This window comes from Equus asinus, chromosome 6 (genome assembly GCF_041296235.1).
Source record: "Equus asinus isolate D_3611 breed Donkey chromosome 6, EquAss-T2T_v2, whole genome shotgun sequence".
NCBI lineage: Eukaryota > Metazoa > Chordata > Mammalia > Perissodactyla > Equidae > Equus > Equus asinus.
In genome coordinates, this window is record NC_091795.1 from 35,453,819 (window position 1) to 35,525,907 (window position 72,089).

The 72,089-nt window shown below is 40.5% G+C and overlaps 1 long non-coding RNA gene across 6 annotated transcripts; it reads left to right on the forward strand.

Moving 5' to 3' along the window:
* Positions 1-16,744: 16,744 nt before the first annotated feature.
* Positions 16,745-28,833, forward strand: LOC123286373 (uncharacterized). 6 transcript variants are annotated; one of them, XR_011503910.1, is made up of 4 exons: positions 16,745-17,332; positions 17,701-17,893; positions 19,568-19,695; positions 27,380-28,833. It is a non-coding gene; the product is annotated as an uncharacterized lncRNA (long non-coding RNA). The 6 variants fall into 6 exon arrangements; XR_011503907.1 differs by having other exon boundaries at positions 16,745-17,893; XR_011503908.1 differs by lacking the exons at positions 16,745-17,332; positions 17,701-17,893 and adding an exon at positions 17,901-18,387 and having other exon boundaries at positions 19,530-19,695.
* The last annotated feature ends 43,256 nt before the right edge of the window (positions 28,834-72,089 follow it).

The following is a 72,089-nucleotide window of genomic DNA, read 5'->3' on the forward strand; positions in this document are numbered from 1 at the left end:
CAATAGAAATAAAATGCAAACCCCATATGTAACTTTAAATTTTCTAGTAATGACATAAAAAAGTAAAAGGAGACAGGTGAAATTTTTATAATATAATTTATTTAACCTAATAGATCCAAAATATCGTTCCAACATGTAGTCAATATAAAAATTATTGAGATATTTTATAACTTTTCACACTAAGTTTTTAAAACTCAGTTTGTATGCACATCTCAATTCAGACTAGCTACCTTGCAGTTACTCAACAGGCACCTGTCACTAGTGGCTACAGTATGGAATGGCCCAGCTCTAATCATGGAATAGCAGGGCCTTTCAAAGAGATGAAACACTGTCAATATCGCGTAGATGTTCAAAAAAATGAAAAGAAAACTCGGGCCAGTCCTCTGGCCGAGTGGTTAAGTTTGTGCTTCAGAAGCCCAGGGTTTCACGTGTTTGGATCCTGGGCGCGGACCTAGCACCGCTCATCAAGCCATGCTGAGGTGGCATCCCACATAGCATAACTAGAAGGACCTATGACTAGAATATACAACTATGTACTGGGGGGCTTTGGGGAGAAGGAAAAAAAAAAGAGGAAGATTGGCAACAGATGCTAGTTCAGGGCCAATCTTTGAAAATAAAATGACAAGAAAAGAAAATTTGTCTTCCTCTCCCCAGTTGATAAGTTCTACCGTGGGAGAGTAATTTGTGAGCTCATTTGAGAAGGACGGTATATTAAGCCATTAGCAGCTCTGAATTCCTTAAGAATGAGCATCTCCGAACTCTTCTTGCAAGTGAGTTTTGAGGGCCAGAAAGGTAAGGGAAAGGGTGAATAAACTTAAAGTCTTTTAAGGAGGAGTGGGAGGCCTAGATGTGGAATGAGCAGGCGAAAACCAGACTGGGGACCCAGAGAAAAGCCTGCTAGCATCCCGGTGTTGACAGGTCTGTGATGTTTTGTCAAGAGGCCTGGAGAGGGCACTCTTCTGAAGACCCAGGGACCTTTGGCTGAACACCCACTTATTCTCCAGGGAATCTGGAGGAGGAATTGAACAGCTCAGCCTATTAACACATCCTTTATTCCTGTGATAGCTGCCAGGCTCAGATTAAATGTCCTTCCTTACCCAAACCAACCGTCAGGGACAAAGCCCTGGGGCCCTTATCTGCACCTGAGGTCCTGATCCCAGCCTCTCAACCTCTGTTTCCTCTAGATACACATTTACGGCTGCTTCTGGGCGTGATGGCCCCAATTCTCTGGGTGTGGGTAAAAAACATCTGCCAGAACATGGTTTGGTGAGAAGCTATAAAGACAAAAATGTTATCAGGCCCAGGCGGCAAAGTCTAATTATTTTTAAGGACATTGCACCAACCAACTGACATGCAAACAATAGTAGATAGTAATCAATAGTAATTAAAAAGGAATAATATTTTTTCAGTGTAGTCCTGACCTCACCAACCTGGAGTGTAACAGTGTTGCTGGAGTGATGGGACAAAGATAGAGACTTAGTCCCTAAATGGGTCTCCGGGTCTCCCTCTTTCTCTGACTTTTTATTAATTATGCCTTTTGTGCACCTGAAATGTTTCAGGCTGTGTTAACTTAAGGTGGGTTTAGCCCAGAACTACTTTGTAATAATGCAACAAGTCTTGATGTGGGCTCCCGTGTTTCCTCGCATTTGGCTTCTTCTTGTCTTCCCTCTCTCCCTAATGGGAGAGGAAGATAGATCGGGGGTACGGAGAGGAATAGAGCAGGGATTATAAACTGATGGTGAACCCCACGCCTCCTTGCAGACATTTGGCAATGTCTGGAAACATTTTTGGTTGTCACGATCAAGGAAAAGTGCTACTGGCACCTTCTGGAGGCGATGACTTTGAGCAAAGCCTTAAAGGTTGAGGAGGAGCTAGCCATCCAAAGAAGAGGGGGGAGGGGAGATTTTCCGAGCAGGGACACCAAAAGCACAGCAGGTGTGTACAGGGGGCAGCAAGCTGTCTGGTGAATCTGAAATACAATCTGTGAGGCAAGAAAGGGAAACTTGTGTAACTTGCTATTTGGCCCCAACTCAGTCGTCTCCAATTCCATCCCAGCTGTGTCTTTTATGCTTCCTGTTGGCCTAATCTCATGGTAAGTCCTGCGGGGAAAATGGCAAATACATGAGATGTGATTTCTGCTTTAGGGTGTGCTCAGGCCAGGCACAGTCAAGACCTCAGGCACAGTCAAGACCTCAGGCTGCAGTCTCCACGTCTGAGCAGGGTGCCGCCACGTTAAGCATTGTGCCAAATTTAACCTCATCTGAGGAGTTTTGTCCTTGCTGATCCATCACTTGGAACACCCTTTGCTCAGAGTTGTGCTTGTTAATTCCTTCTCACTGCAAATCTTACCTCCTCAGCCCCCTCCCCCCTAAATAATTTGCCCCCTACCCCACCCCATCTACTACATTTTGTTGCCTTATTTTCTTAATAGCACTCCTCATTATCTGGGATTACCTTTGTTTTCTGGTTGCTTGCTGGTTTCCCTATTGCCTGACCCATACAAGAGAGTGACCTCAAGAGAGCAGGGCCTGGCCTGTCCAGTTTAGTGCCATGTCATTAGCATGGACAGTTTGCCTTGAACCCACTGACACTCAGTAAATATACTTAAATAACTGAAAGCATTCACCTCGGAAATAATCAAAGAGTAACTAGCAAAACATTTCCTGATACAGATGAGTGGCCCCCTTGGGTCACTGAGATCGTAAGTGTAAAAAGCGGTAACGTGAAGGGAGGGGAGAGCCTTCTGAGGGAACTGAGCAGGAGGAACCTAATAAATACAGGGTGTGTAGCAATTCTTTATCACTTTCCATCACAGAATCGCCCCCTTTCCCAGATCTGGGAAGGAAACAAGGAATACCGCCCTAGATTTGAAATGTACACTCAATCCTCTGCTGGCAGTTTGCCCTGGGCAGTGCCAGGAAAGGCAGGGCAGTGGGCCAGCAGCCCCCAGTCTCCAGTCCCCTGACCCCTGGATGGCAGGAGACCAGCTTCCAGATGGTGAGGAATGGTTTTCAGTTTGGATTGCTGCCATTTGCCTTTGCTTTTGGGTGAAGGCCTGAAGACACAGTGCCTCCCTACCTGCCAGGCTGGCAGCCGGATGATGGAACACTCTTAGGCAGACAAAGAAAAAATGTCTGAGATAATCAGGAAGTGGTAGCCACACTCAGGGGAAGTCATGGGAGGAGATGCCATCTGTGCAATTTGCCAACTGACATACCCTCAGAGGACGTAAGGAGCAGAGTGGTAGGAAGAGGCCCTCAATGCCCAGAGAGAGTGGGCTGTTGCCCACTTGCGGGGGCCCATAGGGGACCCAGCTGGGAAAGACTCCCTCACACAATGTCTCTCTGGCACACGGATATCCAAAGGTCATCCCCAAAATGTCTTGATCCCCCATTACCCCAGTGCTTTCAAATTTGTCTCTCCCACCATCTCCCTCATCTCCCTCAGTGACATCGTCATTCACCTAGTTGCCCAAGCAAAGACCTGAGAGGGCTCCTTGATGCCCCTAATTTCCACCCATGTCAGCTTCACCTCCCACAAGGATGTAGACGCAGCAGCGTATTATTCTCCCATCTCCAATGCTATTATCCTGGCCAGGCCAACCTCCCCTCAAACCTAGACTGCAACCACCAATTAGGTATTTTGGCTTCTACTCATACTCCCTCCATTCTTTACACAGAAGCTTAGATGACCTCTGAAAGAATTAAATCAGATCAGCCCACTTTGCCTACCTCGTTTCTACGGCTTCTGGTTTCAGTTGGGGAAGAAAAGACAAAGAAAAAGAAAAAAGAAAAAAACTACCTGCCTGATTTAGTTTGCTCCTAACGTGAGCTTCCAACCTCACCTTATATCAACTTACCCCTGATCATCTTTTGGTGACTCCTAGCCACCCTATGTCCAGCAGAGCAGAACCCTGCCTGGTCTTTTGGTGCCATCCTCTCATCTTCCAGCTCTATATCAGACAATGCTCCGCTACTATTCATGGGGTTTTCACGGCCAGTTTTTCCTGAAGTGGGTGCCAGCTCCTTCCTCCTAGTCTGTTTGAGTCTGGAAGCTCTGCGGAAACCTCATTTGAGATACCAGTGGGATAACTTTCAGCATCACAGCAACTGCCACAGTATGACAACTCACAGGTGGGTGGTGTGGTTCCTTGACTAGGAAATGAAGCCCTGGCTGTGGAGATGAGAGCACCAAATCTTAACTGCTGGACCGCCAGGGCTGGCTCCTGATCATCTCCCAGCCCTGGATCCTAAGAAGGCCAAGTTTGTTCCCACCTCTGGGCTTTGCCACTTGCTCTTCCCTTGGGCTGGCATGCTCTCCCCTTGCTCATTGCACACCTTGCTCCTGCTAGCCCTTTACATCTCCACTTAAATGTGGCTTACCCCAAGAAGCCCACTTGGACTTCTCTTCTATTGCACACATAGTCTCTGCCCCTAGTCACTCTCTCTCTATCACATTTCCTTATTTCTTTGTCTCAAAGCGGTTGTGTAAAAGGCTCCACTGATACAAGTGACATCACTTGGTGCAGGCTGGCGTTCAAAGGTAGGTGGCCAGCAGGTTCAGGGTCCTTTGTTCTCTCAGCCCCCGTGGAAGCCCCCTCCTCTTATTTCCCCTTTTTATTTTCTGGACGTGAGGGTGACTTTACAATGTGGAGCTGGCACTAGGCAGTCTGAGCTGAGATGTGAGTTCTTAGGTAGATGCTAGGAAACCCCAGCTGCCCAGGGGTCCCTGCCTGGGGAGTTATCAGAGGAATTTGAGAGCAGTCCCTCTTATTGCTTGGAAGAGACCTTTCCCTCAGTTAATTCCTTGCCAGGGTATCAGGAATGAACCTCGGAGGTTATTGATTAAACAGTTTTGCTTCTCTCTCACAATCCTTAGTTATATGTTTACTTAGTTGTGCTCAATCTCTCCTACTAGAATGGAAGCTCCATGAGGGTCGGAACCATGACCATCTGATTCATTACTGCGTATTTAGCACATTTCCTGGAACATAGTCAGTCCTCCAGGAATATTTGTTAGATGAATTGACCTAAGTTGTGTTGCGTTTGAAATGCTAACATAACGCATGCCTTTAAAACACGGCTAATATTACTGGGATTTTAAAACAATGTGTTTTCATTCCTGATCATCCTTTATTCTGTTTAGGTGTCTAGTCGGGTTATTAGTAGCATACCCTGGTCAATGGGGAAGACGGATCCAGCATAGAACTAAAGGGATCGGTGCTCCATATTGAGGCTCAACCTCCATGACAGTTCAATAGTTTTTTTTTTGTTTTTTTTTTTTTTAAAGATTTTTTTTTTATTTTTTCCTTTTTCTCCCCAAAGCCCCCTGGTACATAGTTGTGTATTCTTCGTTGTGGGTTCCTCTAGTTGTGGCATGTGGGACGCTGCCTCAGCGTGGTCTGACGAGCAGTGCCATGTCCGCGCCCAGGATTCGAACCGACGAAACACTGGGCCGCCTGCAGCGGAGCGCGCGAACTTAACCACTCGGCCACGGGGCCAGCCCCGACAGTTCAATAGTTTTAAAGTTCAAGATTAATTGAAAGAGAAAAGAATTTTCTAAATTTAAAATTTTAAGAGTAAAGCTTGGAAGTCTTAGTGATGAGTTTTATTCTAATAGTATAGGGAGACAACATCAATGGCAGAGTCTCCAAAATTGAAAAGGGGACCGAATCTTCAGGTGGAGACTAAGTTACTATGATGTCTGAGCCTTGAGAATGAATGCAGCAGCCCATTCTCCGAGGCCTCGGCCTGGGCTGTTTCTAAGGATCAGATGATAAAATCTCAGATGGAAAACCCAGGGAGATGAGAAGTAATATAAAAATATTCAGCCTGGTGCTGTCTCTCCTACCATGCTCTGCATGGTACAGGAGCAGTTCCGCATCCCGCTAAGAGGGAGGTGTCCAGCTGGATGAAGCTCGTGTGGTCCTCCTGATGTCCTGAGCCTGTGTTGGCATACAGGGATCCCACTGGGTGCTTCTCCGTGTGTCTGTAGAGGAGCAGGATGTGTGAGAGGCCCAGATGGACTGGAGGAGGCCTGGGGTCAGGATGAGGACGCTGCAGCATGTGACAACCTGACAACTAGAGGCAAGTGGCCAATCCAGAACATGGTCACCATCAGGAGGAACCAAGTTAACTCCAAAGAAGGTAAGCTGTGCAGCCACACCTCTTCAGTCACCAGGAGGACATTCAATGTCCAGAGAAGGTGGGCAGAGCAGATCTAAAGGCAGCGTGTGGACAAGCAGCTCTGCCTCTGCGGCCATGGAGCTGCTGAATCTTTGCCTGAACCTAGAGATTATCCTGAGGAGGAAGATAAAAAGTGACTTCTTGAGACAGTAGAAAAAGCATAGTTAGTTTAAACTTTGACTTGTACTGAGTGGGAAGTTAGCTTGATGTTGCAGTAGCCTCAGACACACTGCTAGGCTATCTCAGAGGCCATGGAACAGAAAGACTCACAGACCAAATTTAAATTCTTGAATCATATTCTTCATTAAGCCAATTGAAACTCACAATGAGGAACAAGCAAGGAGAAAGAAGGGGGTAAGTTAATACACTTTGGAGAGGCTGCAGGTGGAATGGAAGGACCATGCTACCTGAATCCTGAGATTCACCATGTCTACATGTCCTGTCTCTTTCTACAACTTCAGCTTCTCCCACTGACGATGTGGTTACAAGGACCAGAGCTGACATTCAAGCAAGAGGCCCGCAGACCAAAATTGCCCTGGGCCAATGACACAGACTTGCTCTACCCAAAAGACTCAGGGGTAAGTACACCTGGTTAACAGCTGCAGCTTGCCAATTAGCCAGATGAACAGTTGGCTAATTTGTTTTATTTATGTTTCTTGGGCAGAGGACACATAGAGCCAGGATAGGAGTCTCCAATGGGCAGCTGAATTAAAACCTCATGTATATTAAGTGCTAATACATATTTAGTGCCTTTGTATATTTAGTACCTCATAAATCTCATGCATATTCAATATACAACAATCCTTTAGTACCCAGGTGCCTCATGACTATTAGGTATCTTTTGCTCCTTTGATCTCTTCCCATCTATGTTTAGCACATACATTTTCCACTTACCAACCACTTATCTATACTTAACTTACTTAAAATATTTCTATTATAAAAGAAGACTATCTTACAAAAATTCAATAATAGAAATGAATGTTCTTTAAGACCAAATGCATTTTTACACCATTACAACTTGATTAGCTATTTACCTATTAAATAACTTTTAAGCTAGAAATAAATGTAATATCTTTCAGAAGTTTAAGCTTCCCTTTTATTTTTTCTTTTTGCCATCATTGGCAATGAAGGATCAAGAGTAAGATGAGAAGGTTGACAAAGAAAGCTATCTGATTTCCTACTTCTGAGCTGTAGTTCACGGAATGGCACTGGAATAGGTTGCAAAGCAGAACGGTGTTCATAAATTGATTATTGTGTTCCAAGGCCTTCTTTTCTGCCCCCTTTCCTTCTCTGAGGTCCCTTGTCTCTCCTCACTTGGGCCTCCTTTTGCACTCTGTCTATTGCATCTGTCCCCTTCCTCCACTGTGGCAGTGATGGCCAGTCCCAGCTCCAGGACAGCAGCAGTTCTAGCTTCGCCCCGACTTTCCCCTGGAAAGGAGGGTGGCCTGAGGCTCTCTAATTTCACACATACAGGAAGCTGCTGCACACACTTTGCTTACTTCCATTTCATTTTCAGAAATGAAAGCATGCCATAAAAGGAGAAGGTAAGGAGGCCATGAGCTGTTTTCTGTTCGTGTTTTGGAAGTGATGAGCCAAGATCTGCTGAGAGCCTACCTATTCTGAAAGGAGCTCCAGCTGGATTCCTGCAAGGAGGCAGTGTGCCGGGTCTGAGAAGTGGCATGAAATGGATGAATAAGAGCCTTGAGACTTCAGTGAAAAACATTACTTACACAACTGAGCCTCTGGCCAGTCCAAAGCATCTGTGAATAGGAGTGTGATCTCATTCAATTGCAGCTAAGATCACTTCTCATCTTCAGTAACTGCCTAACTGTTGAAATCCAGAGGCCTTATGAAAACCCGGTTGGTCCTCTGTACTCTGATCTCACCCTCCCTTTGGGGTGACTCTCCCTGGCATAGCCCTCTCAACAGCCCCACAGGGATGCGGACGCCTCCCAAATACCCCCAAACAAGTTTACACTTCTGAGATTCTGATCAGACCATTCCTTTGTCTTAGAGCTCCCTCTCCCCTTTCCCCTGTTATGACTGAAGCATTCTCTGCTCTCCACCATCACTCACTTGAGCCAGCATCACAGCTCTTCACAAAGTTTACCTTAATAACTTAGAAAGTGTCTCTTTTTCTAATGGAAATTGTCTCTAAGGGCAGGAACTGTACTTTAATGTACCTTTGAGTCTCCAGAACTACACCCAGTTCCTTGCACATGGCAATTGAATTAATTAAGTCCAGTGATTTATTAATTAATGTCAAGCTATTGCTGCAAGTGTTCCTATCCCGTGTTCTGGCAGGGGCTCCTCCATCCAGGACACACTCCTCTTTGAAGGATACTCATTTACTAGGCTCGAACTGCTGGTCTGAGCAGAAAGTAAAAAGGCTCAACTGCTGACAGCTCGTTGGCTGGTGATGCAGGAGGAGAACATCATGTCAAAGTCCAAGAAATTGAATTGCACTCAACTGCGGTGGGCAACATGCACAATTAAAGATGTTTATAATTAGCATATGTGAACACAACTGAAGATTAAGTGGTTATTAAGAGGATACTCATGAGGTTCGAGGTTTCCTTTTCTTGGCTAATATTCTTTTCATGCTGGAAATCAATTAAGCATGAGGAGCAAAGTGGGAAAATTATATGTTTTCATAATGTGTTTCCTTTAGTGAAGACAAAGCAAAAATGAGAGACAAAAAGGCAAAGCTCATCTTCATGGCTTCATTGGTATTTGTAAAGAGATAAATACTTACTTGTAATCAAATGGGCAGTTGGTTTTTTAAATTTGAGGACAGGAAAATTATTGCCTCAGTCCAATGGATAACAGTATTTCAAAATGAAAAATAGAGAGTTCTCCACGAATAGGGTTTCCTGTGAAACTCAACTCTAGAAAGAGGAGTCTTCTGTATTGGAAAACTTTGATGATAAAGGGGTTCAAAGTACGGTGTGGAGGAAGGATCTGCAATTTGGAGATTTATTTTAGGATCCTGAAACTTTTGCCTGTCCCTGTCTCTAGGAACACTGAAGTCCAGAAAAGTGTGCGTCCCCCAGCCCTACCTGACAGCAGACCAGTAGCCCTGCCATCCTGCCAGTGTGGTTTCATCAGATGTCAAATTGAAAGTTCTTCTTGAAGGGGACTATCTTTGTAATTAATATCTTAACATGAATTGCTAAAATTGAAGCCCCACTAGAATGGTTATTTTAATAGTAGGTGAGGATTTGGCGAGACCTAAAGCATAGGTAACGATCATCTATGTATGTATGTATGTATCTATCTATCTAACTCTCATCTATCTATCATGGATTCATCTAGTGATCTAGTGAGTATGTGAGTCTATGTGCGTGCATGTATTTGGGTTTCGTGATGGCTTAGCCCTTTCTTATTTACCTGCTGCTTATATGAGAGACAATATAGCATATAGTTTAAAAGCATGAGCTTTGCAATCTGTCAGACTGATGTTTGCATAGTGGCTCTGTCTTTTAGTAGCTAAAGGAAATTATACCTACCTCAAAGGCTCAACGTTATCTTCAATAAGATAATATTTTAACAGAGTGCCTGGTTCACAATAAGCCTTCAATACATGCTTGCTGTTGTTACTGTTGCAAAATATGTCTTCATCTCCTCGGCATTCTTCAAAGGTCAGGCTTCAAACAAGGCATCTAGGTGAGCAATATTTCTGCTGTTTTAGTTATGACCTCTCAAATCGGACAAGATGCTAGTGTGATGACTGGCCTCCAGCTCCAGTCCTTTGCTGTCTGGTGACCTCCTGTGCCCTCCTCAGTGGATTTCAGGGGCTGCCACACCAGAGCGCTGTCATTTAAGTTCTGAATCCCTATTACCTTTGAACTACTCTGAGAACAAACCCTACAAAATATTCTGGGCATATGTTCTGAGAAAATCAGGAACTTTTTCTGATTTTTTTTTGGTGGTCTTTGAAAAGAATCTTGCTCTTCCTATTGACTCTGATTGCTTTTTCCTTGATTACAGAAGCAATAAGTAGTATGCATTAAAAATAATCGGAAAATACAAAGAAGCGTAAAGAGCTGAAGGAAAGGTTGGCTGGACCTCAGTTTTAGTTAGCTCACAGTCTTAGTCATCTTGGGTCAGAGGAAGCCAGGCCCAGAGAGACTGAGCAACAGCAGATCAGGCACTCACAGCAGTGAGGAGATCTCACTTGTCTGGCTGCTGGGTGAGGCGGTGAGGCCCTGCCACATCTACTTCTGGGAGATGTGCACTGAGCTTCTGAGCAGGGAGGCCGTACCTAGCTGGGAATGCTGCCCCAGGTCACCACTTTCCTGCCTTTGCTTTGGGGACTAGAACAGTGGAAAGTCCTAGAAATTGCAATACACAGGGGTTTAGTCTTAGGCATGCAGAGGCCCATGCTCTGAGCCTGGACCATGGATGGAATCCTGGCTGCAGGGTCAGGCCTGGGTTTAGGGAACAACTTTGTTGCTTCTATGCAGTTGAGCTCAGTGTCCAAAGAGGTGGCTGAGGGGCAGCTTTCTCTGGGAAAAGTCCTAGCTCAGAAGCCAGAAACACTGAGAAGATGGCTTGGAAGGAGACCATGTAGCCGCACAGCCAGCAAGGGGCAGCCCCTGAGCCGTTACTCAGAAATGACTTGAAGTGATAGGAAGGAGGGTGGACCTGGAGTCATTTCTGATCTGATATCAAGGGAAGGGGGAGGTCTTTCATTTGGACAGCGTTCCTAGGGACTGGGTCATGCTTGGAGGCTGCTGGCAAGGTTTAGGACAGAAACGAAACGTTTCTATGCTCCCCTCAGGCCGCCACTCATTTGTTATGAGGACTTCCCCCAAAATATATAAATAAATGTGCCTCTGTCTCCCCAGACTCAGTTTTAGAATTTTCTGCCGCTCACTTTCTTCTTTCTTCTGTGTCAAGTTGGTCTCTAACCCAATCGACTTCGCATTTCTTTTTCACCCATGTTCTTCTCCCTCAGACCTGGCGTTAGAAAGTGGCTTCCAACAGCCGGCCACTTAGGATTGTAGCTCCCCAGTCCTGCCCTGTCCTTGGAATCCACCCCATGTGTCTGTACTGCCCCATTGTCACCCTCAGGGGACCAGATGGGTACAGGAGGAAAGTGAACAAGCATGAACTCAGTGCCAGTAGGAATGAGGAGGAGGTGGGGGATTTGAGCAGCATGTGGAATTTAGGATTGGTCCAGGACAGGATGCTGACATGGATACTGAAGCTGAGGAAGACTGAGGAAGCTTGGGATCACTTGAGGTTTTGCAAGTATGTTTCAATTCCTACCACGTGCCCCTTCTTGTGTTAGGCCTTGCCATGGACAGGGGAGGGAAGGAAACAGCCTGTCTCTGTTTTTGGAGAACTTGAGTTTACTTGAAAGAGGGAAGTGACAATAGGCAGAGATACACTCTAGATGCTATAGTCTGAATATTTGCGTTCCCCCTAAATTTGAAGACTGAATTCCTAATACGGGCTGTGATGATATTGGTAGGTAAGGCCTTCAGGAGATGCTTATTTCATGAGGGTGGAACATCATGAATGGTATTAGTGCCTTAGAAAAGAGCCTCCAGGGACAGGCCCAGTGGCGTAGTGGTTAAGTTCGCGTGCTCTGCTTGTGTGACCTGGGGTTTGCCGCTTCGGATCCCGGGTGCAGACCTAGCACCGCTTGTCAAGCCGCACTGTGGCAGCATCCCAAATAAAGTAGACGAAGATAGGCAACAGATGTTAGCTCAGGGCCAATATTCCTACTAAAAAAAAAGAGCGAGAGAGACTCAAGAGAGACCCCTTGCCTCTTGCACCATGTGAGGACATAGCAAGCAGTGCCGGCTACCAACCAGGAAGAGAGACTTCACCAGAAAGAGACCATGCTGATGCTTTGATGTTGGACTTCCAGTCTCCAGAACTATGAGACATAAATTTTTGTTGTCCTTAAGCTACTCAGTCTGTGGCACTTTCTCACAGCAGCCTGAACAGATTAAGGCAAGGTGTAACCATATGCAGGGTGTGTTGGTACCAATTTTATTTGTTTTGGGGATCGGAATAGCATGAACAGGACTTGAGTTGGTTGAAAAATTCAGCCCTGGGAATCAGCTGCTCTGCATTCAGGTCCTAGAGTTCTATGTGACTTTGGGCAAGTCCCTTCCCTCTCTAGAGTTATTTCCTTATTGTTATAACAGAGATTGAACTGGATGGTATTAAAGCTATTGCTTTCTGTGTACAAGGGCTTTGTGTATATTATTTCACTTAATTTTCCTAACACTTCCCTAAAGGTGTTGTTGCCACATTTTGCAGTCATGAGACTTGATCATACAAAGTGTAAATGACTAGCCCAGGGGGTCGGGCAAGATCTGTCTAGCCCAAAGCTCGTGCATTTTTCTACTACGGTTCCTTGTGAGTTTCTATCAACTCTAAATAGAATGAGTGATTGGTCTCTGCCCTCAAAATGCTCACAGACTATGGGAGAGACAAATAATTATGGAATAATGCACGTTTTGTAAGCAGGTGCACAAACAGCTTTGAGTGCAGAGAGGAGAGGTGTGTGTATGAAGGGAAGGGGGCAATGGGTGAGGAAGAGGAGATCACAGAAAGCCAGAAGGAAGATATGACATTTGAACTTGGCCTTGAAGGATGAGTAGGATTTTGAAGGCTGGAGCAGGGGAAACTAACAGGCAGCATAAACAGTGTGAGAAAAGCTGCAGAAGTATGGACACACACATGCGGTTGTGGTGGAGAAGCAGTGAGGCTGGAACATAGGGAGCATGGGGACAAGGCCTGGGGAGAAGGTCCCATGGGTTGCAGGCTACTCAACTTTCAGTGGTAGTGTCCCTGCTCCAGATTCCTGGCCCTTCAGTTGCACAGAACAGAAATGCTGGCCCCGTCCTGCTCTGCCCATGGAGAACACTGCTGCCCAGCTCCCCAGCACACGTGGGAAAGGTAAGGGCACAAGGATGCAGAAATCCACTTGGCTACATCTTTCTGGCTCAGCCTTGCTTCTGACACAAGCTTCTCACTTTGTACCCCACACACGCTCCAGGAGACACTGACCCCGGCCTGCTTCAATGATGCCCTGACCATGGGAGAGAAGGAAACTGTGGATGTTTGTGCTCAACTTGAAAACTCCTGTGAAATAATCAGAGAAGCGTATGAGGCCCAGTGCAGCCAGGAGCCTGGAGGACGTCATTGGTTACTCTGTCACCCGTTAGCTTTGCGACCGATCTCAGACAAGGCCATTTGCATCCTCTATTTCCAATGGGGTCAATACTTGTGTAGCCTCCTTCTTCAAATGGACATTTTGAAAATAAAATGAAATGATGTGTATATTTGAGACTGTTCTGGGACTGAGATGTGCTATTGTCCATTTTTTCTGCCTTCACAATTTTTATGGGGAATGAATCACACCAAATGATTTTTAAAAAATGGGAATGCAAAACATCTCTGAAAATAGGAAGCCTGCATTTCTCAGAATTAAGCACAAGAGGGCGCCATAAGCCCATGTGAAAGAGTCAAGCTTGAGAATTCCTTCCTGGTTTTAACCCTTACATTTCTGTGTCACTGTGCTTCACTGATGCTCTCCATAGGAGTTAACATGGGGCAGCTTATCAGGGGTATGCAACTTGACAATCCAATTCTGACCTCGTGCAATAACTCTGATACGTGGGCTTTTACCTGGTCTGAAGACCTGTTCTTTCTCGCCAGTTTTCTAACATTAATCCCTGTCTTTGCTCGTGTATCTGAATCTCTGTCCTGATAACTAATACATCTTAAGATTTGGCTGAGCAACGTCTGGTGATCTACACAGGACAGGAGAAGGAGAAGAAGGCTGCAAGATCTAGAACCAAGCCCTGTCTGGGGCAGCTCAGGGATGGGAGATAAACAGCCACAGTACTGAGGGATGGTCTGGTTTTGGCAATCGGAGCTCAGGCTGTGGACTATAGGGCAGACCCTCTTTCCACATGGAGGGGCCAAGGCACAGTAGCAAATGGTCCCAGCAGCCCTGGACAAGGTTAGGAGCAAGGTAGGGCTGGGTTCAGGGTGGGGCTGATTCCAGGGTGAATACAGTGTGTCGCTTCCAATTCCATTCGCTGATAGCATCACGTAAGCATGTGGTGGCATCAGTAACAGTGCCCCTGCCTCCTGTTGGAAGAGGCAGGAGAGCCTAGCAGAAGAATTGCAAGATCCAGCTGTGGCGGGACTCTGGGTGCGGAGGTGGTCAGAGCAGGAAGTGGAGGAGCAAGACCGAGCTCTCAGAACTGAAAGCACCAAGGTCTGTTGGGCCTCAATTAATCTGAACCCCAGGATATAAATGTTAATCTGAGCTAAGAGAGTGTCTAGTCCAGGGCCTGGCAGACTACAGCCTGCAAACGCGGCCTCCCTCAGTCGGTTGTATACTGTCTGTGGCTGCTGTTTGTGCTCCCGAGGTGGAGACTAGTCGTTGCAACAGGACTGTACTGCCCGCAGAGTCTAAAATCTTAAAATGTGCCAATCCCTGCTACAGTCTGACCCCTCCATTTCAGGATGATAAAACTAATTCGCTGAGAGGTTAAGGCCAAGCCAGAATTAAACAGAGGTGAGACTATATTAAAAGTCACCCAGCTAGTACCGTGTGCTTGTCTCCCCTGCCTCACTCTTGCCTGCTGAGTATATTTTCTCTCCCAAATGTGTTTGCATGCTAAGTCTCATAATTCTGCAAGAGAGGGAGTTGTGTCCCACTCCTAAGGCATTTGGGGCTTCGACAAATGAGCGAGGAGGGTGTGTGTGCGCATGCGTGTGTGATCCCTCTGCAGACGCCCGTCCTACAGCACATCCAGTGTTCCTCCTCTTATCACAAAGGTGGCCCTATCTGGCAGGCATTATCCTCAAGTAGCTCAATGCTGGAGGATAAGGGGTGAATTCTCCTTAAACTAGGCCATGTGGAACTGCCTTGTTCAAGGGAAGGAGCTGGAGGTGGAATGAAATGGAAGGTGTAGTGAGGAGAAAAGAAAGGTACTTTGCACACTGCTCCCAAGGAGATTCCTGTAACTCGGATTTACTACGATGCCAGTCTGGGCTCACACACCTCATCTTCTGTTTCTTTAATTACCCGAGAAAGGAGCAGCAGGCTGAAGGCCCGCACTTCAGATTAATGACAGTGACATTTGTTCACTCCACTTGAAATGGGATTCCGGCAATGATGGGGACACAGAGCTGAAGGTAACGGCATCATTGTTATCCAAAGGAGCGACCCGGCCAGGAATGAAGGAGATGGTTTTATCGACTTGTCTCCTTGGGCGTTTCACTTCCCCTCACACATACATGTTTTTTTAACCTGATGAAAATCTTTGTTCTACATTTACTAGTGGTTTTATTGATTTACCAGAGACAGTTCAGTGAGAATTAGAGTCCACATTTGGCTCAGGGTGAGGCAGAGCCTCTAACATGATTATCAGCTTAACTACTCACATTCTTCCTGAGGCCGTGGGAGTGTGAGAGAGGGACCTCACTGACCCTGTGCCTTCAGAGTTTGGATGACCGCCAAAGGAGATTCTGAGATGGGGCTCTTGCACAGATCCTCCCAAATTTAAGGTGTTGTGATTCTTCTGTTTCATGGCAAAATAAATTCAACTCACTCTCAGGTCTAGACTTTTTTTTGGTGAGGAAGATTGTTCCTGAGCTAACACCTGTGCCAATCTTCCTCTATTCTGTATGTGGGACACTGTCACAGCATGGCTTGATGAGCTGTGTGTAGGTCTGCACCTGGAATCCGGCCTGTGGACTGGGGCCACCAAAGTGGAGCAGATGAGCTTAACCACTATGCCACCTGGCTGGCCCCTGGACTTCTTTAGAAAAGAGCAAAGAATCAGGAGCCAAACAGACCTGGTTTCAAAGCGGGAGTTGGGAGTGGAGCAAGAAGAAAAAGGGGTGGGGTTTAAGGAGACAGGAAGGGATGTGATGATATCAGGGAAGGAGCGCTGGGCTGGAACAGAGAAGACAGCAGGAGGTGAAGTTGGTCCCCAGGAGCTGAGAGAGGAGGGGGACCCAGAACTACGGAGACGGCCCTTTCTACACAGAGGAGCCCTTGGAACAGGCGGGTGGCCGCTCACAGTAGTCTAGGGCACCCTCTTCTGGACGCCCAGATCCATACAGTCTTTTGAGGGCTGGAAGTGGGTTTGCTGGGGTTGAGGTTGAACAAAGGCAGGATTCTTCTAGTATCCAGGATGCAGGGCCGCCTTGGAGTAGGTTAGTTTGGGGTGCAAGTTATGGGGAAGGCTCTGTGGGATTGGGTGGACACAGAGCACCTGTGGTGGCACTCACCTTCCCACGGTGGCCGGGGCAGCAGCCCCACACGGCATCATTGCGGGGTCCTTTAGAGGCAGCCGTGCTAAGAGGAAGGCTTGGACGTGAAAAAGCACCTAGAGAGAGTCTCCCTTAAGGTCACTCAAGTAGGGTTTCCTCTCAGATCGAATCACAGTCTCTGTTTTATGTTCCATAAAAAGAGAAAATTAATAGTAATGGGCTCACAGGTTTTATTAAAGAGTATATTTAAAACAGGTAAAATAATGACTACAGACAAAGCAAACATGTCAACTATTTTATTTAACTCATCATTGAGGGAACCAGGAAGATATTATAAGAGGTGTAAAGAAGTCAAAAAGGAGAGCTGTTTATAGATTAAGAATCCTGAAATGAATTTGCAAATGGTTGAAAAACTGACGTATTTGCAAATGATTTAGGGGAGAAGTTTGTCTCAACAGAATTTTGTGGCATGTCAATAGACAAGAATTATTTACGTTATGATCAGTTATCTAAAACTTTAGACAGCTGTAAAATAGCTCCAAAGACAATAAGAGGCAAGACCCTCTTAGAATCAGAAGCAGATTCAGAATGAGAACCAGAGGGGTGTGCTCCTGTTTTCATTGATGCACAAAAATATTTCCTGGAGTGGGCTCTGAGGATTAAGAGTTCTTACACGTGGGCATTTAGGACTTCGTAGGCTAAGGGAGGCATTGACCAAAAGAGGTGCTGTCTTAGGAGAGAACTGGCAGAGGGCCCGGGGGCGCCCCCTGGTGTTGGAGGGAGAAGTTCACACTTAGCAGGTACCAGACACTGTGGTAAACGCTATGCAAATTACTTGCATTTAATCTTCCCTCTGAGGAAGGAGTTTTTAGCAGACTATTTTACAGGTGAGAAAATTGATCTCCTGGGATGGGACTGGGTGGAAGTGCAGCGCAGTAGAATGACATCTTAGGGGAAGGGGTATTGTAAAAGTAGTTTAGAATGGCGCCTCTCCAATGGGGTCAGCGAGCGAGGTTTGGGGACAGACAGTGATGTCCAGGGCCAGGGAGCCAGAAGAGCCCAATGAGGACGCTGCAGGGGACCGGGCTTAACGCACCGAGGCTCTCTGGGTGCCGATGAGAGCGCCTGAGAAGCGACAGAAAGGGGGAGCCCTGGGGGTCCCCAGAAGCTGTTAGCTGGGCGTGGGGGGCTACTTAGGAGTGCCCACTCGGTGTATCAATGACGAAGGATGCAAACCACAACCCTATCCCTCTAGGGGAAGAGAGCGAGGACCCTCGGACCCCGACGACGGGGCTGGGACTCCAGGGAAGAGCGGGATAGAGCGTCCTTGACGAGTTTTGAGTAGAAAGAGCAGAGCGAGAAGCAGGGGAAAACGAGGTCCTTGGAGCAACGCAGACGAGGCCGGAACTGGGGGCAATGTCAAGCGGCGTCCGAAATCTGAGCGCGGGGTGAGAGTCGGGGGAGGGAGGGAGGTAAGAGAGAGAGGAGAGCGAGAGCTTGGAACCTCGAACCCTTCCCCCTCGGGTCTCTTCCACCGCGTGCCATCAGCCCAGAAAAGGACGCCTCTGGCACAGTCTTCGGCTGGCTGGTGGCTGCGCGGGGCGGGAGACCAGTACCACGATGCGAATGGGCAGTCCGCTGGGAAAGCTTGGCCGGCTTAGAAATCTCGGGGCGGAATCCGAGGGGGTGTCGGGCAAACCCTGAGAGCTGACTGGAGCCCACGAGATGGGGATCTTCCGGAGCCCAGAGGCGCGGAGAGGAGCGTGGCAGGGTCTCGAACCATGGCGCCGGCGCGGAGGTGTAGAGCCGCCCTCCCATGAGCCCCGCGTGACCTGGGGCAGGGCAGCGTCTCGGCGATGAGTAGCAGTGGGGGCTGGGGCTCGGTGTCTTGAGTGACATCTGGCGGGAGGGCGTTCTGAGCAGGGAGGGAGAGCTGTTCAAGGTGAGTCCTAGGGGGGGGTCCCAAGCCATCTCCCCTGGGAGGGGAGGGGCAGGCGTTCAGGTCAAGCGACCAAAAGGGGAAGGATGTGGAGCGGGGACCCAGCGCCAAGAGAAGAGCCCACGGATTGGGGTTTTGACAGCCATCAAGGGCATTTTCTTGGTGAGTTGGGGCACGTAGTGGCAGAAACAGGGACTCTAGGATCCCAGGCTGAAACAGAGAGAGGGAGAACACCATCGGGCAGGGACTTGGGTCCTGTGAGATGGGTGTTCTACGAAGCCGAAAACAAAGGGTCCTTGGTGGGAGGCTGGGGAGCAAAAGAGGGGGTGAGGCTTAGAGAAGCAGCAGGGTAGCCCCTTGGGGCGGGGAGAGATGGGAATTTAGGATCGGTGGAGTGCTTAGAGCCTTAGAAAGCAGAGACGTTTTAGGGCGTGTAGAGCCACAGAGACTGGACGGCCGGATTATAGGGCCCCCTCTGGTGGCTGTTCCGAAGAGCGCAGAAACGTTTCCAATATTCACATAGGAAAAGCAAACTCATAAAAAGAGAAAGACATTGAAGGACGGACAGAGCAAAGAGAAGAGTGGGACAGGATGGGAGAGATGGAGACTAAGGAAGGAGAAGGAGGAAAGGAACTCTGGGAGGTAAAGGAGAGAGATAACTAGCAGGAGGAAGCTATTATGAAGCGGATCCAGAGGGGACCAGCTGGCTTTCCTCCGAGGCTGACAGGCGGGGGCGCTGGTGAATCAGAGGTTGAACGTCAGCCAGCCTCCCATGGCCCCGCCGCGCTCCAGGACTGCAGGGACCTGTGTCATACGTTGTTCCCAGTTGTACCTGTTACATACGACACAGAACAGAATACTGGCTGACAATAAATTCGAAATTTAAGAAAGAAAACAAAATAAGTAGACCTACTCATTCTGAAAAATAGCCGAAAGCTTAGAAAGAGTGGCAAAACCCACCCGGTTCGCAAGACCCCAGTGGACATCCAAAGTGTAGTATCAGTAAAACAAGCCAGTGGGGACTTTAATTCCTGATCAACGTGCCATTTTAACTAAATTGCGAATGTTAATCAACTGTCTTTCTTTCATTCAAATAATTTTTGGTGAATTAACACGTAGTTTATGAGCGACGGTTTTTGGTCTAGGGCTCAGGCTAGAGGTGAAATGTGCATCCTCTCTCTAGCACGATTTGGGAAAGAAGTTGCTCCCTGGGCCACAGTTTGCAAAAAGAATGCAGCGCTGAGAAGAGAAGGCAGCCCTGAGAGGGGAAGCAAGCCCTGAAAGGGCCTCAGCCCTGGGAGGAGGACCCAGGTGAGTCAGCTTCCTCCTTTCTGGTGTTGATGCAGTAGTCATTTAGCTTTCTCTGCTCACTTGGTATCTCAACCGAGAGGAGCTCTAGGCTGTTCCTCACCTTAGCCATCTGAGGCTCATGTGAAAATGACGTTAGGCCCTAGCATCATTGCCCACCCCTACTATTTTCCCCTGGGCCCTTCAGGAACATGAGGTAGGCCTAAAGCTCGATGTCACAAAAAAGAAAACTGAGGATCGCAGATTAAATGACTTTTTTAAGAAGATAAAAATTATCAGTGATGCTCTGTGGACTAGATCCCTAATTCACCTTAATTTTAGTCCATTGCTCTTTTTACTGCTCTCCCTGCAGAATCTGGAAGTATAAAGATTCACTCTGCAGAATTGAGGCAGTGTCATGCTGGGCCACCTGAGACATCTCCTTCTCTCTCCCTCACTGTTTCTGTAAATTTCGAGTAAGTGGTAATCTTTCTTGCATGCTGTTAATGTCAGCTTAATATCCTGGCCCTTGTCATTTTAATTCCTTCAACTGGGGTGAATTCTTTTATTTATCCTCAGATTTTAAAACATGGAGACTCTTTGTTTTTCATGAATGAGGGGTCAGAACACTAGTGAGGGAGATGGATGGATAAACTAATTGTGGTAAGCGTGATACATGAGTCAGCACAGGGATGTACAAAGAAAGCCAGGGGTCCGGGAGGGGACAGCTTCATTTGTCTTGGAGGTATGACTTGACCCTAGAGATGCAGTATTGACAGTTTTAATTGGATTTTGAAGGGAGAATGCAACAAATAGAGTGAGAGTAAAGGTTTGATGCCGAGCATCTCCCAGGAAAAGGAACAGCAGAGAAGAGCAAAAAATAGTGGTACAAATGGTGGGATGTATTTCATGAGAGCCAGAATGTAGAGTGTGGGAGAGAAGGCAGGAACAAAAGGTGAGAAGATGCTGAAAAGACACCTGTGGCTTTGTATTTCAGGCCAAAGAGTTCTGATTTTGCTCTGTAAGGCAGGGGAACCAATAGTTTTTTAGGAGAACATAATTTGTGATGCTTTATCATTTATTTCTTCTATGAAATCTTAGGGTGTCATGAAGAATGGATTTAGGGATGAGGTGGAGCAGGGGCTGGCAGTTGGGAGACCAATTGGGGTTTTGTTTCAAGTTTAGATAGAGTGACTCAAAGCTTTAGCTAGGATTGTGGGAGGCAGTATCATTCACTGACTAAGAGAATGGTTTTGGTATCAGAGAAAGCCCAGCTTGGAATTCTTCTAGTTCTGTATGATTTGGAGCAAGTTATTTCACTTCTTTCACCCTGGGTTTTCTGTTCTATAATAATGGTTTGGAGGATTCAACTAGATGAAGTGTATAAAGTGGTCAGCATAGTGCTGAGCATGTGGTAAAAACCTCGACTGCTAGGGTGTAGTTGTGAAAAGGGCATCAAGAGTCAGAGTTGGGAACTTAGTGTCTGTTCCTGGCACCATCACTTGGTTCACTTACTGGTTTCCTGGTGATGAGGAGGCTGGTTCAAGAGACATGTCAGCTGAAGCCCATCTAGAAAAAGGGCAAGAGAGAGTCAGAAAGAGAAAGGAAGTGGGAGAACTCTGAGGTTACTGGCTTAAGATGGATGGATTTTATGGTGTTCTTATTGACTAGATGGAGAAATCATGAGCAAGAGCCATGTAGAGGGTAGGGAAGATAGTTTGACTTTAGCTTCAAGATTTAGTTACCTAAAAGGATCCACATGGTTTTATTTCAGAGGCAGATGATCAGGGCTGTGAAAATGTATTTTTGGAGTTAGCAGCCTGAGAAGTGTAATTGAGACTATGGGGTAGTATCCATATCAAGAAGACTAGAAGCTGAGGATAGGACATTGGGACCACCAGTGTAATTAAGGAATGAGTAGAGTAAAATGGACAAGAGGAAACTGTCATAATGAACTTGTGGGAAACAGGAAGAGAATAACTGGAGAGGATCATGGGAATGCAAGGAGCTACTCTTAGGAAGGACCATTCAACTCTGCCTGATTCTGCTCACTGTACAGGACAGTGGACACTGGGTTCAATAGGAAGAGATCCTTAGGGCCCTTTCAAGATTGTTTTCAGTAAATTTAGGAGTAGATTTGAGGCAAATAAATGTAAGCATTGAAGATTGTGAATAGACTGCTTTCTCAAGAAGCTCAGTTGAGAAGGGAAAAAGGATGCATCTCTAAGTTCAAGATTAGGTAGAGTTGAAGGTAAGTTTTGTTTTTTTAAGTTTACCTTTTTTCCTCCGTATTTTTGAGGAGTACTTGACAAATAAAAATTGTGTATATTTAAGATGTACAATGTGATGTTTTGATGTATGTAGACATTGTGAAATGATTACCACAATCAAACTAATTGACATAACCATCACCTCACATAGTTAAAGGATTTTTTTCTGTGGTGAGAACACTTAAGATCAACTCTGCTATCAAATTTCCAGTATACAATACAGTATTATTAACTATAGTCACCATCCTGTACATTAGATCTCCAGAACTTTTTCATCCTGCATAACTCAACCTTTATACCTAATGACCAACATCTCCCCATTTTCCCCATCCCCTAGCCTCTGGCAACCACTATTCTATTCTGTTTTTGTGAATTTGACTTCTTTAGAGCCCACATATAGGTGGGATTGTGCAATATTTGTCTTCCTGTGTCTGACTTATTTCACTTAGCCTAATATCCTCAAGGTCCATCCTTGTTGCAAATGGCAGAGTTTCCTTCTGTTTTAAGGCTAAATAATATTCCAGTTTGAGTTTGTGTGTGTTTGTGAAATTTTCTTTATCCATTCATCCATCCACATACACTTAGGCTGTTTCCATGTCTTGGCCATTATAAATAATGCTGCAAAGAACTTGGAGATGCAGATATCTCTTAGAGATACAGATTTCATTTCCTTTGGATATATACTCAGAAGTAGGATTGATTAATTAAATGGTAGTTCCATTTTTAATTTTTTGAGGAAACTTCATACTGTTTTCCATAATGGCTATACCTATTTACATTCCCACCAATAGCGTACAAGCTTTCCCTTTTCTCCACATCCTCGCCAACACTTGTTATCTCTTGTCTTTTTGATAGTGGCCATTCTAATATGTATGAATTGATATATCATTGTGGTTTGGATTTATGCTTCCCCGATGATTAGTGATGTTGAGCATCTTTTCACATACTTATCGGCCATTTGTATGTCTTCTTCTGAGAAATATCTATTCAGGTCCTTTGACCATTTTTAATCAGGTTATTTATATTTTTGCTGTTAGTTGTTTGAGTCCCTTATATGTTTTAACCCCTTATCAGATATACAGTTTGCAAATATTTTCTCCCATTCTGTAGGTTTCCTTTTCACTCTGTTGATTATTTTCTTTGCTGTGCAGAAGTTTTTCAGTTTGATGCAATCCCACTTGTCTATTTTTGCTTTTTTGACCTGTGCTTTTGGGGTCATATTCAAGAAATCATTGCCCAGACCAATGTCAAAAAGATTTTTCCCTATGTTTTCTTCTAGTGGTTTTATACTTTAAGGTATTATGTTTAAGCTCTTAATCCATTTTGAGTTAACTTTTTGTACATGGAGTGAGATAAAGGTCTAATTTCATTCTTCTGCATGTGGATTTCTAGTTTTCCCAATACCGTTTACTGAAGAGACTGGCCTTTCCCCATTATGTGTTCTTGGTGCTCTAATTGAAGATTGGTTGACCATAAATGTGTGGATTTATTTCTGAGCTCTCTATTCTGTTCCATTGATCTATATGTTTGATTTTATGCCAGTACCATACTGTTTTTATTACGGTTGCTTTGTAATATGTTTGAAATAAATAAATGTGATGCCTCCACCTCTGTTCTTCCTCATGGTTGCTTTGGCTATTTGGAGTCTTTATGAATTCCATATGAATTTTAGGATTTGTTTTTCTGTTTCTGTAAAGAATGCCATTGGAATTTTGGTAGAGATTGCATTGAATATGTAGGTGTCTTTGGGTAGTATTGGCATTTTAACAATACTAAGTCTTCCATTCTGTGAACAGGATGTCTTTCCATTTATCTATCTCTTCTTTTTTTTTTTTTTTTTGAAAGATTTTATTTTTTCCTTTTTCTCCCCAAAGTCCCCTGGTACATAGTTGTATATTCTTAGTTGTGAGTCCTTCCAGTTGTGGCATGTGGGATGCCACCTCAGTGTGGCTGGATGAGCGGCACCATGTCCGCACCCAGGATCCGAACCGATGAAACACTGGGCCGCCTGCAGCAGAGCACACTAACTTAACCACTCGGCCACGGGGCCAGCCCCTATCTATCTCTTCTTTAATTCTTTTATCAATGTTTTATAATTTTTAGTGTACAAGTCTTTCATCTCTTTGGTTAAGTTTATTCCTAAGTATTTTATTCTTTTAGTTGCTATCGTGAATAGGATTGTTTTCTTAATTTCCTTTTCAGATTGTTCATTATTTTTGCATAGAAATGAAATTGGGTTTTGTTCATTGGTTTTGCATCCTACAACCTTACTGAATTCATTTATTAGTTCTAACAGTTTTTTTTCTTAAGTATTGAGTTTTCTAAATATATGATTATATCATCTTCAAATAGACACAATTTTACTTCTTTCTTTTCAATTTGGATTCCTTTTATTTCTTTTTCTTATCTAATTGCTCTGGCTAGAACTTCCAGTACTATGTTGAATAGAAGTGGTAACATTGGGCATCCTTGTATTGTACTATATCTCAGAAGGGAAGCTTTCAACTTTTTCCCATTGATTATGATGTTAGCTGTGGGCTTTTCATATATGGCTTTTATTTTGTTGAGGTAAGTTCCTTCTATACTTAATTTGTTGAGAGTTTTAATATGAATCGATGTTGAACTTTGTCAAAAGCTTTTTCCATGTTTCTTCAGATGATCATGTACTGTTTTCTTTCTAATGTGGTCACATTGATGCTAAAGTCAGAGAAAGATTCCACAAGGAAAGAAAACTACAGGCCAATAGCCTCAATGGACATAGATGCAAAAATAGTCCATAAAATACTAGCAAACCAAATTCTACAGTGCATTAAAAAGATTATACACCATGACCAAGTGGAATTTATCCCTGGAGTGCGAGAATGGTTCAACATACCCAAATAAATCAATGTGATACATCACATTGACAAAATGATAGGTTTAACTTTTAAATCGATAGTCTATTAAGAAAGAACTGGGAAGGGTTTGAAAAAGAAGACAAATGGCTATAGGATGGGGCCAATTCTAGAACAGAAGATGAAGGATGACCTTAGTCAAGTATAGGTGGGGTATAATCATTGGTACAGTTTAGATATACATAGATGTGGAGGATAAAGATTGAGAAGCTCTTGACTGGAGCATTTATTTTAATGTCATTGTCAAGAATGCTACCTTTGGAATCACATTTTCTGATTTACATCTTGGTTCTTCCAGGTAATGGCTGTGTGATCTTCAGTAGTTAGCTTAACCTTAAGGTGCCTCAGTTTCCTCATCTTTAAAAGGGAGGTAGTAACAGTTTTTACCTCCTGGGGTAGTTAGGTATGTTAAGTGAATTAATGCACGTAAGTTAATTAATTCAAATTGAGCCTTGCTGTAGTAAGCCTTCAATACGTGTTAGCTGCCATTAAAAGCATTGGTACTAAAAATCTAAGACCAGATCATCTGCTGAGAGTTATTGAAAGAAGCAAATTGGGGTGGGGAGGAAAAAATCAAATTTTGGAAAGATGCTATTGAGAACAGAAGAACAAGTCCTTCATGGATAACTGAAGGATTGTCAGATGGAGCTGAGACCCATCTGAAACTGCTCTCGGACACTACGTACTCCCTGGCCTCCTCAAGGGACTAGGGTCTTCGATCTGTTAGACTCTTGGTGGTTCTAAGAGCCCTTTGAACCATTGGTTAGCCAATCAACTGCAAATCTGCTTGACTATTATTTACTCTGCAGGCGTAAGAGCCAAGAATGCAGTTGACAGTTTTTATTTATTTTAAAATTTAATTTAGAAATAGATTAGTATATTTCTTTGGATAGAATATTAGAATTTACATGAAGATTAGAGTGTTAAAGAAGTTAGAGATCTTGGACCATATGGCTAAACACCAAAGTTTGGCAGACAGCTAGGGTTTCTAATGAATATTTTATTTTGTGCACTTTGTCAGATTTATGGACTGCTTATACATCTAGTTAGATGAAATTAAAAAGAAAAGGACAGCTTCTTTGTGGCTTGGAGAATTTCTGAAATATTTGTAAATTAAATTTATGACAGCAATGTTTTGCAACTGTAGGCAATGGTTATGAAAATGAAAATCACCCTCTGGATTCCACGTCCATGTCACTAGTGATATGTGGGCATTGAGGAAAAGCAAGTAGAAAACTAGCAACGTTAAAATGATTAAATAGCAAGGGACAGTGAATGAATATTATGAGCAACTGGGAGTCAACAGTCACTGGAAATCAGCAGAAACATTTGCAGAAAATTAATAGAATGAACTAAATTTTGTTACATACAGAGAGTATATCCAAATATTTCACAGTAGGAAGGACTCAGTACTGCAAATCCTTCTCTTTATTTGATGGGCATTTTAGATTTTTTCTGAGGAATTCCCCATCTACCCATTGTCGATAATAGAAGGAATTAGAGAAGGGTAACAACCAAGTCAAAATTGGAAACTAAAATCTTGGAAGAGATTTCTACAGTTATGTAATTTGTTAGATTCTTTAGAGCTGTGTTGTCAAAAGATTATAGGTGGAGAGATCAGTTTCGTGGTTTGCAACCAGAATTTAAAAACATTGAATAAGACAGCAAATATCAGAATAGTAAGAGCAAATGTTCTATGATACTTTTGTTTTGTGTGTATGTGTGTGTGTTTGTGTTGATGTAAGGTTGTGGTGTAAAATTAGTAATCTATTGTAGCTTTCAAATGTTTGAAAAATAATAATTTAGAATATTTTAGGGAGAGGGCATTTAGAAATAATAGGAAATTATAAAGTTCACATAAAATTGAATTATTAGAAAATATTACCAATGATGAAATTGATCAATCTCTGCAGAATAGACTCTGTGGTGATTGAGAAGTTTTAAGAGTAGACAAACAGCAGCAGAAGTTTTAGAGGAATTGGGCTAGATATCCATGTTGGCCCTTCTCTTTTGGAAGGTGGGGTGAAGTTGAGTGTTACCGCTAATTGAATGAAAGTATAAGAACTGCATGTCCTCTGACCTCAGGGGGCCAGAAGCCAAAACCAAGACTCAGGAACTGAAAATACAGCAGAGTTTAGGGCATAGCATAACAATTTGGTCCAAATAGTCAAAGAGACTGTTGATAACAGAAGATACTCAGAAATTGAGGTAAATGTTTATATTGTTGTCTCTCTTTTTTTCTACCCTCTTTTAAGGTCAAAGTTTATTTTGCCTAATTAGACAGTATCTAATATGAGGAGTGCAGGCTGCTCTTGTCCAGATGAAAAAAAGACCTATAATATGTGTCATATTGTTATCCTAGTGCTTTTTGTTGGGATGAGCTGATGGGCCAATTTGTGGGAAAATAATGGCATAAACTATGAGGCTTGAGTGGTGCACACTTGTCAGGATCCCCACCTCCTCTCCTCTGAGTGGAACTCTTTCATGAAAGTTAGGATACAGCGTGAGGATTTCTTTTGATATGGTGTCTGTGTTCTTTTTTAGGCCATGAGTTCCTTTAGCGAAGAGCCCAGTCCTGTTTGTCTTTGAGCCAACAGCACTTTGAACATTGTCAGCTCCTGACAGGAGGAAAGCAATGCACATTTACTGACCTGAACTGTTCAATTCATCTGAAAACAGGAATGAAAAACCACCAGAAAAATGGATACAATAACTTTGCATAAGGAGCACCAAAGACTGAAGTTATCAAACACGTGTATTAACTAAAAGCAAAACTGTGAGTGTAATGTCTGATTACTTAGCCATGTTTTTCATGCCTTTGAATGCCTGTTTTTCTCTTCCTCCTTAAAATGGATGAGTGACTGAATCGGTTAGGAGAAGTGATGTCTGGTAAATGGCCTACTTGACTCTTCATTCTTGACCTCTTCCTTGGAAAGGTGGTATTGCCTAGCGGTTTAGAGCATAGTCTCTCTGCCTTCAGAGACTATCTAATGTTCAAATCTCAGTGGCAGGATTTCTGCAAGGTAAGGCAATGCCTTCGCTAGCAGAACTGAGAAGAGTTATTTTGTAGGACTCCAGGACAATTTCTTCAAGTCCAATCTCCTTTCTTCTGTGATACTCTGAGCTCTGTCATTTCTCTATGCTTATTAGTTTATTCCTCAGATTTGTTTCTGTTATGGTTCAAATTTTTGCAGCAGTTCCACATCTTACATGTGCGTACTGAAATATCCAATTGAATACAATGCACCTTTGACTTATATTTCCCAGCAAAAGTCTCAAAATTTATTTGGTTCTGTTTGTTTAGGATCCTTGAATCACACGACCACCTGTGAACCACTCACAGGAACCAGAGGAAACGATTGGGGCAATTGGCTTAGCCAAAGTTGAGGACTCTATCCTAGCAGTTGAGAATGGGAACAATCAAATTCCTTGAAACAACATGGATAGGGCAGGGAATTCAAGCTGTTGCCTTCCTCTTTTCTATTTCGCCATTTATATATTGAGAAATAATGCCATTTGTCTTAGAAATTTCTAACATTCTGGATTTGGTTGATTGCATCTCCAAGGTGTTATTTAACACGCTCTCCAATTCCCTATGATCCACCAGGCTGAGTGGGGAGGTGAGGGGAAGGGAGGGAGCATATGATGGCGCAAGTGCCACAGACTCTCACTGTTTTCACTGAGATTTAGTAGATTTTATTAAATAAATATTTCTTACTTTCTGTATGCATTTAGGACACTTTTAAGAGACTTTAAGTTGTGTGTATGTGTTTGTGTGTGTGTGTGTGTGTGTTTTACTAAGTTTCACCAGTTATGGTTGTTTCACTGGAGACAAGAGCTCCTCATGTCACCTTTGTGGAAGTGGAACTCTATACTATGATGGACGTATTTGGACTCATTTTCTGTCATCATTTTTTATGATGTATATTTGTCCCATTTTTGTATGTGTTTTGCCTTATTTGAGACAAAAAAATCATTTCTTGATTGTTTTCTTGCAATTCATTTGGAATTTATTTAGGGTATTTCTGTTTTAGTTATCCTTGAAGTTTTACCATGTATGTTTAGCTTTAAAAAGTGTAAAGTTAAGTTAGTGGTTCTCAACTGGAGGTGATCTTGCCCCTCAGGGGATATGTGGCAATGTCAGGAAACATTTTTCTATGTTAAAATGGTGGGGAGGTGATAGTTACATTGACTGGATAGAGGAGAGCAACACTGCTAAAAGTCCTGCAACGCGCAGGAGAGCCCCTCACAACAGAGAATTGTCCGCTCCCACTCCCATCATTCTTATCATTCTGGCCCTGTTGACTCCTACTCTGTTCTGAGATTCCCCTACATTTTGTGAAACCAGCCATACCACAAACACTGTAATCCTTCTGGGTTTTAGTTGTGCTGTAGTAAGAAGGTTATTTAGTTCCCCTAGTCAGCCATATTACCAGGGCGGAGGTCACTTTTTATCTCATTTAGAAGGCCGTACAAAAGAATGTTTAATAAAAGATAGTCCTTAACACATGACGGCTTAAGGAAGGGGTGAGGACACTGTGCTGTCATTTTGCAAAGTGTACTTTTGCAATGAAGCTTCTCTTGGCTAATGGTCAGCACCATGAACCTCTGGAGGACTTCCGGGTAATAGATGGTGGCGTTTTCGGAGAGAAGCCAGGTTGGTGAAATGGACCTGTTTTACTGCGTTGTCTACGTGATTTGTTTGCCTTTTCAGCCAAATTTTGAGTTCAGATTCTTTGAGATAAAACTGCCTCCAATTCTTCTAGACACTGATGGATCAACTTTATAAAACGCCCGTGTATAATAGCAAAAACAGGTGCTGGATCCCTCCCTGTTAGGGGCTCCTCTTGCCGAGGGATGGGGTAGTCAATGCCGTCACTAGGTGCTGTGCAGAGCTGTCAGGTGTAATAGCTCATCCTTGACTTCCTTTGTTTTGGGAACTCATTGCTGTCAGACCTGGAATAAGTAATTTGAACACTTTAGTTACAGCCAGCAGAAATGGAATCAATACATGCCAAGATTAACTTCAGTGATTAATCCCAGAATCAATGAACCAAATGATTATCATTTCTGTCAGCTGAAGATTCTGGGATGCAAAATTGTGATTAGAGAGGTGGGTTAATTTTCTTCGGCTGGCTTCTGCGGCAGGCATCTCTGAAGCCACTGTTTCTTTATTTCTCTTGCTTTACAACTGTTTCAATGATACCCCCATGCTGCAGCCAGTTCCTGTGTCACCCACTGGGGCACTCAGAAGCCAGGTTTGACAATGACGAGAGGCAACGTCGACTTAGTCTGGGCTGCTAAATCTTCAAGGATAATGCCAAGCTAGTGAAACTTCTAACTTTTAAATCAGAGTGATTATTCTGGCTCTGTGTTATTGGGAGGCAGGTGTCGTTCGCTGTTTATCAAAAGAGAGCAGAGGTGGCTGGAGGAAGAGCTGGGAATATGATTGCCTAACTGAAGGCTGGGGGTATCAGTCTGCACAGGGATCGGAGCCACTTCAGTGGTGGCGCTTCTCAGTGGAGACCCCGGGCGGAGTGCAGCCCCTACTCCTAGTGAGATTGAAAGAATGCCATGTGCCAGGCTCAGTGCTCAGTGTTCCATGTATCTTATCTCACTTAAAGATCACAGCAACTCTCTGTGGTGGGTGCTGTAAATATCCTCACTTGCCAGATAAGAAAACTAGGCCTTAGTCGTTTAAGTAACTTTCCCAAGGGCGCATGCCTAATTTGAACCCAGGGCTCTCTGATTCTGGGTTCTCAGAGCTCAGTTGTTCCGTTAAGATCATCCAGGTGTGGCTAAGCAGAGATGGCTCTTGTTACGGGTTGAATTGTATCCTTCTAAACAGATAAGTTAAAGTCCTAAGCCCAGTACACCAGAATGTAAACTTATTTAGAAATAGAATCATTGCAGATGTAATTACTTAGGATGAGGTCATCCTGGAGGAGGATGGGCCCCTCATCAATATGAATGGTGTCCTTATAAGAAGACCGTCCATGTGAAGACAGACACAGGGACAATGCGATGTGAAGACGGAGGACTGGAGCGGTGCAACTACAGGCCAAGGAATGCCAAAGACGGCCCACGAACCACCAAGTTTCAGAGAGAGCATGGCTCTGTCCACGCCTTGGTTTTAGACTCCAAGCCTTCAGAACAGTCAAATGTAAATTTCCTTTGCTTTAAGCCACCTAGTTTGGTACACATTAGGCGGTAAATGTGGGTATAAGGAAGTGCATATGGAATGAGTCCAGTGAGCAGCAGACCATCACTCAGAGGGTTCTCCTTTTCCTGGGACATTCAGAGGAGGCTCTGCTGTGGAGGAAGTGGGATCTCAGCACTGCTGGTCTCCTCTGCATTCAGGTCAGGCGCATCGTCAGTCTGCCTTTTTGTATGTTTCAGTAAGTTTGGATAATACCGTCTCTTGAAAGAGAGAGAAAGGACACGTCAAGGGGAGGGTAAGTTGGAGGTGGGTAAGTTCATTTCTTGCCCCATTAGGCTTATGAAATGGTGAGATCTGAGACTGGACATCAATATTTTTAAAAGCCTTGTTGGCTAGAAACGCCAAGAAGATTTTTTTCTTCTTGTTACTCTAGGGATGGAGCAAAACCCAGAGCCAAATATAATGTTTTATTGGACCTTTTGGTTATGAAAATGCAAAGCCAAAATCTAGCCTCAAAAGGAAGAAAGTCAAGACAATGTGGAACTAAATGATTTGACTGCATAAAAATCTAAACATTGTTTCTATTATGGACCAAATTTCAAGGTGAAAAGGGAGGATGGCCACTTCATTACTAAATACTATTGCACTAGTGCAGACACACATACTGATCACACACACTGAGCAACTTGGGGGAGGGGGTAAAAACAATTAGAGGTTCAGACCCAAAGAACACTGTCAGTGATGGAGAAACACAAAAGCCATTTCAAATAAAATGATCCTGAACTCTTAGCCTCAAACCACTTTCCTGACAAAATTACAGAGGTTGTTCCATTTATTTCTGTATTAACTTTTAACCTCCACACCATTCCAATAGTAGAAGATTAATCACAGAGCCTAATAGTGTAAATTAATGAGGGCAAATTTGAATTACTGATAGTACCAAATGCCAGAAGTGTTTAACGAGAACACAGGTTTATCGTCTCTTGATGTATATGTAAATAGTAAATTCCAAGTAAAATCAAGCTCTTTCAGCAACATCACATGACATCATTATTGAAAATACTCCTGTATGTTAAAAAAAGCCTAGCGCACATAAATGAGTTACTGAAATTGTTGTTGAAGGAATCCTCAAATATCCTTAGCTACTAATTTTAGTCAATGTCTCTTTTAGGTTTCTGACCTTGAATATCCACAGAGGAATTATTTTGAACTTTTTACTCCATAAGGCTCTCATGATTTGATCATACATTCATAATTAATAGATTAGAAACTATTGATATTTTCTAATTTATCTAAATAGACTGTCTAGGGAAATCTTCATTGCTTTGGCCTTGAAAGCATTCCTTGGTGTAAAAAAGCAGAGGGCCAGCAGGTGGCAGTGTGTCCCCACCTGTGAGAGGAGAGCTCGCTATTCGGGAAAAAGCCCCCACTCATGCTGAAAACAAGCAACAGGAAAATGTTTCTTTGCTCTATGAAAGGTGGAAATCCATCAACAATGTTCCTTCTCCACACAGCTGCAGAGGACTGATGAAGTACCTACTCCCAGAGTTCCTGGCTTTTGGGGTGGGGCGGTCCTGCCAGCGCGCATGTCCTCAGGGAACACATGGTGCCCTTGCCATCTCACGGGGCAGATTTTGGACAGCCCGCTGACAACACTGGTCTGACGCCTGAGTCAGAGCTATGCCAGTCTGAAGTGAGTACCCAGCAGAAAAACAGTATCTTCCAAACACTCTCTGGGTGATGAAAAGGGTGATAGGGGAATGCAAGGCCTCTGTCAGTGCTACTCATATTTCTTCATTGCTTTTGATGGTAAAACATCCCCTGGTTTTGCTGAGCAATACCAAGTCATGAATCACTGAGCTGGAAGGAAGCTTAGAGTTCACGGCCAATGTCCTTGTTTCACAAAGAAAGCAATGGAGGCAAACCAAAATTACTCACCTTAGACCACACAGCTGGGAAATGTGGTAGAGTCAAGACTAGAACTCAGGCCTTCCTCCCACTCAGTTAGTCTTTTTCCCCTTTCATATACAATGCCTTGACATTAGGTAAAGAAAAGTTCTGAACAAGCAAAAGGAAATCATGTTTTTTGACTGGCTTCTGTGTTCCAGGCACTGTGCTTGTTTCTTTTGTACACATGGAGTCTGTTAATCCCCAGAACAAACTGCTGGCTGATGTTACCCTCAATTTATAAATTCATCACCTGGAGCTCAGAGGGGTGAAATGACTTGCCCATGGTCATGCAGCTAGTAAGCGGTGGTCAATATTTGTGTCTCATACCTACAAACAGAAGCAAGAGCTGGTTTTCAGAAGCTGTTAAACACTGAGCAGGGAGGAAAGCTAGGGAAGGATTGCTAGCGGATCCATCGCCAAATTGACTCATCCTTCCTCTTTGCAAATACCTCTGCCTTTCCTTGAATGCTTTCCCCAGTCCTGTTTCTATGCTTGAATCCTCCCACAAAACTTTCTCTGAACACTCCAACTCAAAGTGCTTAATCCTCGAGACAAACATGTTAGTTATGATTGGTGTCCCTCATCAGGCACACGTCATTTATTGCTTTTAAGAAATAGTTATCTCTTCACGCATAAAAAATATTTTCTTCCAGTTTGATAATAGGTGTTCACTAAATATTTTGATGACTAATGAATTAAATATTTAAATAGTTAGTTGGAATTTACAAAAATAGGACACGTCCCTCAAGGGAACATTAATACTACTCTCTTAGTTTCAATGTTTTCTAGTTCTATGAGTTCAGAATCTCTAAAAACAGGGATTATTGCTGCCAGCTCTCTGGAAACATTGAACTAGTGACCTGGTATACTAGGCAGGCTAGCTTTGACAGCTGGGGGCATGTGGGCCATTTAAAGGAATGAAACAACTATCAGTTTTCTAAGGCTCTAGTTGGTATAATTCATGCAATGTACCTTGTGCATAAAGTGAACTTTGGGATATTAAGTCCAGAGTAACTTAGGTTGTGGAGGCAGCCATATGTGGTCTGGGATAAGAGAGTTCAGTCACCTATGGGGCGGCTTGGAGTTAACGTCTCCCAAAAGGAATTCCGTGTTGAGTAACAGCCATCGGCATGCCCAGTGGAAGCGTTTGTTTTCTCTTTTGAGGATGTTTGCTAGGTAAACAAAGAGAAAATAAGCTATTTGGGCTCGGTTTGTTGAACTGAGTGACACTGAAATGTTCTCCAGTTCCCAACCTGGGTTGATAGTGGAACCAAGGTATCCTTGCTGCTGCTGAGATCACATTTGTGTGCTATACCTCATTTCCAGGTGTCGTATATAAACCTGCATCACCAATGGTGATCTCTCTCCCCCTCTCTCAAAACTCCCAGACTGAGTCACAAACCTGGATATTTTATGTTCTGAAACAACAAAACCAGAAAAGGTAAAATGGAAAGGCATAGATTTGGAATCAGACAGAAGTGAGTTTGATATTTGCCCCTATTGTTCATTAGCTATTTGAACTCATGTATCATCTTAGATCTCGTTTCCCTGTGAGCAAAGTGATGATACTAACACCAGCTTCAAGGAGGATTGAATGAGGAAATGTTTAGAATAGTACATGCATCTAGAATAGCGTACTATTTAATAGCTACTTAGTATAAACAATAACAGTTATGTCAACCAAGGGGGCAATAGCCACTTGAAAATGCTTTTGCCATTGAGAAAAGAGAGGGAAAAGACTTTTTTACAGAAATAAAAAGCATTATAAGAGTACTATGAACAATTGTACGCTAACAAATTGGATAACCTAGATGAAATGGACAAATTCTTAGAAAGATACAACCTGCTGAGACTGAATATGAAGAAACGGAAAATCTGAATGGGCCTATAACTTGTAAGGAGGGGAAATCAGTAATCAAAACCCTCCTAACAAAGAAAAGCCCAGGAAAAATTAACATCAAGGAAAAATTAACATCAATCCTTTTCAAACTTCTCCACAAAATTGAAAAAGAGAGAACACTTCCTGACTTATCCTATGAGGCTATTGGTTCCCTGATACCAAAGCCAGATTATGACACTACAAGAAAAGAAAACTACAAACCAATAATGCGTATGAGAATGGATGCAAACATCTCCAACAAAATACTAGCAAAGAGAGTTTAATAGCGCATTAAAAGGATTATACACCATGACCAAGTAGGATTTATTCCTGGAATGCAAAGATAGCTCAACAGACAAAAATCAATGTAATATACCATGCTAACAAAAAGGAAGGGTGAAACACCCCATATGATGATCTCAATCAATGAAGAAAAAATATTTGACAAAATTCAACACCCTTTCAAGATAAAAACTCCTAACAAACTAGGAATAGATTGAAAATATCTCAACATAATATAAGAAAACTAGATACAGAAAATTAGTAGTTAGCATCATGATCAATGATGAAAAATAAAAAGCTTTTCCTCTAAGATAAGAAACAACATAATGATGCCAGCTTTTGATATCTCTATTAAATGTAGTACTAGTGGTCCTTGCCAGAGCAATTAGGCAAAAGAAAGGAATAAAAATTATCTCTATTCACAGGTGACATGTTCTCATATGTAGGAAAACCTAAATATTTCAAATAAAAGCTGTTAAAACTAATAAATGAATTCAGAAAAGCTACAGGGTGCAAAATCAATGAAAAAAATCAGTTATTTCTTTACATTAACAATGAACAATCCAAATTAAGAAAACAATTAAGGACATTAAGAAAACAATTCCACTTATAATAGTATGAAAAAGAATAAAATAAAAAAAAATACTTAGGAATAAACCTTACCAAGGAGTCAAAAGACTTATACATTAAAACTAGAAAACCTTACTGAAAGCAATTAACGAAGATATCAATAAGTGGAAAGACATTATATGTTCATGGATTGGAAGATTAAATATTACTAGGATGTCAGTACTACCCAAAATTATCTACAGATTAATGCAATCCCTATCAAAGTCCCAATGATGGTTTTTGCAGAAATAGAAAAATCCATCCTAAAATTCATGTATAACCTCAAGGGACTCGAATTAACCAAAACAATCTTGAAAAAGAAAGAAGTTGGAGATCTTACAGCTCCTGATTTCAAAACTTACTACAAGGCTATGATAATCAAAACAGTATGGTACTGGCATAAAGATAGTACCTATAGGACCTACATATAGACCAATGGAAGAGAATAGAGAACCCAGAAATAAACCTTTACATATATGGTCAAATGATTTTCAATGAGAGTGCCAAGGCTATTCACAGAGAAGTAACAATCGTTTCCACAAATGATATTAGGGGAATTGTATACCCACATGCAGAAAAATTAAGTTGAATCCTTACCTTACACCATACACAAAAATTAAGTCAAAATAGATCAAAGGCTTAAATATAAGACCTAAAACTAGAAAACTCTTAGAAGAAAACACAAGAGAAAAACGTCATGACACTGGATTTAACAATGATTTCTTGGATATAATATCAAAAGCACAGGCAACAAAAGAAAAAAACATAGGTAAGTTGGACTTCATCAAAATTAAAAATTTTTGCGTACCAAAGAACACAATCAGCAGAGTGAAAAGGCAACCCATGGAATAGGAGAGAATATTTTCAAATCATATATCTGACAAAGGATTGATATCTAGACTACAAAATGAACTCTTCCAACTCAAAAACAAACATGACCCAATTAAAAAATGGACAAAGTCAGAGTGATGTCAGCATCGTGGCAGAATGAGTTGTTCCCTTTGTTTCTCTAAGTTACAACCAGTTAGACATCCATTGACCAACAAAGGACTCCTTGCACAGCCTACCAGAACTCCTGAGCAATCCATGCATCTATACATCTGAAGGTGTGTGGATCAGACCTCTGGGAGGCAGTGGAAGTATGGGAGCAGCCTCCGCCTGCTTCACTGGTAGTGGTGATCCAAAACACGGTTTCTCACACTGGCACATGCCAGCGACCACAGGCTACAAGGGCAAACAAGGCACTCACAGCTAGGGCCCCGCCCCTTCCCCAATGGTGGTGGGTGGTGAACACATCCTGAGGATTCAGAATACAGAGCAGAGCCAGTGACCCAGCACCCCCCTCCCATCAGTGGGATCAGTCTTTCCAGCAATTGGGACAACATGCAAAACATGAATATTCCTGGTGGGGGTGGAGTACACTGACTTGAGATTTCAGAGCACACCAGCATGCACCAACACTGGCAACCAGAGGCTGCAGCCCTTGCTCTTCCCAGTCATAGTGCTTGGCCCACATGTCCTGTGGCTTCAGGACAGAAAGCAGAGGCTGAGCCTCCCTCTCCCCAGCAGTGGTACCACCTTTCCAGCAGTGAGGACAGCATCCAAGGAGTGAATTTCCCTGGTGGGGGCAAGGTCCCCTAACTGAAGGATTTAAAGCCTACCAGCATGCACCAGTTATCATAGGTTGCACGCACAGTGGCAATACACACTCATGACTTGTCCCCTACTCCCTCCCAATGGTGGCTAGTGGCACACACACCCTGAGGATTCAGGACACAGAATAGAGCCAGCAACCCAGTCCCCTCCACCTTCCCCAGCAGTGGCGCCAGTCTTTCCAGCAGTAGGGACAGCATCGAAAAGTTGAATTTCCCCATTGAAGGTAGGGTGCTCTGACCTGAGGTTTTGCAGTACACCTGTACATGTCAATGACCAGAGGCTGTATGAGCAGGAATGACATCCACTCTCAGCTTAACCCCTCACCCCCTAGAGGTAGTGGATGGTGCACACATCCTGAGGCTGCAGGACACAGAGTGGTGCTGGTGAACCAGTCCCCTCCTCCTCCCCTGGCGGTGGCACCAGTCTTTCCAGCAGTGGGGACAGTAACCAAAATGTGGATTTCCCCAGCAGGCACAGGATGCACTGACCTGAATGAGGTCTGAAAAAGCACGTCAGTGCACACCAGTGACCAGAGGCTGCAAAAACAGCAATGGCACTTGTGGCTTGGTCCCTGCCCCTCTCCCAGCAGATGGAACCTGTGACTTGAGGCTTCAGGAACCACAGCAGAACCTGGGACCCGGCCCCCAATGGCACCACCCCTGACACCTGTTCCACCAGCAGTAGGGGCTGCATACAAGAGCCCAGGCCCGCAGCAGCAACAGCAACATCCCTGAACCCAGCACTCCTGGCAGTGATGCTGCCAGCATCCCCATATAATCCAGGAGCAGCAGTGGAGGTGGTGCATGGGGCAGCAGCACCTGACCCTGTGGAAAGCCTGCAGAGAGCCATTGGGTGAACATGAGAGCCACATGACCCCAGAAGCAGCAGAAGTGCTTGCAGCCTGGTGACTCCAGAGGTGACACCTGTGACTGCAGTGACATTGTAAGCAGCAAGGCACCAGCAACCTCAGAGTCACAAGCAGCACAAGGAGGGTGCTGGTGATGCTTCTAGTGTAAGCAATTGAAGGTGGAAAGTGAAGGATTTCAAATATGACCAGAAGCAGCTCAGAATCAAAGTAACCAAAGTTGTAACCAAATAAGATACATGGTTATTATCACAAATGTGCTGGCAGAGGATCAATTCATCGAACAACATGAAGAACTATACAGTAAGACGGCAGAACAGAGAGTGACAACTCTCCATAAATCAAACTTGAAGTCACAGAAGATTGCAGTCTAACTGACAGAGAATTCAAAATGGCTGTCATGAAGAAACTCAATGAGTTAGAAGAAAACTCAGGCAGTTTAATAAGCTCAGGAATAAAATTAATGAACAGAAGGAGTACTTCACCAAAGAGATTGAAATTCTAAAAAACACCAAACAGAAATATTGGCAATGAATAACACAATTAATGAGATGAAAAATAAAGGAGAAAGCATAAAAAAATAGAGCAGACCCTATGGAAGAGAGAATGAGTGAGCTCAAAGATAGAAATCTAGAAATGATTTGGGTGGAGGAAGAGATAGAACTAAGATTTTTAAATAAATGAAGAAATTCTATGAGAAATATCTGACTCAATTAGGAAAAGTAACATATGGACAATAGGTATCTCAGAAGGAGAAGAAAGGGAGAAAGGAGCAGAGAGCTTATTTAAATAAATAATATCTGAGAACTTCCCAAACCTGGAAAGGAACTGTACATGCAAGTACATGAAGCTAATAGAACTCCTAATTACCTCAGTGCAAAAAGATCTTCTCCAAGCCTATATTAAAATTACCAAAAGTCAATGACAAAGAAAGAATATTAAGGGAAGCCAGAAAGAAGAAAATCACCTATAAAGAACCTCCATCAGGCTTTCAGTGGATTTCTTAGCAGAAATCGTGCAAGCTAGGAGAGAGTGGAATGATATAGTCAGAATACTCAAAGACAAAAACTATCACCCCAGAATAGTCTATCCAGCAAAATTATCCTTCAGATATGAAGGAGAAATAAAAACTTTCCCAGACAAATGAAAGCTTAAGGAGTTTGTTGCCATTAGACCTGCCTTAAAAGAAATGTTGAAAAGAGCCCTCCTACCTGAAACAAAAATGCAAAGGTACAAAGCTTTGAGCAAGGAGATAGACGGAATTAGAAAATTGCAGCTCTATATTAGAATGGGTAAGTAAACACTTAATTATAACATAAAGGATAAAGGAAAAGAAGACATCAAAAATAACTGACCACATCAATTTGTTCACAAACTCACAACACGAAAAAGAATAATTTGTGACAATTGAAGCATATGTGTTCAGTTGTATCTTCTTTCACTTGACATAATGTTTTTGGCTTTCATTTATGTTTCTGTATGTGTTTGTTAGTAGTTTGTTCCTTTTATATTACTGAATAGTGTTCCAATATACAAATATATCAACATTTATATATACATTCACCTGTTGATAAACTTTTGCATTGTTTCCCATTTTTGACTGTTACGAATAAAGCGCTCAAGTATTTGTGTTGATCTATGTTTTCATTTCTCTTGGGTAAACACTTTGAAAGTGGATTGCTGACTCATATGTTAAGTGTACGTTTAACTTGATAAGAAACTGCTCAACTATATTTTGAAATGTTTGTACTGCTTTACATGCCCATCATGTATGAGATAGTGCATTGTGTGAGAGTTCCAATTAGACTACATCTTTGCCAATACTTGATATGAATAATGTTTCAAAAATTAATCCATTGTAGTGAGTTTGTAGCGGTCTCTCATTATGATTTTAATTTGCATTTCCATAGTAATTAAAGATGTTGCACATCTTTCCTGTGCTTAATGCCCATTTGTTTATCTTTTTTCGTGAAATCTCTGTTGAAATGTTTGACCAATTTTTAAATCTGAGTTACATGTTATAGAACTGACACAGCTCTTTGTATGTTCTCTTGCATATTCTCAAAGAACCTGTAGGTGCTTTGCCAGATAAACGTATAGCCAATATTTTCTCCCAGTCTCTGGCTTAACTACTCTTAATGGTATTTTTTGAAGAGCAAAACTTTTTAATTTTTATATAATTGGAATTTTCAAGGTGTTTTTTAAATGGTTCATGCTTTTTGAATGAGGTTGAAGAAGTATTTTCTTACCCTAAGTTTACGATGATTTTCTTCGATGTATTCTTCTGGATCTTTTATTGTTTTAGTTCATACAGAGGCCTATGATCCACTGTGAGGTAAATTTTGTGTATGGTGTATGGTAAGGATCAGAACATTTTTACCCCAATTTATGTACACCATTTGATAAGATTATCATTTATCAATTGTACTGTTTTAATACTTTTGTTGAAATGCAGTTGATTATATATATGTGCTTTTATTTCTAGACTTATACCTATATCAGACTGTCTTGATTACTGTAGTTTTATAGTAAGTTTTAAAATTAGGTATTGTAAATCTTCCAATTTTGTCTTTTTCAAAATTGCTTTGCCTATTTTAGGTTATTTTCATTTTCATATAAATTTTATCTCATCAATTTCGACAAAAGCCTGCCGAGATTTTGATTGGGATGTTGTTGACTGTATGGCTCATCTAGGGGAGAACTGAAATCTTAACAATAATGAATCTGCCAGTTCATGATCATGGTGTGTCTTTATGTTTAGTTAGATCTTTAATTTCTCTCAGTAATAGTTTGTAGTTTTTAGTGCCATGCGGAACAGAATAGTGAGGGTAGATGTCCTTGCCTCCTTTTTATTTTGTTTTTGGTCTTCCACTATAAGTATTCTATTAGATCCCCTTTATGATGGGTAGATCTCCTTTACGATTGAAGTACTATTCTTTCTCTACTTTGCTGAGAGTTTTTATTATGAATATATGTTACATTTTGTTAGATCCTTTTTTTCAATCAATTAAGAGAATTACATGATCTTTCTATTTATTATTTTAATATAGTGAATTAAATTGATAATTTTCAAATATTAAACTAGCCTTGGATACCAGATCTAAGCCCCACTTGGTCTGGATTTTTATCCTTTTTACTTTTTAATGTGCTTTTGATAAGAATTTCTGTGTACATGTATATATTCATGAGAGATAGTCCACTATAATTTTATTTTTATTTATTTCTTTCTGATTTGGGTATCAAGGTAATGTTGACTTTACTAAATGAGTTGTAAAGTGTTCCTTCTTAGCCTATTTTCCAGTAGAGTTTATATAATATTGGTATTATTTCTTTCTTACATGTATACAGAATTCATAGGAAAAGTCATATGGGCAAAATATTCTTCTTTGAGAAAACAATTTTAGTTTTTTAGTTACAAATTGTTTCTTTAATAGATACATAGCTATTCAGATTTGTCATTTTTTTGGTCAGATTTGGTAATTTGTGTCTATCATGATATTGTTTATCTAACTTGTTCCATTTACTGGCTGTTAAAATCCTGGAAGATGGTTTTCCTGGAAGAATTAGATATACAAATTAGAAATTGTTTGGAGTATCAGAATTTTCCACTGCAAAATGTGCCTCTTTGGCTTGATTACTTTTAAGAACGAAAGACTCAGAATGAAACTTTGCCTTTCCCCTAACTGCCTAAATGACTTTAAGATAGAAGGCCTGTTCCAGGAAGGAGCTATGACCATAGATAACTATAGTATAAAATGAACTAGATGTGGTAGACAGGGAGGGACCCAACAAGGCCCGTTTGATAAAAATCCTCCCTATGTCACATTGTGTTTGCAAGGTGTGGCAAACATTTGTTTACCTAACTCTTGCTTTCCATCTCCCTGTCAATTGCCTTCTTCCCCTTTGAATTCCAAAATCACAACCCCCAACATCCTGTTTTGTCTTTAGTTGAAGATCATATTTAAGGTGGCGGCTTCAGCCATTTTGGTGATTTTCTCAGTTTTCCTGGGATTTTCCCATGTATGCATGTTATTAAACTTTGATTTTCTCCTGTTATTCTATCTCATGTCCTTTTAATTCTTACATGAGTCAGAAGAACATAGAGGGTAGGGGAATACTTCTTCCTCCTCTACAGTTGTATTCATAGATTATTACATTAATTTGTTAATCTCTATAGTCACTTCATTGCTGGAACCAGAATCCTCATTTTTGGTAAACATGACCTTAGAAACCTGTGATAATTTCAAAGATGGCAAAGAGTGGCTCAGCCCCAGTTTCATATGTCTACCTTTAATTGTGATGAAATACACATAACATGAAATTTACAGTTTTAACCATTTTTAAATGTATAGTTCAGTGGCATTAAATGCATTCACATTGTTCTGCAACTTAGATAATTTTTATCAATATTTTGCTGTCTGGGTAGGCAAATTAATACACAGGGTAAAGGTCTCAGTGTAAGGGTCTAAGTTATCTCAGAACAGGACATTTTGTACAAAAACAATCCCTCATCTTCCTACTGATTTTTGACTGTGAAGAAAATCTATGATTTACCTTCTCTTGACATTCTAATGTGCATGGAAGAATCTGGGCTTTAATGATTAATTTCTGTTAGTAGTGATATTTGCATGTATAGAATGAATAGTGTAGAACAGTGGTTGGTGATTTTTTTCTGTAAAGGGACAGGTAGTAAATATTTTAGGCTTTTTAGGCCATCTAGTCTCTGTTGCAACTGCTCAACTCTACCCTTGTAGTTTGAAAGTAGCTAAAATCAATCCATGAATGAAAGAGTGTGGCTGTGTCCCATTAAAACTTTATTTACAAAAACACTGTGGCCCAAATTTGGCCTGCCAGCTATAGTTTACCAACCTCTGGATTAGAACATTGCCATTTTACATGTCCTATGTATGAGTAAATAAAAAGAGTTTTAAGATTATGATTTGATAGAGAATGGCAGGAATCTGGGAGAACAATGAGGAATAGTTATTAATTACTGAAGGACTGACTCCAAATACCTACTGCATAAGTAAAGACTCAAAAATAGCTTCATCCCATTCTTAAAACATGTATCCTTAAGTTAATTATTGGTACATAGTTTATTCTGTTATATAAGCTCAGCTTTTCTCAAACAAGGTCATAAGTTAGAAGCTTCTTTTTGGCTAATACCAAGAAAAAACAAAAACAAATGCCCTCATCTAATCATTACAGTCACTCACCATGATTTACCCACTTGTTCTAAGTGTACCCCTCACATCGTTCATGATTAGAGAGTATGTTCATGTTTGGGATCACCACAATTTTTATTATGTCAATGGTCATATTCCTCTCAGCTGAGAAGTATATTTTTGCTACTTTGCTTGACAAATGCACACATAAGAATTGAAATATTTAGTGATTTTTGGACTCATTTGCACATTTTACAAAAAGAAGGATGATCTCAAATATTTGTAGAGGCCAAATACCTAGAGTTCCATCTCACTTGACTTTGAAGTTTCATTTTAGTAGAATTTGTGAAATAATGGGGAGAACAAAAAAGGAGTCTGCTATGAAGAGCTGTTTCCTGTACCCCATCTTCAGCTAGTTTCTTCTGTCATTTTCTACACAACACTTAATTCCTCTTGAGGAGAATTTTCAACAGTTTGGGTAATTCAGTAGTTACCAACTCGAGGTTCATGGTATAATCACCTTGTGTTAGGATAAAACACTCTCTAGTATAGAACTTTAGTACCAAGGTAGTCATTGTTGGCTTATGCAAACTCTGGCTTGCTTTGGTCTCCAGGCTTCACTCTCATTTCCTTCTAACTATGTGACCTCCACTCTTTACAAAGGTTACGTGGTTAGTGGTCATTCTTATATATCTTATGAAAACACTTGTCCCTAATACTATTCTTGATTTCTCCATTTCGTCTTCAACTTGCTTCTCCACCATTTAGGTGAGCACCGACCTGAGACTGCTTATTTGGGCCTCATTTGAAGAAAAAATGTTTAGGATGATCATTTTTTTCTGTCCAATGCTAAATAAACAGCATCAGAAATCCCATATTGTCATGTAAGTGAGACATAGGAAGTTCAGTGAGCCAAGAGGTAAGATAGCAAAGAGTAGACTGATGTAGTAAAAGGTATAGTGGTTTTGGAAGCCAGGAAATTGCAGTGGGTGGTAGGGAGAGAGGGGTATTCAGTAGTGTCATAGTGTCACGGCCCTGGAGAAACAATGGCAAATGCAAGTGGAATACTTGCAAACCAAAGAAGTGAGCACTTTCATAGGCCAGATGGATCAGAGTAGCAATTTCCGTAGGTTATGGTGGAACACATGATTATTTGATCGAGAATTCTTAGTGTTGGAGCCAGCCTGGTGGCGCAGCAGTTAAGTTCGCATGTTCTACTTCTTGGCAGCCCAGGGTTAGCCAGCTTGGATCCCGGGTGTGGACGTGGCACCGCTTGGCAATAGCCACGCTGTGGTAGGCGTCCCATGTATAAAGTAGAGGAAGACGGGCATGAATGTTAGCTCAGGGCCAGTCTTCCTCAGCAAAAAGAGGAGGATTGGCTGTAGTTAGCTCAGGGCTAATTTTCCTCAAAAAAAAAAAAGAATTCTTGGTGTCCTGTCTTGCCACCACTTCACCATTTGTCCTGGAAGTACTAGCTAACGCAAAAAGAAAAGAAAAGGAAATAAAAGGTATATTCATTGGAAAGGAAAAAATAAAACTCTTTGTCCACAGGTAACATGATGGTCTATGTAAAAAATCCCAAAAAACTGAAGAAAATATCTCCTGGAACTAATGATTGATTATAGCAAAGTACTGGACACAAGGTTAATATACAAACCCAATCACTTTCCAAATAACAGTAATGAACAATTGGAATTTGAAATTAAACACACAATAGGAACTAAAAAATGAAATACATAGGTATAAATATAACAACATATGTACAAGATCTGTTTGAGGAAAACCACAAAACTCTGGCGAAAAAAATTCAAATAAGAACTGCATAAATGGAGAGATATTCTATGTTCATGGAAAGGAAGACTCAATATTGTTAAGGTATCAGTTCTTAAAAACTTGACTTATAGATTCAGCATAATCCCAATTGACAAATTGATTTTAAAGTTTAGATGGAGAAGCAAGAGACCCACAATAGCCAACACAATATTGAAGAAGAACAAAGTTGGAGGACCGACACTACCCAACTTCAAGATGTACTATAAAGCTACAGTAATTTACAGTGTGATATTAATAAAAAATGGAGATCAATGGAACAGAATAGAGAACCCAGAAATAGACCCACATAAATATAGTCAACTTATCTTGACAAAGGAACACAGATTGTATACATTTCACAAAAATTAACTCAAAATTGTTCATAGACCTGAATGTAAAACGCAAAACTATAAAGATCCTAGAAGATAACATTGGAGAGAATCTAGATGATCTTGGGTTTGGTGATGACTTTTTAGATATGACACCAAAGGCATGATCCATGAAAGAAATATTTGATAAGCTGGACTTCATTAAAATTAAAAACATTTGTTTCATGAATAAAAATCTCATGAGAGTGAAAAGACAAGCTACAGTCTGGGAGAAAAATTTGCAAAACACACATCTAGTAAAGGATTGTTATCCAAAATATACAAAGAACACTTAAAACTCAACAATAAAACCAACAACCTGATTGAAAAATGAGCCAAGGACCCCACCAAAGAAGATGTGGCAAATAAACACATGTAGAGATGCTTGACATCATATGACATTAGAGAAATGCAAATTAAAACAACAATGAGATACCACTACACATCTATTAGAATGCTCAAAATCCAGAACGCTGACTACACCTAATGCTGGCAAGGATGTGGAGCGACAGGAACTCTCATTCATTGCTGATAAGAATGCAAAAGGGCACAGCCACTTTGGAAGACAAGTTGGTGGTTTCTTACAAAACTAAACAAACGCTTACCATATGATCAGCAATTGTGCTCCTTGGTATCTACCCAAAGGACTAGAAAATTTATGTCCACACAAAACCCTGCATGTGGCTGTTTATAGAAGCTTTATTCATAATTGAATAAACTTGGAAGCAACCAAGATATCCTTCTGTAGACGAATGGATAAATAAACTGTGATACATCCAGACAATGGACTATTATTCATCACTAAAAAGAAATGAGTTACCAAACTGAGAAAAGACATGGAAGAACCTTAAACGCATATTGCTAAGTGAAAGAAGCCAATCTGCAAAGACTGCATACTGTATTATGAGTCCAACTATATGACATTCTGGAAAAGGCAAAACTGTGCAACCTGTAAAAGATGGGTGTTCCCTGAAGTTGTCAGGCAAATAAATAGGCAGCACAGAGGATTTTTAGGACAGTGAAAATACTCCATATGATACTTTATTGATGAACAGATGTCATACATTTGTCCAAACCCATAGAATGTACAAAACCAAGGGTGAGCTCTAAGGTAAACTACGGCCTTTGAGTGATTGTGTTGAGTCAACGTAGGTTCATCAGTTGTAACAAATATATCACTCTGGTGGGGGATGTTGATAATGGGAGAGCCTATACACATGTTGGGGCAGAGAGTATATAGAAAGTCTCTGTACCTTCCCTTCAATTTTGTTTTGAACCTAAAACTACTCTAAAAGAATAATCTTAATTAAAAAAAAAGAGAACTGGGTATTTGGTGAGAAGGATTAACTCAGAATGGGAAGGGATGTGTCAAATTTGTCTTCATGGCACTGCTGACATCATAGACCATGCATGGGTGGGGAACCGAGGAATGGTGAATTGGGATAGATGACATGGGATGGAGTACTTTCCAGTGCCTTGTTCTACATCCAGTACCAAGGATGTAGGGATGGGGATTTCAACTTAACCTGGGACAGGACAAGGAAATGCATCAGGACGGGAAGTTTGGTACTATTTACAATCTCAATAAAGTACCAAATAGCAATGTTGCAAGAGAAGACTAATGAAAAGGATGACATGAGACCCTCTTTTAAAAAGCGCATATTCCTTGGCAGGTTAATTTTCTATCTTCATTCCTGTTACTGCATACTGTTTTATCCAGATACAACCTCCAGATCTTCAATCAGGAGGCATTCCTCACTCTAGATAAGAATACTAACCTTTTTAGCCCTAAAATTATCCTTCCTTCAGAGTTACTTTGCTTCTGAGCAAACATGAGTATCTAATCCGTGGCTTTGAGAGCCTGTGCAGCATTGGTGGCTTTGAAACAGTGTGTGAATTCACTGTTGAAATCAGTAAACTCCAAATGACCGTCTCTGATTACCTCAACTACCTCACTAGTGCTGGTGTCCTTTTTGGACTCGGTGCCAACATTTCTCTTTGCAAAAGAGAATCCCTGGCAGTAGGGTTAGAAATAAGTTCAAGGTCTGAAATATAGTTCACTCTTTGAAATTGAAAACTGAAGAAAGAAATTCCGTGACTTGGCCAAAGACACAGTGCTTGATCTGTATACAAACCAAAGCCTTCAGACTCCCAGAGCCTTTGGTTATATGGCTCTGTTTCTACAAGAGGTGGCTAGTAAGCCAAATTCATGATTTAATGTACAGTTTTGAGAAAAATTCAAATACGTTTGGCCAGAGCACGGATAAAATCTCAACAGTCAGTTTCTTAGGTTAAGCCAGGGATATTTTGGATGCATAATAAACCTTTCAAGGTCAAGAGTGATTTTGGTTTTGAATATAGAAGCTGTTTTGCCTATCTTGCCACTGAATTTAGTTTGAATTCCAAGTTGTGTTCGGTGGCTACTCTTCAAAAGGCACATTTGTGTTGTAGAGTCCAGCTCTTGGGCAGACACAGCTGCAGGAAAGCCAGGATGACGCACTGCTCTGCTGAGAAGGACCTTGACCCTGCTTTGCCCACAATGACTGTGGCTCACCTTCTCTTTGCCACGGTGTCAGTTTTCATTACCTTGACATTTCTCACGCTTTGATGTGTGATACGAAATGGTAGCCTTTGGCAATAGATGGGGAAATGAGGCTTCACAGAGACATAGAGCGCTTGCCAAAGGAAAGGTGTGGAAAATGGATGTGACAAGGTTATTCAGATTGCTTTCTTAAGGAGTTGCAGCTCAGCTGTATGTGATGATGCCACCCGTTTCTGCTTAGGCTAGTTTATTATAGACGTAGCTGTGTACCCCTTTGTGAATTTGTCCTGAATGCTTTTGCCATCACCTCTAGCATGGGGAAGTACTGTCTGGTAGAGAAAGCAAACTAACAGGTCACCTAGGAAAGCTTCCTGAACACTTTAATTTCCATTTCAATTGCTGAAACCTCAAAATTATAACGGTGACCTTTTGTTTCCTTATTGCTATTACTGACTCTCTTTTCACAGGTTTTATTTTGTTATTGTTTAGTGAAAGTTTTATACCGTAATTGAATTAAAAAAAATGTTAAAGACTCCTTTAGTCTTTCTTTCATCTTCAGTAAAATAACAAATAACAGCATTAAAAATACTCAGACACACTGCCTAATTTTTTTTCTTAAGATGTTGTAATGGTTAGAACATGGGACTGGAGCATAGAGGGTATAGTCAGAAATTCAACACAAATTTCCAAAAGGGCATGTGAACCCAGTCATGCTCTAAGATGAGACTGCTGTCTAGTGGGATGCAGCCTGCTGGTTATTTTAGGCAGATGAGCAGTGACAGCATGATTCCACATGGTGGGTCCGTTTGGTATCAGGATTCTGTTCGGCCAGTGGCTGGGGGAACAGTGGATATGTGTGGGGGGTAAGGAATGTTTGCCTGACATCTAGCTCTGCCCTTGTGTTAGTCTTCTATCACTGCAGAACAAATTACCACAAACTTGGGGACTGAAAATAACATAAATTTATAATATCTCTCAGTTTCCAGGGGTCAGGAGTTTGGGCACAAGTTAGGTGGGTCCCCTGCTGAGGGTCTCATCAGGCTGAAATCAAGATGTCATCCAGAGCTGTCATCTCATCTGAGGTTTTTATTTATTGCAGACTCACATGGCTGTTGGCAGAATTCAGTTCCTTGGGTTATAGGATTGAGCTCCTAGAGGTCGTGCCTCTCCATAGGCACTTCACAATATGGCAGTTGTCTTTCTCCCTCCAGGCCAAAAGGAAAATATCTCTGATGTTTCACTCACTTTTAAAGGCCTCACCTAACTAGGTCAGGCCCACCCAGGATAACCTCCTTCTTGATTAACTTAAATTCAACTGAATAAGGCCTTAATTACATTTGTAAAGTCCCTTCCCCTTTGCCACATTCTATTGACTGGAAGCAAATTACAAGTTCTAACCAGCAACTGAGGGGATAATATTAGGAGGGAAGATCATGGGGGCAATCATACGATTCTGCCCACCACAGACTCTGTCACTCTACCTAAGCTATCATCATGGGGCCATTGCCACCCTCCTAATAGCCAAGTCCAGCTGCCTCTTCTCAGTTCTTACTCTCTGTGTGGCATGGAGTACTGCTAACCACTCTTCTGATCCTTCTTAGAGTTTCCTGATGTTGCTCTCTCCTAATTTTCCCACCAGAGAGCCAGTGAGGGCTGAAGAAAGCATGTAATATTTGTAGTCAAGCAGAACTAAACCTCAACCCCAGCTCTGTCTCTTATCAGGAGTAATATACAAGTAGCTTGCATCTGCTGCTTGAATGATGCTGATGGGGACTGGAAAATGCAAAGGAACTCCTCCTCCTCTACTTCCCCATTTCAGTCTTTCTTTAGTACCTTCCATTAGTGGAACCTAAACAGAAGCCAGTAGTTTCCAGCAAGGGAATTTGAGAAATACAGATTTCAGGCTCCAGCCCCAGCATCCCAGAGCATCATAGAAGGTGGTCTTGAAGCTGAGAGACAATAGGTAAACAATGAGCAAATACATCTGAGCCCTTTGTTAACTCCATTTTGGGATAACAAACATTCCCTTTGGATACAACTCAGCTTTGTGTCGCAAACATGGAATATTCTTTTGCCCAAAAGTATCTGTCTCCACTCCTCAGACCCAATTTGGCCAGTTAACAGTGGCTCTCCACTTCACATCTGCATGAGTTCATCACACGACTGGGGTTTGCTGGATCCAGCTTAGAGAGTTTTGCCCCTTTAGCTTTTTCTGAATCATTTAAATCCTTCACTGAGCTCTGTTTCTGAAAGTTCTTCCCTTCAGGACTCCATGGTGCCTTTGTCTCCCTTGCACCTCCACTTGCCTGGTCCTCTGAGTCACAGAGCTTTGGCCCGCAGCAGTTGTCACTTTAGGGACAGCAGTAGAAGCAGAATCAGTTCTGACACAGCTGCCATAGAGAGACTGCTCATGGTGCTGCTCCCTCCCTGCAGAGCCAAAGGATCCTCTGACCCACTTTAAACCACCAGCTGGCAAGGCTGGAATAGACCAGCCTCCCAAGAGTTAATCCACTCAGACATTAATCTGCTCCTTTTCATTGTGCCTTTTATTGCTCTGGGTTATTGTAAAGGTGCAGAGATTAATTAGCAGATTTAAAACCTTGAAAGCTTCATTACATAATTTTAGTCATCACCAAACCTTGGGAAAACTTAAAAAATGAAGGCACTGAATCATTTTAATTGGAAATTTAACCAGGTGTCTTTATAGAATATTTTATTGCTTGTCTTCTGAACAGACAGCTGCCTAAATATGTCCTTAGACACTGGAGTTTGGAGCTGGGATGCTCCTTGGGAGATCTTGTTCTTGTCGTGGTGTGAGAAGGTGGGATTTGCCTGTAGCAACTGGCATCATTAAACACAGGCAGGCTCTGTTTTAAGAAATCCTAACATATGAAAGCCAGAATGTGCAAATTATCTGTTACGTTACAAAAAGAATCTACTTTTTAATAAAAAAAAATTTAGATTCTTTTTTTTTGCTGGGAAAGATTTGCTCTGAACTAACATCTGTTGCCAATCTTCCCTTTTGTTTTTTTCTCCCCAAAGCTCCAGTACACAGTTGTAGATTTTAGTGTTAAGTCCTTCTAGTTCTTCTATGTGAGCCACCACCACAGCATGCCTACTGGCAGGTGAGTGGTGTAGTTCCGTGCCCTGGAACTAAATCTTGGCCACCAAAGCAGAGCCTGCCTAGCTTCAACCACTCAGTCCTCAAGGCTGGCTCTGAGAATCTTAAATAGTGTACTCTGAGCTTTTGTTTGTGTCTTAATATATGGTTAATCATATGGAGTGGTTACTATTTTATTTTTATAATAGACACTCAGAGTCAAATATAGACTTTGGAGTTGCCCTTCACTGTTTGTTGTGTTTTATGTATGAACAGTTTTGTTCCCAAGAAAATCCCTCAAAATATATCCTTTGAGGAAAAGTCATATTACCTTTAAAAAACAGAACTATGATTGTAACAACACTGATAGTAACTTCCAAGTGAAGATATTTCCCTATCTGTATGATTTTTTCTATCATATCCTTAAAAGTAATGAAATTATCGAGGCCAATTATACAAAAATAATTTCTATCCCTTTTGGAAGTTTGAAAGATACATAAAATTATTTAAGACACCAATTCCCAGGGAAAAGTGCTAACCATTAATTATGAGTTCCTGTGTTTTCAGCCGTTCTTTCTCACCCCCTTCCCCAATATCACTTCAAACCCTTTTTGCCTTGGGATCGTGCTTGGATCCAGGAGTGAGTGTGGGTTTGCATCTAATTTAGGTGTTTGCCATTTATCTGCACCAGCATCCACTGAAATGTCCTTGTTCCCTTCCAGTCTTCAGATGTCAGTTTTCAGTGACACAGGCCATTGTTGTTTGTTGTTTTCTCTTGAATCCCAACCCTAAAGCAGCTTCCATTCTGCCACAATTTGTGTCCACCTACACACATGAAAGTATGCTGCTGTTTGCCATGACATTTTGGAAGCAGATGGAGGTGTCCACTCTGCTTTCTTAGGCTTGTCTGCTGGTCACCCAATGCAAATATTTCCTCCAATCCCCCACCGGAAAAGCATCCATGTCTTATTTCACCCTCCGTCTTTCAATATCTTTGCCTTCAAATTAGACTGAGCTCTTCTTATGGATTACCTTTCCTATTTAAAGTAGGCCACATATTCTCATATTTCATTAGGATTGAGTGAATTTCCCCAAATTTTACTTTATTATGAAAATTTTCAAACACATAGACAAGTTGAAAGAGTTGTAAACACGCATATACCTAGTGCATGGATTCCACAATTGTTAATATATTGCTATATATATATATATTTATCTCATGTCTATCAATGTATTTATTCATCTACCCATCTATCAATCCACGCATTTAAAGATTTGAAGTGAGTTGCAGACATCACTACCTTTGTGGTAGCTAGCCTCTGAGATGGTCCAAACCTCCTGATATTCCCACCTTTGTGTAGTCTCTTCCTATGTTGTATCGGAGTTGGTCTATGTGACTGATAGAAAAGAATATAGCAGAAGTGATGGCATGTGACTGCTAAGGCTGGATCATAAAAGGCACCCAGTCTTCCACTTTGCAATCTTTCTTGGGTTGTTCACTCTAGGGGAAACCAGCTATCTGTCATGAATAGCCCTATACAGAGATCCACATGATGAGGAACTGAGGACTCCTGCTAACAACCATGAGTAAGCTTGGAAGAGAATTCTCCAATATCAGTCAAGCCTTCAGATGATACAGCTTCTCCTATTACCTTGACTGCGTCTTCCTGAGAGAACCTGAACTAGAACCACCCGACTAAGCTGCTCCCAAATTCTTCACCTATAAGAACTGTAATTTAAATATTTGTTGTATTAAGGCACCACATTTTGGGGCAATTTGCTACAGAGCAATAGATATCTAATATAGCACTTCATCCTTAAACACTTCAGCGTCCATAGATCTAAATAGAAAATTAAGTAGAATTCAATATTTGTTTCTTGTTTTTTTGAGGCTAAACTTACAATGAAATGTACAAATCTTAAATATGCCATTCTTTGAGTTTTGACTAATACATACACTGATTAGTCCAAATTTCTATCTGTCATCAACCTAAAAAGTTACCTCATAACTCTTCCTAGTCAATTTCTGCCCCATTCCAGAGACAACCTTTACTCTGATTTTTTCATCACAGGTTAGTTTTGCCTGTTTGAGCAACTAATACAATTGAATCGCACAGCATGTACTGTGTTTGTAAGGCTTCTTTTATTCAGTGTAGTGTTTGTGAGATTCATCCACCAGTTATGTTTATTAGCATTTTGTTCCTTCTCATTGCTGAGTAGTTTCCCACTGTGTGACTACACAACAATTTTTTTAAATCTATTAACCTTTTGATAGATATTTGAACTGTTTCCAGTTTGGGGCCATTATAAAGAAAACCATCATAAACAATCTTGTGCAAGATTTTTTGCAGAAATATATTCTTTTGTTTTTGTTTTTTTCTTTTGAGGAAGATTAGCCCTGAACTAACTACTGCCAATCCTCCTCTTTTTGCTGAGGAAGACTGGCCCTGAGCTAACATCCATGCCCATCTTCCTCTACTTTATATGTAGGACGCCTGCCACAGCATGGCTTTTGCCAAGTGGTGCCATGTCTGCACCCGGTATCCGAACTGGTGAACCCCAGACCGCCAAGAAGCAGAATGTGCGAACTTAACTACTGTGCCACCAGGCCAGCCCCCAGAAATATATTGTTATGTCTCTGGATTAAAGATGTAGGAGTGGAATTGCTGAGTCAAATGGCAATTATATGTTTAAAATTACAAGAAACTGCCAGATCTTTTGTCAAAGTGGCTGTACCATTTTATACTTCCCTTAACAATGTATGAGAGTTCTTGTTGTATCACATTCTTATCAACACTTGGTATTGTCAGTCTTTTCAATTTTAGCCATTATGATGAGTGTTTAATATACCTTGTAGTGTTTTTCTTCTGTTTCTTATAGGAAACTTATTCAGAGGTATTATTTTCCCTTTTGACTACAGGATAATGCATCATTTCTCTGATTCATATTGTTTTCTAATTATGCACTTGTAGTTTTTTTTTATTGTTTTGATATATTTTTAAACTTTCCATATGCTCAACTTGAATTCAGAAATAATCTATTCAGTTCTTATTTTTTCTTACTGTCCACTTGGGAGGGTTTTTTCACATTATTTCAAACAAAATTCCAGAAAGTAAGAATATTTTACAAACAAGTCCCTCTAGATCACGTCCTTTTCCTTGGACAGAAAGCCAAATTGCTGAGTTATCCAAGTAAACACAAGACATCTTCAAGGGTACGCATGGAGGCATGTAGAATTCCCTTTAGAGATCTATATCCTGAGATAGACATGTGCAAGCTTTAACTCAAATCCTACTGTTTGGAAGAAACACATTTGGGATGCTCATGCCTGATGGAAGAATACTTTCTTTATGTTTCTCTCTTTACTTCATTCTTATTAAAATGAGTTTTGGAAACCTACAGTGCCCAGTGTATGGTGGTACAAACAACCACCATGATGCATCCTGTTTCTGATCTTTCCTACAGTGCTTCACCTGTTGAGACATTACTCAGATGACAATTTTCTGCACTACCTTTCCTCCCTCTTCTGGATTTGCTCTTCCATATATCTTACATTTGGTGCATATTTCTCCCAGCTTTTGATATCGTCTTTCTTTTTTTTTCTGAACCTTCCTAGGTATGGTGATGAGAAACTAAGGGGAGCTAAATGGGAGTCTTTGGCTTCTTTAGATGGTATGGATCTCAGTGGTAAGGGCTCTGTCTTACTCAAATTTAGTTACTCAGATTTCCTAACACTTAGAAAACCATCAAAAATATATGTTATATTGGGTTTGACTGAACTGAACGTTATCTAAATTTTATGGACAATAAAATATCTTTCAAAAGCCATGTGGCAGCAGATTCTTTGTCCATTACCTTCCCCAGATTGTTAGCATTCCCACTGTGACAGGTGTGGGGCTGGAAGGAAGGCACAGCCGTCTTGATCTCAACTTGCATGTTTTCTGCAACTCGGTGGTCCAGTTTCCTGTAAACTGTAGTACATAACATGTGATTCAAAACTCTGAACTTCGTTACTATATAGAAACTATAGAACTATATAGTCCATAGAAAGAATGTGAGAAGAGGGGGTAGGATGTATGTGAGAGTGGGGGGAGGACCTCAGGTGGAGGGGATGCTCAGAGATTACAGAGGGGAAGAATTGTAAGCAGGGAAAAAATGGGAACCAGATTCTTTGGAAAGAATTTGAGCTCAGCACTGGCAACAGTTGATGTTACCCTGTGGTTTTCAACCATAACTGTTTGTTGGCTTTACCTGGGGTACTTGACACAAAATCCTGATGCCTGGACCCAGGGCTCTAGGTAGTCTATGAGGCATCTTTGTATGAAAAGAAAAAGGTAGTATCTTTGAGAAGACCCATCCCTGGGCCCTGATGGCTTGGCCAGCAGACACACCTTTGTGTGAATTAGAAAAAAAGCATCCCCTCCTCTGGGAAGTCTTAGCCTATTCCAAAATCCCAGGCTGGGCTTGAGACTCCACTTGCCTCTGTGCCTGAGTAGTCTTGTACAGTGAACAGCTTAGACAACTGTCTGGGGAGGCCCTGTCAGGTCCCTATCTAGACCAGATGTAGTTGTATGTCTGAGGATGGAAACCGGGAAACTGTTTTTTTTTTTAAATCTCCCCCATTCCCTTTGGCTAATGTGATGCTCTGCTGTGCTGGTTTTCTACTTCTTCTGACTATTCCTTTGTTTTTTTCAGCTGCTTTTATCTGACCTCCTGTTTTGTAATTACAGATGTCCCACAAGGCCATGTCCTTTGCACTCTGGTTTATTCTCTCTTTCCTTTAATCTGATACATTCTCATGTCTTCAGTAATCTCTAAAATGAGTCCTTATCTTTATTCCAGCACTTTCCTCCTGAGTTCTATAGCTATACATCTGTGTGTGGTACATTCCTCCTGTGCCATCACATTTCCTCCCCTTTTGAAGCTCAAATTCTATTAGAGATACCATGTTTCTCCTAGTTTCTAAGGCTCAAAATCATATCCCTCTGTGATTCCTCCTCTTTTCTCCAGAGCCAGTTAATTACACATTCTACTGAATTTCTTCTTTCTTGCCATTGCACTGTTTACATACTTGCTGAGATCTGTCATCATTCTTCTTTTAGACCATTTCAGTGTTTTCCCAGTGAAGCAGCGTAGTTAAATGTGGCAATATTTTGATGTGTTTGCACCAAAATTTGTGATTTGGGTCCCCCGACCCTCCAAAAGAAACTTAACTTATAAATATTCATAGTTTTCTCCCCTGCCTTACCCTCTCTGTTACTAAGGAGGAAGAATTATTTGTTGTATGGACAAAACATTAAGAATGATGTGTTGTGCATTGTACACCCTAGACTTATACTATGTTATATGCCAATTAGATCTCAATAACGCTGGAAAAAAAATCTCCTCAAGTGATGCTCAAGGAAATGAGGATAAAAAGCTCTGAAATAGACCCCAGGCAAAGGAGTTTGCGGTACTTCATTCATTTTCCATTTATTAACTTACCAGCTATTTGTTGAGTATTTTTCAGTTATTTATTGTCTACTTGATGTATGTACTTTGAAGAATCACATGAAGTTGATATACTTTTCCGCAGCGATGGGACTTCTTCTGAAGGTTTATGTACAGCCAAGCATCTCTACTCATTTTATAGGCACAGAGATGGTGCTGTACCACCTCTGAGAAATAAAGTGACTTCTTCTTACTTCTTGAACACTGCAACACTGTTCTCTAGTGAACGCTACTCAACTTCTGGCTCTGCAGGGTGTTTCCTTTCAAGGTCACCCTGAAGCAGTAGTTTTAAAGGGACTGACATAATGAGGAACCTACGTCCAGAGAAAAGCTTTCTATCTCCCACCTCTGTCTAGCTTTACTGCTGAAATTGCCTGACTATCTGCAGAAGGATTAAACTTCACAGTGACAGACATACAGAAAGAGAGAAAGAGAAGTTCTTTTGGCCTCAGAATTCTTTAAAGAGTTTTTGCCATTCTAGAATAGGTGCTAGCATTTTAGGGAGTGGCTGTTTTATTCCACAGACTCTTAGAGAAAAGAGCCCCCATTACCACCTCGGTGGAGTCCTTGCTTTGTTGTGAGACTAAATAACGTATTAAAGAGTAACAAGTGTTGAATCATTTTATGATGATAAATGTCATATCGTTTCATAAAAGTCAGCCACACTTCCATAATGTGGGATAGCCACTGTCTATACTTTGGTATATTTCCTCATTAAATTGGTATATTAGATAGTATGTGCATTTTGTATTTTCTTTTTATTTAAACTATGCATATTCTGTTTCCTTCAATGGGCTCTAAGAATGTGATATGGATTTACTAAATGATACAACATTGCTAAGTTTCTTAATGTGCATATTACCAGGTTACTCCCTCAAAATTTTAAAATACTACCTCCATCAGCATCATAGATATGCCTTTTTCCGCTAACTTCACCACACTGGGAATTTTTTTTAAGCTTTACAATTTTTGAGGTGATAATGTGCTTTTTGAATTATAATTTTGATTTTTCTTATTACTGGTAAGATAAATATCTTCCATATGTTTATTAGTTATTTTTTGGTTCTTCTATGTGTTGTTGAAGCATGCATCAGCCACTTTTTAATATTGAGTTTTTGATAATTTTATTATTGATTTATAAGTGCTCTCTTTGATTATAGGAATTGTCTTTTTTTCTTTCATATGCTGTCATTTTTTCTTTCTTTTTTTTTTTGTTTGAGGAAGATTAGCCCTGAGCTAATGTCTGCTGCCAATTATCCTCTTTTGGCTGAGGAAGACTGGCTCTGGGCTAACATCTGTGCCCATCTTCCTTTATTTTATATGTGGGACGCCTGCCACAGCGTGGCTTGACAAGTGGTGTGTAGGTCCACCCAGGATCTGGGCCAGGAACCCTGGGCCACTGAAGTGGGACATGTGAACTTAACTGCTGTGCCCCTGGGCCGGCCCCATATATATTGTGATTTTTAAAACTGTTAAGTATTCTTACAAGTGGAGAAAATATTATTTAATGTTTTAAAATTATTAATATTTTCTTTTATGATTTTCATGCTTTGAGTTTACAGTTACCACTACAATAACTGACATTCACCTGAATTTTCTACCAGTGTCTTTATATTTTGCTTTTTAACTTAACTACATAATTCATTCTGGAATTTATTTTGATGAGAGGCATGAGGTACAGCAATAATAATTTTATTATTTTTAACCATTTGTTTTAGTGCTGTTGATTGAATAATCCTTCTTTTACCCATTTATGGCATATTATTCTTGTCCTGTATTAAGTTATTGCCTTGCTAGGGACTGTTTTTGGGCTTTCTGTTCTACTTCATTGATCTTTCTATTCTTATGTCAGATTTTAATATGTTTAGGGTAAATTCACTTATTTCTTCTATTTTTCTTTTTAGTCTTTCTTTGTATACTATTTATTTTTTCCAAACATATTTTAGGATAATTTTGTTAAATATTGCTCCAGCACCACTCTATAACTTAGTGGTATTTTGATTTAAGGAGAACTTGTGTCTCACTAATATTGATCCTCACTGTTCAGAACATTTAAAAAATGTAAATATTTCAAAATGACTTCATAATATTAATTTGAATGTGAATAACAACATGGTCTAACTCAATTACACTTCTAAATGAAGATCTGAGATTCTATACAGAAAAACAAAAATTGAGTATAGGGGACTTATGCTCCTTACAAAGATGGAGTAATGATGGCTGCATTTTCCCTCTTGTCTGACACAAACAGAAAAGTGTAAAAAATACATGAAAATATATTCAGACAGATAGAGGAAAGACTGAGCATATTTTGTAGCAATACAAAAGATATAAAGGAGGCCAAAATTGAACTTCTATAGATGAAAATTATATGTCTAGGATTGACAGCAGATTATACACTTCAGAAAAATTGATTAGTGAACTTGAAGACATGCAATACAAACTATTCAAAATGAAACACACTTCAGTAAAAATACTGAAGAAAAATTAACAGAGCATCAGTTAGCTATAGGACAACTTCAGATAGCCTAATGTAAGTGCAATTAAAGTCCCTGAAGGAAGGAAGAGGGGATAGAAGTATATGAAAAAGCAATGGTTGAAAACTTTTCAAATTTGACAGAAAACAACTAGAAACCTACAGACCCAAGGAACTCAATGAACCCCAGGTATAAGAACCATGAACAAAGCTAAACCAAGTCACATCATAAGCAAATTGCTTAAAATGAGGGCTAAAGAGAAAAATTGTAAAATTAGGCAGAAGAAACAGTTGAGTACACGTGACATCTATCTGTTTCTCTCCTCCCAAGGAATCTAATGATAAATTACACAGTCATGCACCACATATTGATGTTTCAGTTGTAGGGGAGGAAGACATTTCCTCTACTCGCGCTGGGTTCTTCTGGCCAGAGAACAAATTAAATTCACATGAGACAGAAAAGCAGGAGAAAATTAAACAAAACTTTATAACACATATACATGGGAGAGGCTCAGGCAACCTGAGCAACTTGCCAAAAATGGCTGAAGCCACCACCTTAAATATCTTCAGCTAAAGACAAAGGAGGATGTTGGGGGTGGAGGAGTCAGTTATGGGAGATTACCCTACAAGTACAGTAAGCAAGGGCCAGGTTATTATGTAGATTTAAGTCCTTGCCTTCTGCATTGATAAGAGTTTCTAGAGATAAGGTCATCCCTCCTTCTTCCTGGTACAGAGAGGGAGACACCTTTGCACATGGAGATTTCCTTTACAAAGTAAATGTTTCTTAACAAAGGGTAAGTAAACTCTGCTTTTCAGAGTTTCTTTCCTGTCTGCAGTTTTTAAAAGTAACCAGTCCAAAACAATCCTCATGCCAAGGAGACATATCTTGGGGTGGCCAATTCCAGTCCCTCACACAGTCAATGTTGAACCACATATATGATGATGGTCCCGTAAGATCTTAAGGGAGCTGAAAAATTCCTATCACCTAGTGAGGTCGTAGCTGTCATAACATCATAGGTGCAATGCATTGCTCACGTGTTTGTGGGGATGATGTGTAAACAAACCTACTGTGCTTCCAGTCATATAAAAGTATAGTACATACCATTATATACAGTGCATAATACTTGATAATGATAATAAATGACTGTGTTACTGGCTTATGTATTTACTATGCTATAATTTTTATCATTATTTTAGAGTGTACTCTTTCAACTTATAAAAGTTCACTGTAACATCTATGGACAGCTAATCTTCGACAAAGGAGCAGAGGGCCTACAATGGAGAAAAGAAAGTCTCTTCAACAAATGGTGCTGGGAAAACTGGACAGCCACATGCAAAAGATTGAAAATCGACCATTCTTTTTCACCACACACCAAAATAAACTCAAAATGGATCAAAGACCTAAAGATTAGGCCTGAGACAATAAGTCTTTTGGAAGAGAATATAGGCAGTACACTCTTTGACATCAGTTTCAAAAGAATCTTTTCGGACACTGTAACTCCTCAGTTGAGGGAAACAATAGAAAGAATAAACAAATGGGACTTCATCAGACTAAAGAGCTTCTTCAAGGCAAGGGAAAACAGAATTGAAACAAAAAAACAGCTCACTAATTGGGAAAAAATATTTACAAGCCACTTATCCGACAAAGGGTTAATCTCCATAATATACAAAGAACTCACACTGCTTAACAACAAAAAAACAAACAACCCGATCAAAAAATGGGCAGAGGACATGAACAGACATTTCTCAAAAGAAGATATGAATATGGCCAATAGACACATGAAAAGATGTTCATCATCGCTAATCATCAGGGAAATGCAAATCAAAACTACACTAAGATATCACCTTACCCCCGTTAGATTGGCAAAAACATCCAAAACCAAGAACGACAAATGTTGGAGAGGTTGTGGAGAAAGAGGAACCCTCATACACTGTTGGTGGGAATGCAAACTGGTACAGCCACTATGGAAAACAGTATGGAGATTTCTCAAAAAGTTAAAAATAGAAATACCCTATGACCCAGCCATCCCATTACTGGGTATCTATCCTAAGAACCTGATATCAGATATCTCAAGAGTCCGTTGCACCCCTATGTTCATCGCAGCATTATGTACAATAGCCAAGACGTGGAACCAGCCTACATGCCCAGAAACTGATGATTGGATAAAGAAGATGTGGTATATATACACAATGGAATACTACTCAGCCATAAAAAAAGACGAAATTGGCCCATTCACAACAATGTGGATGGACCTCGAGGGCATTATGTTAAGCGAAATAAGTCAGTCAGAGAAAGACGAACTCTATATGACTCCACTCATAGGTGGAAATTAGTATATTGAGAAGGAGATCTGATCGGTGGTTACCAGGGAAAAGGGGGGGTGGGGGGAGGGCACGGAGGGGGAAGTGGTGTACCCACAACATGACTAACAAAAATGTACAACTGAAATTTCACAAGCTTGTAATCCATCATAACATTAATAAAAAAAAAAAAAATTAAAAAAAAAAAAAGTTCACTGTAAAACTGTGTTGTTATGCTGGCAGTAGCCTCATACATCTCCTGTTTATTGCATCTCTTGATTGCATCATTTTCTCTAATACTTGATTTCATCTCTTGTTATTTTCTTTGTCATGGCTCCTAAGCATATAAAATCTACTGCTAGTGTTGCAAGTAAGAGACCACATCTAGTGATTGACATGTAAACAAAATTAAAAGTGATTAAGGACTATTAAGGTGGAAAATCAGTGATGGCTATTGTTTGCCAGTCAGGCATGTCCCATTCCACCATAGCTACAATCTTGAAGAACAAGAACAAAGAGATGGAAGCTGTTAAAGGAGCTGTTGCATTGAAGGCAATGGGACTAGCAAAAATTTGAGAAGGGCCTGTTTCAGACATGAAGAAACTTCTAATGATCTGGATTGAAGACCAGATGCAGAAGTGTATCCCTCTCAACACCATGATGGTCACCGACAAAATGAAAAGTTTGTTTGCAATCTTAAAAGCAAAGGTTGGGCATGACTACAGTGTTGAATTTACTGCTAGCCCTGTGTGGTCTAAATGATTCAAGATTCATTATTCATTACACAACGTGAAAATGAGTGGTAAGTATATGAGTTCTGATGTGGAGGCAGCTGAAGAAATTTTGGAAACTCTAGATAAGCTGATTATGGAGGAAAATTACTTGCCAGAGCAAATATTCAATATGAATGAAACTTCCCTATTCCGGAAATGAATGCCTGAAAGGACTTTCATCCATAGGAAGGCCAAGTCAATGCCAGGTTTCAAGGCTTTTAAGGACAGGGTAACAGTCTTGCTTGGGGGCAATGTTGCAGGCTACAAATTGAAACCCTTTGTGATCCAGTAGAGTGAGAACACCAGGGCCTTCAAGCATATCAATAAGCACCCACTGCCAGTGTACTACAGAAGCAATAAGAAGTCATAGAGGACCCACCCAGCTCCTCTTCCAAGATGCCCTCTTGAATTGCTATGCCAGTGAAATAGAGAAGTATTGTTTGGAGAATAACATAGTGTTGTTTCTTCCTCCAAACACCATCTCTTTCATCCAAGCAATGGATCAAGGAGTATAGCAGCTTTTAAGGCCTCCTACCTGAGGAGGACATTTGCCTAGGCTATTGCCACAACTGAGGAAGACACTAAGAAGACACTGACACAATTCTATCAGGATTACAACATCAAGAACCTTGCTTGATCTTGGGGTGATGTCACCAAGGAGTGCATGAATGGTGTCTGGAAGAAGGCACTCAAAGAGATTCATCCATGACTTCAAAGGCTTTGCCAAGGATGAAGAGGTTGCAAAAATCAACAAAGACTCATTAAGACATCACACAACTTTAACCTGGGTGTGGATCAGGATGACATTGGGGAGCTCCTAGAGATGATTCCTGAGGAAGAGTTGTTGGAACTGAAACAGGAATGCATAGCTGAAGATGAGACAAGAGAAAAGAAAACTTCAGGAGAAGAAAAAGAAGAAAACCTCCAAGAAAATTCACAGTGAAGTGTTTAACAGAAGCGTTTGCAGAGCTCAACAAGCTTTTTAAAAAGTTTGAAAATATGGACCCAAACACCAAAATGTTTTCATTAATGGAGAGGACTGTTCATGGTGCATTATCTGCTTACAAGCAAATCTATGATGAAAAGAAGAAACAAATGAAGCAAACCACCACGGACACATTTCTGAAAAGAGTGAGACCTCCTCAACAAGAGCCTCAGGCAGATCCCTCAGGAGGCATTCCAGAAGAAGGCGTTGTCATCATAGGTGATGACAGCTCCCTGTGTGTTATTGCCCTCGAAGACCTTCCAATGGGTCAAGACGTGGAGGTGGAAGACAGTGATATTGATGATCCTGACCCTGTGTAGGCTTTGGCTAATGTGTGTGTCTGAGTCTTAGTTTTTAATGAAAAAGTTTAAAAAGTGAAAAAAATAAAAATCATAAAAAATGGAAAAAACCTTATAGAACAAAGATATAAAGAAAGACAAATTTTTGTATGGCTGTACAATTTGTGTTTCAAGTGAAATGTTATTGCAAAAGAGTCAAAAAGTTAAAAACATTAAAACATATATAAAGGAAAAAAGTTACTGTAAGCTAAGGTTAATTTATTATTGAAGAATTATTACTAAATCTATTATTTAAATAGATTTAGTGTAGCCTAAGTGCTCAGTGTTTATAACGTCTACAGTAGAGTACGCTAATGTCCTAGGTCTTCACGCTCACTCACCACTCACTCATTGATTCACCCAGAGCAACTTCCAGTCCTGCGAGCTCCCTTCACGGAAAGTGCCCTTTACAGGTGTACCATTTTTTTTACCTTTAAATCGTATTTTCACTATACCTTTTCTATGTTTAGATTCACATATACTTACTATTATGTTACAATTGTTGAGAGCATTCGGTAGAGTAACATGCTGTACAGGTTTGTCTCCTAGGGGAAATAGGCTATACCATATAGCCTGGGTGTGTCGTAGGCTATGCCCGCTAGGTTTCTGTAAGTATATTGTGATGTTTGCACAATGAAATCGCCCAACAATGCATTTCTCAGAATGTATCCCCATCATTAAGTGATGCATGACAGTATATGTAGAAAATTTAACAAAATTCATCATAAGTAAAAATAACCATATTAATAGGCACCAAAAATGTATTGTTAAAAACTCAGCATCTATTTCTTATAATATTGCCCAGAATCTCTGTTCTCTCTTTTAAATTAAGAGAGAAATAGTCCTTGAGTATGATAAAAACTACCAAGTTCGTGATAACTAATGAAGTAAAGTGACATAGAGCATGAATATGAAGATGTCAGCTCTCCCTTAATATATATGTTTAATGAGAATGCTCTAATAACCCTAAGGAGTTTTTTGTTTGTTTGCCTTGAGCCAGTTAACTTATCATAACGTTCCGTTGTACCTAAATCTGAAAAAGTAGATAAAATTTTAAAATCTATTAGAGCTTCAAGGTGGAAAATGATGTCACATATGAATATTAAGTCTATGTATTTTTTCCAATAAAGGATATTTTTAGACTATTGTTCAGTAATTCTATTAATTGGAATGTCCAGAACAAAAATGCAAAAATAAATGTGTAGTAAAGAATGTGGCTTTGCCCAATGAAAGGTCTGGCTTTTTGCCCTGGCTCCTGAGAGTTAACTTCTAAATCCTTGGAATTTCCTGGGTGACAGGGGTATCTGCTGTTCATGGTGAGCCCCTTGAACACACTTGATGGTTTATGTTAATCAGGTGACTCATGATATGTCACTTGATTCATATTTTATCAGCCTGACCTTCAGGATGAGGGGAGGTAAAACTTAGTTCAACAAAATGGTAAATCAGTCAATCATGCCTAGGTAATGGAACCCCAATAAAAATTCTGGGCACCAAAGCTTGGATGAGCTTCCCAGGTTGGCAAAATTCCATGTGTATTATCACACATCAGTGAGGAGAAGGTAACACATTTTGAGAAAACAGAAGCTTCCAATTTAGAAGTCTCCCAGACCTTGCCCTCTGGTTCTCTTTGGCTGATTTTAATTTGTTTATTCTCTCTGTAATTAAACATAACCAAGTGTATAACAGTTTTCAGTAAGTTCTGCGAGTCCTTCTAGTAAATTATAGAAACTGAGGTTGTTTTTGGAACCTGCTGAACTTGCAGTTAGTGTCAGAAGTGAGTGTGATCATATGCAGACCCTTCCTGAAAACTTTGCATTTGGACCCAAACTCCTTGCACTTGGTATCTGAAGGCTTGGGCAGACTCAGCAGTCAGTAGGATTATGCCCTTAACCTTGACATTTGGCTAACTCTGGGTAATAGAGTCACCTTTGTTTTATTCTTGAGTATATTAGGAAATTCTTTAGTGTGTTATTGCTAAGCGTAATTCTTAGGGCTTGAGATAAACATAGTCTTTATCGTGTTCTGAAACTATTCTTTTATTACTAGTTAATTAATTTAAAAAATCAGGGAATGGATGTTAAATTTTATCACATGGTTTTTCATTATTTTCTACTTCTCCAAAAGTCATAGCTAATTATTGAGGAGTTTTCAGGCATTCTGTTAGGTACTTTACATGCATTGTCTCATTTAATCCTCACAACAAACCTATGAGGCAGATAATATTTTGTCTGTGAGAAAACAGAGGAACAGAATGATTAGGTAATTTGCCCAAGGTCACAAAGTCGGTAATTGGGGGAACTGGCACCGTAAGCTGCATCTGTCTAAGTCTAGAACTGGAGATGCGAAATCACACTGACTGTGTGAATTATATCAACATATTTTCTCAAGCTAAAATATTACTTTTAAACAAATTCTGCTTCATAATGTATATTTTTCTGCTAATATTCTTCTAGATTCGTTTTACCCATGTATTAAATAGAAGTTCTACATTGAGATGTGCGATTGGTATACAGTTTTCTTTTATTGTGCTTTGCAACAGGTTTATTAAGCTAGCTTGAGTAAATGAATTGAAAAGCTTTATTTCTTTTTGTGCTTTCGATAAATTTATGTGTGATGAAAATTCTTTTGTCCATGACCATTTAAAAGCAATTGCTCATTAAATCATCTGTTCTTTCCGTCCTTTCTAGGAGTGAATTTTCTTACATATTTTTAAAATGTCTTTTTCAATGTCTTTCCAGGTAGCTGGTTCATTTAGAATATCTACCTCTCCTGAGTCTTTTAAAATACTTTATATATGTATATATGTGTATGGACGTCTATAGTGTGTGTATATATTTCAATGTGCCCATACATAGAAATATAATATTTTCATCATATTTTTCAAATTTATTTTTGTTGAATTGCTCATAGTATATGCTTATTGTGTTTTCATCTGTCTTCTGTCATCTTTTTGATTGTGGTAAAAAATACATAATATTAAGTTTACTCTCAACCATTTTTAAGCATCGGTTCAGCAGTGTTAAGTGCACTCACATTGTTGTCCACAGATCTCTAGAACTTTTTCATGTTGCAGCACTGAAACTCTACACCCACTGAATTTCCCCTCCCCCCAGCTCTGGGGAACCACCTTTCTACTTACTGTTTTTACGATTTTGATTACTTTAAATACTTCATATGAGTGGAATCATACAGTATTTGTCCTTTTGTAACCGGCTTATTTCACTTAGTATAATGTCCTTGAAGTTCATCCATGTTGTAGTATGTATCAGAATTTACTTGATTTTAAGGCTGCATAATATTCCATTGTATGTATACGCCACATTTTCGATATCTATTCCTCTGTCAGTGGACATTTGGGTCACTTCCACCTCTTTATTATTGTGAATAATGTGATGAACATGGGTGTATAAAGATCTCTTCAAGATCCTGCTTTGAATTATTTTGGGTAAATAGCCCCAAATGAGACTGCTGGATCATGTGGCAGTTCTGTTTTTGGTTTTATTTATTTACTTATTTATTTTGAGGAAGATTAGCCCTGAGCTAACATCCACTGCCAATCTTCCCCTTTTTTTTGCTGAGGAAGATTAGCCCTGAGCTAACATCTGTGCCCATCTTCCTCTGCTTTATATGTGGGACACCTGCTGTAGATGGGTTGATGAGTGGTGCATAAGTCCATGCCCAGGATCCGAACTGGAGAACCCTGGGCCGCCAGAGCAGAACATGTGAATTTAACCATTGTGCCACTGGGCCGGCCCTGTTTTGTTGTTTTTGAGGAATCTCCATATGGTTTTCCATAATGACTGAACTATTTTACATTCCCATCAACAGTGCACAAGGATTCCAACTTCTCCACATTCTTGACAACATGTGTTATTTTCAATTCTTTTGATAGTGGCCATCCTGAATGATGACAGACAACATCTCATTGAGGTTTTGAATTGCATTCCCCTAATAATTAGCGATGTTGACATCTTTTCATGTGTTTGTTGACCATTGGAATGTCTTCTTTGGAAAAATGTCTTTTCAAGACCTTTGTCCATTTTCAGGTTATTTTTGTTGTTGTTGTTGAGTTGTAGAAGTTCCTTATATAGGATGGATGTTAACCCCTTATCATATATAAGATTTGAAATTATCTTCTCCCATTCTGTATGCTTCATTTCACTCTCTTCCTTGCTTATTTTGGTGTGAAGAAGTTATTAAGTTTGATGTAGTCTCATTTATCTATTTTTGATCTTGTTACCTGTGCTTTTGGTGTCATATCTTAGAAATCATTGCCAAATTCAATATCCTAAGGCTTTTCCCATGTTTTCTACTACAAGTTTTATAGTTTTAAGTCTTACTTTTAGGTCTTTAACTCATTTTAAGTTAATTTTTGTATATAGTGTAATGTGAGGGTCCAACTTCTTTCTTTTGTATGTGGATATCAAATTTTCCCAACACCATTTTGTTGAAGAGACTATCCTTTCCTCATCGTGTAGTCTTGATACCTTCGTTGAAGATCATTTTATCATGTAAAGGAGTGTTTATTTTGGGGCTTTCTATTCTATTTCATTGGTCTCTATATATATCTTTATAACAGTACCACATCATCTTACTGTTGCTTTGTATTATGTTTTGAAGTCAGGAAGTGTGACACCTCCAACTTTCTTCTTTTTTAAGATTGTTTTGGCTATCTGAGTTCCCTTGAGGTCCATATGAATTTCAGAATGTTTATTATATTTTTGCAAAAAATGCCATTGGGATTTTGAAAGGAATTACATTGAATCTGTAGATCACTTTGGGTAGTATGGACATTTTAACAATATTATGTCTCCCTGTCCACAAGTATGGGATGTCTTTCCATTTATTTGTATCTTCTTTGATTTCTTTTGGCAATGTTTTGTAATTTTCCTCAAATAGATCTTGTATATATTTCTTAAATTTATACCTAAGGATTTCATTTTGGGGCATTGTAATGTAAATAGTATTATATTTTAACTTCAAACTCCACTTGTCCATTGCTTTTATTTGGAAAATGACTGACTTTTGTATATTAACCTTGTATTCTTCAAGGTATTCTTTGGTATAATTGCTTATTAGTTCCAGTTTTTTTGTCAATTCTTTTGGATTTTCTACATAGTTCATCATGTCATCTGTGAAAAAAGACAAATTTATTTCTTCTTTCCCAATCTGTGCATCTTTTATTTCCCTTTCTTTTCTTATTGCAATAGCTAGAGATGCCAATCCAGTGTAGAAAGGAGTGATGAGAGGGGACATTATTGCCTTGTCCCTGATCTTATTTGGAAAGCTTTTAGTTCCTCACTAGTTTGATGTTAGCTATCGTTCTTTCTTAGATATTTTTCATCAAGTTCTGGAAGTTCTCTTCTATTCCTAGTTTACTGAGAGTTTTTATCATAAATGGGTGTTAGATTTTGTCAACTGCTTTCTCTGTATCTATTGATATGATCCTGCGATTTTTCTTTTTAAGCCTGTTGATGTGATGGTTTACATTAATTGATTTTCAAATGTTGAACCACCCTTGCATACTTAGGATAAAGATTTTTATATGTGGTTATGTTGACATGTTGTATAACTCTTTTCATACATTATTGGATTCGATTTGATAATATTTTGTGGATGATTTTTGCATAAATGTTCATGAAAGATATTAGTCTGTAGTTGTCTTTTCTTAAAATGTTTTTGTCTGGTTTTGGTATTAGGATGATGCTGGCCTCATAAAATGAGTGTAAAAGTATTCTCTCTGCTTCTGTCTTCTGAAAGTGATTGTATAAAATTGGTATAATTTCTTAAATGTCTGGTAGAACTCACCAGTTAACCCACCTGGCTTGCTGCTTTCTGTTTTGCAATGTTATTAATTATTGATCTAATTTCCCTAACAGATATAGGCCCATTCAGGTTGTCCATTTCTTCTTGAGTTTTGGCAAATTGTGTCTCCTGAGGAATTGATCCATATCATCAAATTTGTGGGCATACAGTGTTCATAGTATTCCTTTATCATCCTTTTAAGGTCCATGGGATCTGTAGTGATGTTCCCTCTTTTATTTCTGGTATTAGTAATTTATTTCCTCTCTTTTTTCTTAGTTAGCCTGGCTAGAAGCTTATAAATTTTGTTTATGTTTTCAATAAACAGTTTTTGGTTTCAAGTTGAATTTGGTATCAAATCAAATTTTGGTTTCAATTTTTGTATCAATTTTGTTTATTTTTTAAATAAACAGTTTTTGCTTTCATTGACTTTCACTATTGGTTTTCTGTTTCAATTTCATTGATTTCTGCTCTAATTTTTATTTCTTTTCTTTTGCTTACTTTGAAATTAATTTGCTCTTCTTTTTCTAGTTTCCTAAGATGAGAAAGTAGATGATTGATTTTAGATTCTTCTTTTTTTTAATATATGCATTCAATGCTATAAATTTCCCTCTAAGTACTTCTTTCACTGGATCTCACAAATATTGATAATATGTGTTTTCATTTTAATTTAGTTTACTTAATTTCATTTCATTTGGTTTCTCTTGAGATTTTTTCTTCGACCTATGTATTATTTAAAAGTGTATTGTTCAATCCCCATGTATTTTGGGATTTTTGTAGTTATCTTTCTGTTATTAATTTCTACTTTAATTTCATTATGGTCTGAGAGTAGGCATTGTATGATTTCTACCTTTTAAATTTCTTATGGTGTATTTTATGGCCCAGGATGTGGTCTATCTTGGTGAATGTTTCATGTGAGTTTGAGAAGAATATGTATCCTGTGGTTGTTCCATGAAGTATTTTAAACTCAACCAGATGATGTTTCTCTGAGATCCTCTGTTCAGGAGTTGCGGCTGGAATTCAATTCAACAGAAGGAAACAAGAGAAGGAAATACTCTGCATGTGAATCCCCATTTTCTCCTTCAGCTGTGGGTGGTCTAGTAATGGGAGACACTATCATGAGAGTTTATAGTGAGTCCAGTGAGGTAGTCTATAGGGATATTGACACATTTCTCCTCCTTTCCCATCTCCTTAAAGTTAGATATGGCCATATCACTGACTTTGGCCAATGAAATGTGATCAGAATTTATACTGGTGTTTGTCTGTTCTAGGTGGATGTTTTAAAAGCCTGTGCATGATTTTCCACTTTTTATTACCCTTCTGAGAGATTGTGGAAGCCCACATTATGATATAGCCTCTGCTCACCTGGGTCCCTGAGTAATAACAATAGGCAGAGCTCCTCTGCATACTCATGTTGGAGATGTAGTATTAATAATAAACAAACATTTGCTCTGTTAAGTGGCTGATATTTTGGAGTTGATTGTTACTGAAGCTTATCCTAGCCTATCCTGACTGAAGTATCTTCAGTCACTTGAGAATTTAAACTTCAGTACATGTGACGAATCTCCTGGGTTTCCTAAATCTAAATAACACGATGCTTTGCAATTTTACTGTACCCTTTACGCTTTCTATGTATTATGTTGTTAGCTAGATCATAAGACCTGTCAAGGCTTATTTTACACGATAGTGCAGCAATCAAAAGTATGGGTTCCAAAGCCAACCTGTCTGGTTTCACATAGCAGATCTGCTACTCAGTAGTTGGGCAAGTTACAGAGTCACCCTATTCCTCCATTTTCTCATCTGTAAAATGGAGAGAACAATTTTACTTACCTCATGGAATTGCTTCAAGGATTAAATGAATTGATATGTATAAGAGACTCAAAATAGTGGTTCTCACAGAGGAAGAACTCACCAAATGTTTGTTATTATTACAGCTTTTTATCTAGCCATAGTCCTTAACTGAGTTTCTTGCACATGTTTGGTCCAATTTTTTAATTTAGCAAATGTGTTCTGCCTCTAACTTTAGGTGAATTAACTGATGAATTACTTGTTTTAATAGAGCTTTGGAAGTCTAAGACAACCCTCTGTAAATAGGTTTTATGATTGGGCAAGATTTTATGGAAGTTGCAGGGAGGCAGGAGGGATAAAGAGAGGGAGCAGAACCTGTGCTGAAGCTCTTGGATTATTCTCCCATTGGCCTTTACTTGGTGTCTGAGCATTAGGCTGTGCAGGTGCTGCCTGAACAGCAGCCATGTCCCAGATCTCAGCTTTCTCCTAGTTTACCTGCTTCAACTCTTGACTTGTACCGCCTCCCCCCCAATTTTGGCTGAATAATCTGCTGTGGAGTCAACATTTCTATGTGGATATCTTATGTCGGATGCATCTCAACTCAGTATATTCAAGTTTGTCCCGAAAATCTCCCTGTCAAACCTACTCTGGCTTCATTTTCCTCATCTTACCCACTGGCAGCAGCATTCATCCAAATTCACATGCCAGGAGTGGTGAATCATTTTCATGTCTTCCCTTTCTCTTATACTCCATATGCCTGATTCATTACCCATTTGGGTCAGATTAACATCCAAACACCTCTTCAGTCTATTTTTCTTCATCTCTACTGCTAACATGTTTGTTGTAAATGGCCATTAACTCCTTTGGACAGTGTTATAGCCTTCCACTCTGCCTACCTGCCTCTACTCGT